The 55,445-nt window shown below is 42.6% G+C and overlaps 1 protein-coding gene across 1 annotated transcript; it reads right to left on the bottom strand.

Moving 5' to 3' along the window:
- Positions 1-17,617: 17,617 nt before the first annotated feature.
- Positions 17,618-51,747, bottom strand: TM9SF2 (transmembrane 9 superfamily member 2). Its single transcript, XM_054974361.1, has 19 exons — positions 51,671-51,747; positions 50,033-50,091; positions 46,998-47,302; positions 42,527-42,594; positions 41,013-41,106; positions 39,464-39,591; positions 36,801-36,934; positions 35,426-35,546; positions 34,301-34,415; positions 33,162-33,241; positions 32,960-33,068; positions 27,746-27,878; positions 27,038-27,157; positions 26,147-26,204; positions 25,420-25,579; positions 24,900-25,051; positions 24,298-24,409; positions 22,805-22,976; positions 17,618-18,958 (listed from the first exon to the last, which is right to left on the bottom strand). Exons 1-19 carry the CDS (start codon positions 51,745-51,747, stop codon positions 18,891-18,893), a joined length of 2,265 nt encoding a protein of 754 aa, XP_054830336.1. The 3' UTR covers positions 17,618-18,890.
- Positions 51,748-55,445: the final 3,698 nt, after the last annotated feature.

Raw genomic sequence — 55,445 nt, 5'->3', positions numbered from 1 at the left:
CAAAACCCAGGAAGGACTGTAGTTCTTTACGGGTGGTGGGAGTTTGCCATTCTTGGATCGCTTGTATTTTAGATGGATCCATCTTCAAACCCTTTGAGGAAATACAGTAACCAAGGTAAGTGAGCTCGGTTCTATGGAATTCACATTTGGATAACTTGATGGGCAGTTTATTTTTCATTAATGTAGCCAGAACTTTTTGGACTAGTTGAATGTGGTCCTCCTCGGTGTCTGAGTAAATTAACACATCATCAAGGTACACCACAACTCCTTTATAGAGGAATTCATGTAAGACTTCATTTATCATGGACATGAAAACGGACGGGGCTCCCGCCAAACCAAACGGCATAACTAAGTACTCAAACTGTCCGAGGGGTGTATTAAACGCTGTTTTCCATTCATCCCCTGCCTTTATACGAACGTGGAAGTAAGCATCTTTCAAATCTAATTTCGTAAAGATCTTACCTTGGGCCACGACGTTGAGGAGGTCTCGGATGAGCGGGATAGGATAGGCGTTGTTGGTTGACACAGCATTAAGTCCTCTAAAATCCGTGCATAGCCGGAGTCCCCACCGGTTGAAGAATTGTACTACCTGCACTAGGAAAAATCCCAGTTTGGAGGGATCCCCGTCAAAAGTAGCTTCCAGTTTCACCCAGCCCATGGGAAGGTCTTGTCTCGGAGCTGGTGCTGGGTAAAAGTCCATCGGAACCATCAAGGGCCCTTGCAGCACGGGGAGGGGTTGTTGGGGCCATGGTTGTGGCAGTGGTGCTGGCTGTGCTGGCGGCGGTAGCCCCGGCTGGGCTGGTGGCGGTGGCCCCGGCTGGGCTGGTGGCGGCGGCACCGGCTGGGCTGGCAGTGGCGGCCTTGGTTGGGTTGGTGGCGGTAGTAACGGCTGGGCCGGAGGCGGCAACCGCGGCCGGGCTGGCGGTGGCAACACCGGAGGCGTCGGCAGTAGCGGTTGAGGTGGAGGTGGCCGTAGAGGTTGGGCCATGATCGGTCGCTGTGGGGCGGGTCGGCGGGGTCGTAGTGGTATAGGCCCCACCGGTTGATTAGGAGGTGGTAATATTGGTTGCCGTAGAGGTATTAGTTGCGGTCGAAGCGGGAGGGGCCGCAGCGGCGAAGGCCTGATGGGTGCTGGGCCGCGCGGGCTTGCCCCTCCCGGCGTCGTTACTCTGGGAAGCAGAGGTTGTTCCCGTGGCACTGGTAGACCTTCCCTTGGGATTTGCTGAATGGGAACAACTTCTGGCGGTTGGTGTGGCGATCCCTCCCTTGGAGGAGCCGGAGGCTCTTCCGACTGATCCGGCCGGACCGTTATTGGGGAAGCTGGAGGGGGTATCACCGGCGACGTGGTCGGACGGGTTGGCCCTTCTTCACTGTCTCTAGGCACCTCAGCTGGAGCATCTCCGGGAGGTGGATCTCCGTCCGGTCTAGGGGGTTCCGTTGGAGCTTCTCCAGGCACCTCAGCTGGAGTATCCCCGGGAGGCGGAACTTCGTCCAGTCTAGGGAGTTCCGAGGGAGTTTTTCCCGGTTCTCCAGGATAGGTTTCCTCCTCTCCTTCCAATCTGGGAGGGTCGATAGGGCCCTCGCCAGTGAGGCGGGATCCTTCTTCACCCTCGGCAGGGTAACATGAGTGCGGCGGCTGCCACGGGACGATATCCCTCATATGGGGAATAACGCTTTGTAATGTTGCTATTTGTACGGCCATCTCTTCAGGTGATGGTCTCTCGCCTGCTACCATCACCGAGAGCAGATGTATGGCATGAGCTAGGCTGTCCTCCATGTCGATCAATCTAGCTTCCAGCTGTTGGATTCGACCTGGACCCGGTTGTCCCATCGTAGAACTTCCTGCGGCGGCGGCTACCGGGGAAAACGGCCCCCAGGGTGGAGGGTCTCCCTGATCGTCTTGCGATCTCGCTGCTAGAATTCCTTTGGCTAGGCCCGTCACTGCCGAAATGCCGGAATCTACAGCAAGGGTGCGATTTTGCATCTGCACCCAACTTGATTCAGGAACCTCCTGTGGCTCCTTCCACTGGGCAAGTTCCGAATAATCCCAACTTAGGACGCCGCGGCGGGACGTGTCCCATTCCGTGTGCTCGGTCATCCTATTTCAAAACAGCCACGGTTGGCTGCTGTCAAATTCAGGGACTGTCTCTAGGCTCCGGCGCCCGTCCATGGATAATTGTTGGTGCACCCCACTGGCCCTGCGCTCCCTCGTTTCTCGGGGTCTGGGTCCCCACTCCGACGGTGTGGGTAACGAGAACAAGGGGAGGGCGGTGGCCGTCGGCCTTTCCCCTCCACTGCCGAGATCGATGAGAGGCGGGGTAGTAGTCGAAGCTCCGGTCCCCGTTGGCACAGGCTCCTGGGGTTGCACTGGTTGTTCGTCGGGAGGCGCATACGGATCAAACAAAGGATCCCTGTCCGGGACTGCCTTGGATTCCGCTGGGCCCGACTCAGGCATGATTGGTAACAAAATGTCAGACTGTGGCTAAATAATGTCCTTCTCACAGGTTCTCCTTTACAAGCAAACAAGAGTCCATTGTTTGAATAAGGAAACTTTACTGTAGAATTGGTTCATTATAGTCCACTGTCCTGAATAGGAGACTCAGGATGGTACAAGATCATTGTTACCAATGAAGAGCAAAGCACGAGGTACAAAGTAACAGTTCCCAGCTGCACCAGCCTCCCCCCATAGTTCTCAAAACAACATCTTTCAGTCTCGGGAAAGTTGCTCTCTCTCTCAAGGCCAATCCTTGGTGGAACGGTGTTAGACAAAACAATCTCGCATGGTGAGAAGTCGGCCTGGGAACCGGTGCACCTGTGGGGAAAGCACTTAAGCACTAGAAGCATTAGAAAATGGAGTCAGTACAGTTTGCATATACACTGGACCTGACATTGATTACCTGCAACCACTTCCTGGTACCTTGTGTCTGGCTCTGGCCTGCACTTTGACTTGATACCCTCGTGCTCTGACCTACAGACTGGACTTGGCTTGGCTTTTGGATCCTGGACACACCCCTGGTGTTTACCTTGTGCTCTGACTACGGACTGGACCTGGCTTGTGACTTTTGAACCCTCCTTGGCTTCGTGCTAGCGCTTGGACTACCAGCTTGGGCGGACCCAGCCCATGACATTAGTCCTAACGGTCCTCTAAAGACCCCCCCCCCCAGTTTCAGGGAGATTGGGCCCGGGGGTGGGGGCACAATCCATATGTTTCTGCAGTGGGAGTCATTTTCCCACACAACAGAATCTAATGGAGAGTGGCTGGTCAGCCTGCTCAGGGGGTGCTGGATTTTTTGGAGGGGCTTCACATTTTGCAAAAGAAATCTACAAAATTTTCAGTGGACATACCCCTGACTGCCCTCTAAAGATCCCCCAAGTTTCTTGAAGATTGGACCCTCCCAAAGGTGCCCCTCCATATTTTCTATTGTGGGGAAAAACTGACTCCAACCACAGAAACACATAGATCATGGCCACAGGCACACTCCAAATTTCAATTTCCACACCATACAGCCCAACAGAACCAAACTGAAGCTCTCCCAAAGGCTGGGGGGCAACTCCTTTCAGGGGCCATAAAATGATCCCCTGAAGCCCAATCTTCATTAAACCTTGGAGGGGGGGGGTCATTAGAGGACAGTTAGGAGTAGGTCCCCGGAAAATTTGGTATAATTTGGTCCAAAGAGACCCCCCATGGCCCCCGGAAAGCCCTAAATCATGTTTCCCATTGGAAACAATGGGCAAATTTTGCCAACTTTGCTCTGTACTGCTGAGGAAGATTTGAGCATGCGCAAAGAGAAGGTACATCATGGGATACCATCTCAGAACAGGGAGGAAACCTGTGCCAGTCTGTACATGGGATTGACTGCTGTGTGGCTGAAGTGTGCAAGTGAACAGGGAAGTACTGGGGGAAATGTGTAAGTGCAATCATATGCTCTCCACATGTAATTAGACTTGTGTAGTTCAACTCCCAGTTTGGTATAATTGTTAAGAATGGAGAACCGGGTTTGATTCCCTACTCCTCTGCTTGAAGCCATCTGGGTTACCTTGGATTAGTCACAGCTTCTTGGAGCTCTCTCATACCCACCCACCTCACAGGGTGATTGTTGTGAGGATAATAAGACACTTTGTAAACAGCTTTGCATGGGCATTAAGTTGTCCTGAAGGGCGGTATATAAATTAAATATTATAATTGTATCAAATACAATAAGCATTTTGTAGCTTAGCCCACAAGTTTTCTCTACTTACAGTATCGAATGCTGATTTTAAATTTAAAAAGGCAGTGTGTAGTCCATTCATCTTTAATATTTCTCAGCCAAATGTGACAAGATTATCCCATTATACATTATAGAATAACTCTTCCTGAAGCCGAACTGTTCAGGTCCCAAATTTTACAGTTGTCTATCCAAGATTTCAATTTGCGTTCCAACTGCATGGCATATAGTTTCCCCACACAGAAAGCAATCTAATAGGCCTGTAATTTGCAGATCTAGGCGAGTACCCTAATTTTTGTACATGGGCCCCACAAGTGATGACTGCCAATCTGCAAGGATTTCACCTGTGTGGGAAAAAAAATAGCCAGAAGCGAAGCCCAAGTGGAACAGTTCAGAGGGAATGCCCTTTGGACCTGCAGTCTTGCCAGGTTTTTAGGTGGTGAATCAGCCTAAGAACCTTGTCAGGTTCAACTTCCTCCCATATTTCTGTAACTGCAGCTAAGCTATGTTGCAACTCAGAGATCTTATCATTGGGCTCAATATCTCCACTCTCATTTAAAAAATAGTGCACCCAGATTTCTGGAGAGATTTCCTCTTCACTTTCAAGATTTCTCTGTTGCCTATTTAAATCATTAAAGGTTTTTCAAAACAATTGAGGATGTTTTGATTGGCCATTTTCACACACAATAACCTCCTATAGTTTTGTTTCTGAGAAATATAACCTGAAATGTGGTACGTACAGTAAGTTTTCATTCTTCAGTAGTTCCTCTTGAGTTTTGCTTTAGCCTTCTGACATTTGCTATCAAACCATTCCATCTTTCCCATCCTTCTTACAGTTGCAACGTTGCAAAAATAAGGTTTGAAATGCTCCCAATAATTCAGCCAATAAGTCACCTAAGTTTTGCCCTGTTGTGTGATTGGTAATTTCTTTCTCGATGGTAACAGAAACCCAGTCTTCATGAGACATCAAAGCGCAGAAAGAGAAGACACCAGATGTGCCTCAGGGTAGAAAGAATTCCACAGCTATGGCACTACCAGTTAGACTCTTGACTGTTAATGGTATAGATTATTGAACAGCAGGTCTGAGAATTTCATCAACCATGTATTTGTTTCTTGCTAGTCAGCACTACTCTCACTGTCTCATCCTTGACAAACAGGTAGATTATGGCTTTATGCCCAGACAAACAGTGCAGGCCTAATCAGAGTAACCATTGAACCCATTGAAATCAATGGGTTTAGACTGGAGTAACTCTGTTTAGGATTGCCCAGTCAGTTTCAGAAAGAGCAGAATGAAGTGAACACAGGTTTGAAACAAGTATTTCTATGGGAAAGTGTATTCTAAGCTTAGAGATGTCTACATTGTGCCTTCAGAGGAAACAAAATAGTTTTAACAGAGTTGTGTGAGGTTCATGTAATTGGACATAGTAAGAATGTAGTCACTCTAAACAAAATCTGAATCTCTCAAATCTGGATTGCATGAAACTATCTTATTTTTCTGAAAGCATTTTGGTAAAAATCTTAGAAATTGTATTTTATCTTTTTAATTTAAGGTAGGATAATAAATGACATGTACGCCTTTCTATTTCTAGTTCTATTTGACATATGCTAGTATTTTTGTATCATTGTGATTCTTTTATATTTAATCATTTCAAGAGTGACTGGAACCCAAATGCTGGGTCATACCTTTATATCACTTCTCATCCTTAACCGTTTCTTTATATAAACCATCTTGAGCTCAAAAAGCAAAGTTACCTAGATTTTCCTGGTCATCTTGTGTGCTTTTCAGGGTGTAAACAAATGTTTATATTTCACAATAATTTCCAAATAAATAATATTGCTATTAAAATCATGTATTTTTATAATAAAAACAAAAGAAAGAGGCATGCAGGGATTGAGACATGCATTAACAGGAAATTATTAATGAGCCTTGGAGGTAAAGATAAATACAAATCATAACATTTGGCTTTGTACGTAATAAGAAATGACCACTTGTTCTGCCTCAGGACGACTTAAGGCAACTGCATATTAACATTTCCTTGATCTTTATTTGTTTTGATTTACAATAAAGAAATGAGCATCTTGGCAGTGAGAGAGTGATGTACATCTACCTGAATGTAAGTTCTTTCCCCCCTTGGCATAGTATTTTAAAAAAAACCACCGAAGTCAGTCTTGAAAATAAGTTTGACACTTAGTTGAACAGTCAATTTTGACAGCCGACCATTTCTCACAGAGACAATTTTCTGTAGCCTTCCTGTTTTCAGCAATAAATCAGGTGTTATGTATGAAAATTATGCCATAATATTAGCAGTTCCATGTATAAAATTCCAGCTGCTAACTACTAAAGGAATATCTTACTTGATATAGCTGCCCAGTAATCTTACCACAGCACCAGTAGTTCTATTTTGTGTAGGGTTCACAACTGGCAACAAAATGAGAGTCTATCCTCTCTTGTGTCTTTTAGAACTGCTTGGTATTCAACAATCAACAGGCTGAGCTTTTCACTGCAGGGCAACTGTCACCTGCTAATAACTGTATATGAAGCACAGGAACACAAGTTAAGATGAAAATTAGCAACTTTTGCTATGTCAGGGGTCCCCAATACTGCTTATGATCACTTTTGGAATGAGAGTGAAGAATGGGCAGCATCACAAAATGGCAGCCATGAGAGCCAAGGGCAGTCACAAAATGGCTGCCTTGAGGTACTAGAACCAATCAAGAAAAAGTTTGACGGCTGCAAGCCAGCATCCTTCTATGATGAAGGTAGCTGGTTCTGAATGAGTGTTCCCTGCAGATACAAAGTGATGCCTGCTGGGTTCTTCTGAAGCATCTTCTAGTCCAGTGAGGTAGAGGAAATCCAGGACTGATTATTTGCTTAGGGGAAGAGATGCTTTGCAAAAGCAAATGGGCATTAGGAAACCTATTGGCAGGCACCATGGTGCCAGGGGGTGCTGCACTGCCATACTCTATATGTAAGCTTAGCTATCCATATTGTTCAGTGAGGCACAGTGGTGTGTACAGGATTGCAGTAATCAGGCTGTAGCAAATAATGTTTTCAGTGGCTTGCTAATTGAAACTATTTACTATAATTCCCTTTCATCGGCATATATCCTACTCTGCTCAGTAAAGTTTGAAACCTTCCTAAGCCTAAGGAGAACAGGGTTGCACATACCTGTAACTGTTGTTTATCAAGTGGCTTTCTACGCAGGCACACATGGGATCTGCACATGCGCAGACCAGCCACAGATGTTCCAAAGCTCCTAGAGACGCAAGACACTCGCCTAGTCTTATCATGCACTTTCCCCTCAGGTGCTGCTATCAAAGACAGGGTGAGCACCTCCCTCAGTTTTCTAAGTCACCAGTGTAGAAGGAACAAATTAATATGGCCAGACATATTAGAGATTGCTCTTCGAGAGTTATGGCCTCCGCAATTGTAATACTGTAGCACTAGCCCTTCACCACAAAAGCAGAGAAAAAGACCTTCCCCCTTTGAAGGTGCAGACCTATTTTCATCCACTATGGAGGAGGCACTCAAAGCTTAAAGATTTTAAGGTGACAGCAAGGTCATTGGGTATCACACCTCTCTACCCAAATCCTTTCAGAGATATCCCTCAAGGTCATATGTGCCTTTTAATAGTAAATATAATCGGTTCCATCCCCAGCCACTGCATACATTGCCCAGAGGCTCCCAACAGCCTTCTTCCTCAGCCTCTGTTCAACCTTGGACGAGATACTTCCAAACCAAATCAAAGGGCAGTTCTCAATCCCCAATGGATCCGTCTGCTCCAATAAGCAAGGTTTTTGACACTGCATGCTCTTGTGCCATGTCAACCAACTACTCGCTTCCTCTGCAGGCTTGTTGTTCGGACAGCCTTAGAGCTTCTTGCAAAATTTTTGCAAGCCTTTGCTTATCAGGTAATTAGGTTCAAATATGGGCCTATCTTTTCCCATAAGAAAAGCTGGTAGCGGGCCATGACAGCCTCATAATTACCAGTTCTAAAGGTTAAAGCTGTGGAAGCATAAACCTTTCTACCCAGTATATCTAGTTTCCTTCCCTCCTTATCAATTGGAGCCAAATGGCTTGAGGCTCTTCTCTTGGAGGGTCTCAGTAACAATAGAATTGGCAGGAGAACGAGTAACTAGAAAACCTGACCCTTCTTGATCTGATAATTATTATCCAGCTTTTTTGATGTCGCTGGAGTTGACGCCGGTCTGGTCCACATATCTTTGGTTACATCGAGCATGCCTTGCATGATCGGAAATGCAAATGTTTGGCTACTTCTGAATGTAGGACCTTGAAGACGTCAGAGCAGAGCAGGTCACCACAATGTCCAGAGATTTTGCTATCTGAACTAACTGCTCGGTGTACAAGCGGAGATTCTCCCTCAGGAATACAGCAGAATCTTCAGTGAAGAATTCTGATGGAGAAGGTTCTGATGCAAAATCCAAGTCAACATCAGAATCGTCATCAGACTGCATAGTGTGGTGGGTGTAATGCCCAGTTCTGCTACACTTAATTGTTGAAACTCAGTTGATGTCCCATGCTACCTTGCAGAAGCTTAAATCTCCCAGAGAACAACCTACATAGCTTTAGGAACAGAACCTAACTCAGCATCATCAGAGCATCGGAAGAACCACGATCATGAAGTAAATCACTGAATATAACTTCTGGATGCGCCTAGAGAAGTGTGAGACTCTAACCTTTCATCAAAAATAATTTGCATTCTCTAGTCGTGTGGGAAAAATGTTTTTAGAAGTATGTGCTAAGCTGTCAATCTAGTCTTTCAGTGGTCAGCTGTTAGGGAGTATGTATCAAAATTGCACCCCTCTTGTAGTCTGGGAATCTGTGATTCCCAGCTCTATGTAGCCACCATTTTTCATGATTGTCTGTCTTCTTTGGTACCTTCCCAAGTGTCCAATAACAAGTAAATATTCCATTTTTAAAAAAAAAATGCAAACCAGAATATTCAATTAAATGTATGAAGATAAATATTTACGTGCATCTGCTTTAGTTGTCTAAAACATTACCATCACAAACAAATCTGATCAATTTTGGTCTTCTAGTCTCAGAATTTAAATTTCTTCTAATTAAGAGTCCTAAGGAACTAGAATGTATAAGGGTCTTGTGTTCCCCCTCCTTCTAAAGGGAAGGTGAGATAGAAATGCTTTCAAACAATCAACAATAAATTCTGTGCTCCACTACTGCAGCCACTGTTTGTCCTCCAGTCTTCCTTGTGTCCTTGAGATTTAATTATCATGGCACCTGTCCTGATGCAGCAGGGATGAACACATGTAGCATGTAGGGATGTGCATTCATTTCCAAACAAATAAAAGAACTAAAAATGCCTACTTGCTCAAATAACAAGTATGAGTAGGAAAAGCAATTCGTGAACAAATGCCACTTGTTCTGCAGTCTCAGAGATTCTATTTGCTTTCCCTCTCTCCCCACTGTCTTTACTTTGTGATGGTCTGGTGCTGATACAGATGAGAAAATAACCTCTCCCCCAGTACTGTTCCCACCACATCTTAGTGCACACCGGGGAAGGTAATTGTCAGGGTATTGGTCTGGTTTTATGTTTATCTGGTTTCTGGAGTCTAATGTTTCTCCATAACCATAAGTCAACTACAACAGTAATATGGCATAATTTTAAGCATTTCCGATAACCAACTTACGGGTTTTTTTTTAAATTTGTCTGTTTCATTTGTACATGTAGAAATAAAATAAAAGACAATTAAATCCAAGTTGTTCTGAAAATAAAATTATTTCGGCTTGTGACGTTGTGTGTGTGTTTTAAGCAAGCAAGTTTTGGACGTTCAGTTTCATGTAAGAAGATTTATGATAAAATACAAAACATCATTCAATGCAAGTAGACCAGATAGCATTTGTGCATTTTTGAATGTCTGCCTACAACCATGTCTATCAGAGTGACTGCTGCTCTCCCCCTTCAGGCATATTTCTAGATGATTTAATTGGCACGAGCTGTTAATGATGTGTTGGCAGACTCTTCCTTCCTCAACAGAGGAAGCTAGATTAGTTAACCATGCAAAATTTCATGTTTCAAGTGAAGAACTAGGGTCACCTTAACTCCAGCACCTTGAATAGTTGGCATAGTAGAATAATGAATTGTAAGAGTACCATAATATGATCCAAATTGCACCTGCCATGATTCACTTTTACTGTGCAGCAATTAAAGATACAGGAGCCATGTCTTATTGCACAGGGTCACCCTATCAGGAGCAGAACTACCTGATGAGGCATTTATAGAATAAAACTGGTTGTATTCTTATCTGACCTCTAGTTTAAAAAATTCTCTGTGTTCAGCTCAAGTCATCAGATCTTGGACTGGATCCAACTACTTCTGCTTAATCTCACCCAATTCTCCCCCTCATTACAGCCTCCATCCCACATGGGGTTTGCTCTTGCACTGCCCTTTCAAGTGGGCAGAGGATCTGCCTTTCTCACCAGTGGAAAAGATAAATGGGTCCCCTTGCCTCTACAAATCCTTACTGGAAGGTGTAGAAATCTGTAATTTTAAAAATACCTTTCTTTGGAACTACGCAAACAGCACCATATTCAAATGTACTCTTGATCTTCAACAGCTTTTTTCTATCTGCCAACTTTTATCATTTTTCTGGTGAACAATGAGGCAGGACATTTTTTTCACTGGCCAACTGGCTACTGTAATTCATGTGACTGGGAAACTGACTGAAAAAGGATAGTGAATAATTATTTTATTTAAAATATTTAAACTCAACTTTGCCCAGAGATGGGCTCAAAGACAGCTTACAACATGGCATAAAACATCAAAAATGAAGTCAAAGAGCAACAAAAATACATTCAAAAATAGTACACCCCAAATACTACTAAAACCCTCCTCAAACATCATTAAAGGCGATAGAAACCAAAACTGTGTGCCTCTTCCTGAATATCTGCACAGACTTGGCTTCCTTTGGTACTCCATTCCACAAGGGAAATGCTATGACAGAGAAGGCACAGCTTTTGGTAGCAGAAGAAGCTGCTTTGCAAGGCAAGAAGTAGCTGCCTTGAGGAATACAACTGGCACATGGGTTCATATAGGGAGCAGTCCTTTCATTAGAGGACTTTACTGTTAAGAGCCGGCACCTTAAATCTAGCACTTCCAGGGTATGCAGAACATTCCCAGTTAGAAAACTGATTTCATCAACCAGCATCACCTCCCCTTTGTCTGGTTTAAGTCTGTTATGTTTTAGCCATATATTCAAGGCACCAATTCAAGGCTGAGATGTTAACATCCAGGGACTTAAAAGAAATTCAGCGCTGCTCTGGATGATTTTTTTAAAACAGCCCAATAAATATTCAAGATCATTGTGATAAAACTGACTTCACATTGCTCCAGAGATTCAGGTTCCAAACTCTCTTGTATCCATTAAAAAAAGGAAGGGCGGGGGGGAGAGAGAACAAAACCACGAAGAGCCACCACTTTAATTTCAACTCCATATCCTGAATGCTGTAAAAAACCTGAGTGATCAATCATGTCAGAAACCACCAACAGATCCAGTAAGATCAAAAAGATGGATTGCCTTGATCTAACAGTAAACGGAGACTATCACCAGAGGAATAAGGGCAGTTTTGATCCCAAAGATAGGTGTAATGGTAGATGTAAATGGGTCAGGGGCAGAAATGTCATCCAAATGTACTTGCAGTTCCCTCTGCCACCACTTATTCTATCACATTATCCAAAAAAGGTAAGTTGACATGCTTATAATGGGGTCACATCACCCAGTGAAAGCTTTTTAAAGCAGCGGCTTGATAACTGCCTCTTTCAAAGATTTTGGGAAGATTCTCAACGAGGTGTTAATTTTCACAAGAGATTCCCTGTTACTCTTACATCTGACGAAGAGAAAAACAGTGTTTCATACCTGTAACTGTTGTTCATCTAGGTCTTCCGTGCAGTAACACATGGGACTGCGCACGTGCAGGCCTGCCGACTTAGGAGATTTTTACAGCTCAGAACCACTAGGGGGCGTCCTTGCCTCTTACTGTGCATGCGCGGCTGCCTTTTCCTGCCGAAAAACAGCTCCTAAGAGGCGGGGCGCCCCCGACGTACCCTCAGATCCTCTTTTGCCGCCGAATGCAAGGTAAGTACCAAGAGAATTAGCGGGGAAGGAGGTAGGGTATGTGTTACTGCATGGAAGACCTAGATGAACAACAGTTACAGGTATGAAACACTGTTTTTCATCAGCGGTCTTCCTGTGCAGTCCCACATGGGAGATTCCAAAGCTAAAATACCTGGGTGGTAGGTAGAGATGCGTTATGACAGGAAGATGGACTGCAGGACTGCTGTACCCATGATAGTCTCTTTCCTGTCTAGAAAAACACTGTTTTTCATCAGTGGTTTTCCTGTGCAGTCCCACATGGGAGATTCCAAAGCTAAAATACCTGGGTGGTAGGTAGAGATGCATTATGACAGGAAGATGGACTGCAGGACTGCTGTACCCACGATAGTCTCTTTCCTGTCTAGGACGTCCAAGGCATAGTGTCTCACAAAAGTATCCACAGACACCCAAGTTGCAGCTTTGCAGATGTCTTGCAACGGGACACCTCTCAGAAGGGCTGCCGAAGATGCTTGAGAGCTAGTAGAGTGAGCATGTATCTCCAAAGGACAAGGTAAGTTAGCACTCTTATAACATAACAAAATAGCCTGTACCACCCAACGGGCCAAAGTCTGAGAATTGGCTCTCAGCCCCTTCTTAGGGCCCGCAAAACAAACAAAAAGATGGGAATCTTTCCGGAAGGGTTTCACCCTATCCAAATAGAAAAGGAGAGCCCTACGGACATCTAAAGTACGAAGGGACCTCTCAGCATCCGATGTATAATCCTTAAAGAATACGGGTAAAGAAATTTCCTGCGCTAAATGAAATTTCGATACCACCTTGGGTAAAAACTCTAGTTTTGTTCTTAGGGCTACCTTATCCGGATGAATACCCAAGTAAGGCGGGTCGCAGGAGAGAGCTGCCAGCTCACCCACCCGTCTGGCAGATGTGACAGCTACAAGAAAAGCCACTTTAAATGAGAGCAGGTTTAGAGGGCAAGTAGCCAACGGTTCAAAAGGTCTAGAAAGGAGCTTCGCCAATACCAGAGGCAGGGACCACTGAGGAACTAACACCCGCACCGGGGGGGGGGGGAAACAAATTATTAAGCCCCTTCAAAAATAATTTAGACGTATAATGGGAAAAAACAGTCTTTCGATCGACTGGAGGATGAAAGACCGAGATTGCAGCCATGTAAACTTTAACAGAGGAATTGGACAGGCCCGATTGCTTAAGTCCCCACAAAAAATCCAGGACCTCAGAAAGGGAGGAGGCCAAAGGATTGACTCCCCTACCCTCACACCATTCAGTAAATTTGTTCCATTTCAGGGAATAAGACTGTCGAGTGGATAAGCGACAGGCATTTTGGAGGACGTGCATCACCCCCTCAGAGAAACCCCCTCCTGAAGAATCAGCCACGCCGTCAGTCTGAGTGTATGAACTCTGTGATGAAACACCCCCCAAAATGACAGCAGGTCCGGCCGATCTGGAAACTGATACATTCGACTGTGCAGTCTCAGCAGGGCATGAAACCATGGCTGCCGTGGCCAATATGGGGCAACCAGTATGGTCGACGCCTTGTGCATCTGAATCTTGGATATCACCCTGGCTAACAGCGGGAACGGGGGAAACATGTAGAACAGGTGACCTGACCAAGTTAACTGAAACACGTCCACAAGAGATTCGAGGCCGACGCCTCCCCTGGAACAATATTGGGGAGTCTTGCAGTTCTCCTCCGAGGCGAAAAGGTCTAACTCTGGGGTCCCGCATTCTGAAAAGACAGGACGTAAATACTTGTCGTGAAGAGCCCACTCATAGGTGTCACCCCCCAACCTGCTAAGGTGATCAGCTGTGACATTGTCTGTACCCGGAATGTGGACAGCTATTAGCCAGACAGAGCGGTCAATGGCCCACTCCCAAATCTTCATCGCCTCTGCGCATAAGGACTGAGACATCGTGCCCCCTTGCTTATTTAAATAAAACATAGTTGTGGTGTTATCCATAAAGATTTGTACTGTCGTATTGTATATCAGGTCAGAAAACGAAATTAAGGCATAATAAACTGCACGCAATTCAAGAAGGTTAATGTGTTCCTCATACTCCAGTTCATCCATAAACCATGAGCATACAGACCCTGACAGTGAGCGCCCCACCCTAGGGTAGAAGCATCAGTAGTGACTGAAAGGTCTGGTTGTTTATAACCAAACCCTACGCCCCCAAGAAGGTTAGAGTCCTGTAACCACCATTCCAGGGACAAGAGAACCCTGCGGGGAACACCAAGTCTTTTTCTCTGCGAGTCCCTATCAGGGAAAAAGGTTCTAGAAAACCACATTTGAAGCGGTCTCATCTTCAGTCTCGCTAGAGGTATCACTGCCATAGTGGCAGCCATATAGCCCAAAAGAACTTGAATAAGTCTGGCCGGTTGGAACCTACACCTCTTGAACCTTCTGATAAGAGCCTTAATCTTATCAGCCCTGTCCAGGGGCAAAAAGCCTACATTCTGAGAACCATCAATAATGGCCCCAATGAATTGGATGACTTTAGTCGGAGCAAGTTTTGACTTCTTTTTATTCACAAATAACCCCAATTTTAGGCAGGTAGCTAAAGTGACTGAAATCTGATTGGTAACATCCCCTTCAGAGTGCCCAACAATCAGCCAGTCATCAAGATAGGGAAACACACAGCAGCCCTGAGTTCTAAGGAAGGCAATCACCACCACCATACACTTAGTGAAAACTCTGGGGGCCGTGGACAAACCAAAAGGAAGGACACGGTATTGGAAAACCCGAGTACCATAAGTAAAATGAAGAAACTTCCTATGCTCAGGGAAAATGGAGATGTGGAAGTATGCATCTTTAAGGTCCAAGACCCCAAACCAGGAATTAGAGGGTAGCAGGGCCAAAACCATTTGCAGAGTGGTCATTTTGAATTTTCGAACCTTTATAGACTTGTTCAATTTTCGAAGATCCAGGATGGGGCGAAGACCCCCATCCTTTTTGTCCACCACAAAAAGGTTCGAGTAAAAACCAAGGAAGGAAGAAGAAGAAGGTACTTCTTCAATAGCCCCTTTCAACAATAACGCTGATAACTCTGAGACCACCCCCGGTTGGGGCGTCTGAGAAGAAAAAAACAAGAAGCAAGAGACTAGGCCACTGAACAAACTCAATTTTATAGCCAACATTAGCTACTTTCAACACCCAAACATCTGAGGTAATATTACACCATTCAGTAAAGAAAAAAGATAGCCTGTCCCCAAAGTAGGGGTCAGGTCCCTGTGATTGTCAGAATTGTTTCTGTGCATGTCCCGAATCTTTGGGTTGATGCTGATTATTGCTTTGCCTATTCTTAGTGCCCTGCCTCCTCTGAAAGGTAGGTTGTGGACTCTGGTATTGACGTTGAGGTTGGAACCCGTACCCATAATAAGGGTGGTATTGTTGTTGTCGGTTCCTATTGTAGGGCTTGTATTGAGGGCGACCAGGCTGGTGTTGATGCGTCACGCCATAAGATCGAGCCGTCAGTCTGTCCTTACGTTTCTTCGATAGGTCATCTGTTCTATCAGAGAACAGGTTCTGGCCTTCGAAGGGGAGATCTTCCACTTTAGCCCGTGTATCCATGGGCAAGGCAGTGGTCCTCAACCAAGCGAACCTTCTCAACACAAGAGCGGATAAGAGTGCCCTGGCAGAGGTGTCAGCCATATTTCTGCTCACCGTAATCTGGTGTCTTGACAATCGAACAGCCTCTTCTTGTATAACTCGAAGGAAGACCCTCTGGTCCTCCGGCAGGTGAGGCACAAATGTGGCTACTTTCGTCCACAACAGTAGTTGGTAGGCGGCCATCATAGCAGCATAATTGGCTATCTTAATGCCAAATGCAGTAGATGTATAGACCTTCCTGGCCAGGGAGTCGATCTTTCTACTGTCTTTATCCAACGGAACTGACAAAGAGCCTTGCTTGGGTTTCGCCTGCATATCTTCCGTCACAAGAGAGGACGGAGGTGGGTGAAGAGAGAGAAACGGACATTGTTCATCCTTGACTCTGTAAAGATTCTCAATCTTCTTATTAGTCGCAGGGGTCAAAGCAGGTTTTAGGTTCAGACCAGACCAAAGTTCCACAAAGCCTTCGATCATAGGGAAGGCGATTGTCGGAGTCGACCCAGCATACATATGCTTCAGGATCTTGTCCTTCGAACATGGTTCTGAGGAAGCCACTTCGATTTCAAGGGCTTTCGCCAACCTTTGGAGCAGTTCGTTGTAAGCGCAGAAATCCTCCATTGGGGATGCCTCCTCCGCGGGTCCAATCGCTCCATCCGGTGATTCCGATGGTGGAGAATCATAAGATTTGCCATAGGCTAGGTACTCATCATATTCAGTATCAGAAAAACCTTGGGTTTGTCTGGATCCCCTTATGGAGCCAGCATGCAGGGACGGCGAGCGCGAGCGCCTCCTAATTCCCCATTTGGAACCATAGGATCCTTCTCTGTAATAGCGATGCCCGCCCGAGTACGGACTGTATCTATCGGAGCGACGAGATCTCGAACGGCCACTGTCAGACCGAGAAGAGTGGGAAGACCAGGAACATTCAAACAAAAACCACCAATTTGTGCAACAAGAAATCCATGTAGAAGTAACAAAGCCAATTAATGGTCAGCAGCTTATTCACTGAGTTTATTATTATAGATCATTAATTGACTTTGTTACTTCTACATGGATTTCTTGTTGCACAAATTTGTTTGAATGTTGTTCTTTGTATGCATTGATTTACTTCGTTACTAAGCGTTTGGCTATGGTCACAGCTTAGGTTTCTTTGACTCTTGGGTTGCCTTCCCCCCCCCCGTCGGTTTTGTGCGTCGCTACCTGCTGGAGCTACGTTGCAACGGGGCGGTCTGGCTTTGCCGAGGCTCCCTTTAAGAGCTTTTTGATTGTTATGTTTGATTGCTTTTCATGTTAATTCTATAAATTCACTGTTTGTAGATGTATATTGACTGCATTATTTATTACACCTTCTTAGTTAGTTGGTCACGTTCTTTCTGATACCACTCAAGAAAGTTCTTAGCCGGAACTCTGCGTTTCCTCAAAGTCCCTTATACAGCAATCCTGTCATTATAATGGGGCTCTTCCCCCAGTTATCAAACATGCACAGAACCACCAAAGGGAGCATTATTCCTCCAGACACATAGCACACCCAGCCCTGATACAAAGGGTTTTGTCTTATATTACCAATGGGAGCCCAGTGCATAATATCATGCAGCACATATTTGCCTCGTTTTGTTTTTACTATTTTAACACATTCTGGGTTCCTGTACATTGTAAATGCCAATTTATAAGATACTAAAAATTACAAGTTCATTAACAAAAGATATTTTATTGTATTTTAATATTCAAGCACCTTGACTTTATGATTTTTAGAATGAACGTTAGGGGAAAAAACTGAGGTTCTTTGCTCTAATAAACCAAAACGTGCATTTTAAACAATATGTTAACCAGGGGTGCTCTTGTGGGAAACGTGCAGGCATTATGAAACAGATGAACTGTTACAAACCCAAACAAACATGTTTCCATTGCAAAGATTTGGATTAATTTACCCTCTACAGCTGGTAACTTGGACTACTCTTCAAATGAGAGGCAAATAAGTGTGTCTGCTTTTTCGTACATCAAAGGACAACATAGTTATCCATTTTACATAATATGCTTCATTAAGATCTGTTGTGAATGTACTTCACAGTGTATCTTGATCTTACATACGCAGATCTTCTCAACATATTCTCCGATCTCTTAGTCTAGCTGGGCTAACTGGAATAGGACTGACACAACACAATACTAAAAGCCCATTCTTATAATGCAGTAAAAGATTATTACTTTTATGTCATATGGAACAGATTTTTTAAAAAAGTTCAGTCAACCAAGATTTTAAACACACAATAAAACAATCTACATAACTTTTAAAAACTTCTGTCAATATATTGTATTTACAGGATTTTGTGAACTTATTTATAATATGTAATGATGCACTGATAATGTTTACAGAATTTATTACAGTATTTATTACTATTATGAACATTCCAGGACTCCAGAGGCACATAGTTTAAAAGGCCAACAACACTGGAACCTAATGAAAATCACTGAGGGAAAAAAAGAGAAGGATTTATGGCCACAACTCCAGTATAAAACAAAAAAACCCAAACAACTGAAATTAAAAGCAATACACTTCCAGAGTCATTCTTCAAAATCATGATAGAAAGCAGTTATTTCTTCTGGTGAAAAATAATTAACCCCACCCAACAACCTAGAAAACCCTATTTACAACCATACTTTATTTAGAAGTACTGTTAAATTCTGCAAAGCAGTCACATGTAGCCTGTCATTAGAATTTAAAAGTTTTAGTATAGTAATATTTACAAAAGCATACAATATTTAACTTCAATCTTCATAAAGAACCATCAAGTGAAAACAGATTGTAAAGTCACAATACAAATATTTCAGTCGGGGTAAAGGAATTTATATTCAGTATCATTCGCAGAGTACAGAAACCATACTTCAAAATAAAGTTTAAATTCTCCAACAGCATGTCTTTAAATTAGGTTATAGATAGCTCCTGTATTGTACACGAACAACAGTTTCTTTAGTCAACTTTTACCACACTGTATATTTTGGTCACAAACCAGAAGCAGGCGAAGAATCCAATTGTTCCTACAAACAAAACACACAAAGAGACAAGAATGATCAAAACATAAGTATTTAAAATATGATTCCAAATACAAATCAATAAGTTGGACCTAGCACCAGAAACAGGATGGGGGGGGCATATTTGGGACTCTCACAGGAAGGGGGAAAATGAGAAAGTCATGTTCTACTGTACTGGACTCAACCCATTCATATTACTGTATTGTCTAATAAAAATGTTAACCCCATGCGCCACACAGCATATATTCTGCTCTCAGAGCCTCTGCACTGCATGAACCAAGGAGCAGCGTCAACTCAATTTCATTCTGCTCGGTGCTGAAACTTTCCTGTTCAGAGCAGCAGCCTTGCACCATGAAACCCTCTTCAGGAGATCCTTTCTGAGCTGGCAAGTGTGGATGACTGAATTGCTGCTTTTCTGTAAAGGAATGGCTAGCCACGATAACGCTGCTTTTAAAAAGATTTCAAACTTCCTTGCCTCCATTTTTATGGAGACATCACTCCAAAACTGGACTGGAGTCACTATTTGTTTTCCCTAGCACTGCCCTAAAGCAGGTATTTGGGTCTGTAGTAGAGTAAAAAAGCAAATTGGAGCCAAGCCGTGTTATACAGAACAGAGTTTATTCATCTAACTCCTAGATGAGAATTCTCCCAGTTTTAATATTTCAGTACAATGAGAATATATGCTTTACAGCCTGATTCTACTGTAGAATACTGGTTGAGCTGCAAATCAGCACTCAGCTGGTTCAAATCCCACTACTGCCCGGAGCTCAGTAGGTGGCTTGGGTAAGCCACTCCTCTCAGCCCCAGATGTATTGAGGGGATAATAACAACACTTTTAACGTTTTTCACTGCTCTGAGTGGGGCACTGATCTGTCTAGAAGAGCGTATAGAAGCACAGTAGTAGTAGTAGTAGTTGTTGTTAACAACAACAACAACAACAACAACAACAACAACAACAACAACAACATACTCAGTAAGCTATCTTGGGGAAGGTCCCTGTACAGGCAGCACAGACATCTTTAAAATGAATTATAATAAATTAAATTCTCAAATTAAGTTCAACTGTCAAGGAGGCATATCCCCAAGCATCCATGCATAAGGTTGCTAAGGAACTTGCACCCTACCCAGTGGATTTCCATCAGCAGAGGGGGACTTTGTTGTGCTCCCCACAACTGTAAGTGAAGTGCCTCCTGAAACGTTGCTTCTGGGAGACAGAAGAGTATGAAGGAGGTAATCAGAAGTCTGCACTAAAATCCCTCCTCCATCACTACCATAAATTCTCTATGGGATCCAATACAGCAGATGCCTTTTCTGGTAGTTATGTATTTGAAGAAAGGGCTACTTCTATGGCTGAAATTGGGTGTGTAGTTTGCACAACTGAATATGCAGTTGTGCAACTGAATAATACAACTGAATTTAAGTACTTCTTCCCAAAAAGTAAACGTGGATTTAAAAAATTCTTGCTATTTGAAGCACTCTTTGCATTTGACAGTATACAATTAATCTGGGGATTTAACAAGAGAACTTGTTTTAGAATGAATACAGAAGACTGGAAACAGTGACCACCACCCTGCTCCCAAATTTTAGGTGCGCCGTTTTGTACTTTTAATTTAAATACCTAAAAGTGTTGTGTTTTCCTTTCGTAAACAAGCTTGGTTAAGATTTAATAGTAGTTCATTCACTATGAAAAATTTCATGAACCACCATAAATGGTATCATGGTGAAAAAAAATTTCATGCTAGCTAAGCCACTGATGTTTAACTGAATCATTTACTCCGAGACACTGTTGTGGGCCCAGCTGCGAATCAGATTTGTCACAGAGGTCCCTGTGTTCTGCCTGCTGCGCCTGATCAATGACCCGGAATGCAGTGTGAGAAGCAAGTGCCCCAAGCATGTGCTACACCGACAGAGCAGCAGGGCACCATCAAAGCCCTTCTTGAGGCTGACCATTTTTAACAGATGAGTAAGCAGGAATATAATAGTTGTGATACAACAATTATGAGCCTCTCTTTTTAGCTTTTATATCATCTTGACACAGGAAGCTCGATGCCTTCGGGGCCTGTGTGTGTGTAATTTTGATAATTCGCTGGAGTGCTCTCATTTCAATATAATAAAGTGTATTACAATGCTCTTTAATATACCACTTCCATTTTTTTGTAAACAAATTCATGGAAAGGGGGGGGGGAGTGAACAACAATACCAATACATAGTATCAACATTTAACTCAAAGAGATTCAACACTACAAAACCTCTTCCAGTACAGGCACTGAACTTCCCAGATTATGCTGGGTAGGAAAAAAAAACCCTAGAATCATAGCTGACGAAGTTATTACAATGGTGCCAAACAGCTTTGTACATTGAACAGAGATTAAAGCTTTGACTCGTTTGCCTTGAACCCTTACATTTGGAGAATGCATTCTTTCCAAGACTATACATTTATTTGTATAACTTTGGCTTCAAGTTCCTAAATGTGAGGATTAGAAGATCACAAGCAACAGTATCAGTAAGAGGGAAGGAATCTGGATTTGCAATTTAAAACTTTTCCTGAAATACCACAGATCCAGCTTCAGGAACTGCACTGCTAACTGTTCAATACTGACAGGAAATGGAAGCAAATAAACTACTGGAGAAGAAGCAGGGAAGATAACAGAACAAGTACGCCAACTGTATTTTAACTTCCCCCTATGATGTCATGACAGTAGGAGGGACCACACTAAATGTTCCACTAATGGAAGGGGTGGAGTGATTTCCACTACTTCTTCCTGCTGCAGATCCCCAATTTGCCTCCACCACTGAAGGTTCCCAGTCCCTCAGGAGCAACATTTCAGGCAGATCAGCGCACTGCCTCTCATTCATAGGGTGGCAAGAAGTCAGAGGCGACTTGACAACACATAACACACATGCAACCATTACAGAACCTTAAACCGTAATAGGCATTATGTGAAGAACAAAAAAGGAAGGAGGAAATGAAAGCTGGCCGTGGTACAAGAGTCAAAATATCAGGCAGAGTCCCTAAAGAGAGGGAGGGGCGTTAAAGAACAGGCAGCAGCCAGACTCCAGGTTGACTAATTAGCAATCTTGATTGTGAATAAGAATAATGGATGGGATATAAATCACGCTCCTGATGAAGTGGGCACGAAATCTGTGATTTGCAGCCGGCCCCAGATTGAGCGTGGAGGATAAAGGTCTTAGCTTCTTATATATCCCTGTTGGAAGAATATGGAATAAAGGACAGCAAGAACATCGTCATTAGGAGGGGTTTACCTCTGTAGTCTGTGCATACTTCTGGACACTTTCTGTCTATGCTGCTATAACTACTACTGTAGAGTTTATCTGAATGTTTACAACTACTACTGTAGAGTTTATCTGAATGTTTATGCTACTGTACATGAATGTAATTTGAATGAATTTGATACTTTTCATGTTAAGAGTTTGCACTGTATATTGCACTGGCACTTTAAGAACTTTCAAAGTTTATTAACTGATTGATGTTTTGTTTGGTTTCCGTGGGGGTTTCCCCTCTGTGCTGCTCAGCTTTCATTACGGAAACGGCCATTCTCTTTATCTCATCTTTATTCATAAAGCATGTCTAATTCAGGAGATTCTGTGTACGGATGAAGTAAAACTGGTGTTTTTAAAACTAGGCATAAATAGGAAAGATTCTAGCCTCTCTAAATTCCTACATACAAAATACAGTTTCTATACCACACAGTGCTTTCAACATAATTTTTTTTCTGTTATAATGTAGGTTCTGTTCATAAAAATTCATTACCTTTACCATTAAATTATTTCAGCTTAGCGTTATACATATTAGTCTACTGTAAAGACTCATTACCAAAAATGCATATTTACCTGTAAAAAGGAAGAAGATCAATACCATTATCATTGTGTAGCCAAAGTATAAGATGGTGCTTGCTGTACCCGTAATTTGGAGTTTGGAAAAAAAATAATGTACTGCATATATTAGAAAGTAAACAGCAGTGAAGCCACTAGTGAGGAATGAGCGCCACTGCCAGTGGTAGTCCTGGAATGAAGAGGGAGATGGTTGTACAGATTAGAGATGCTAACAGACATACTGGGGGAAGGCTATATTTCTTAGCTCAATACAAATAATCAAGATAAACACAGCACTGAACTATTTCGCACTTAACATTCAGGTCCTCTATAAGATTACCTTGAAAACATCTATATTTGGAACTTTAAAAGATACTGGTAACTTATAATCCTTTAAAAACACTGAATTAGATAGTCAAAACTGTGTATCAACTACACTCTCCATTTCTTTCAAGCTATAGGCACAGCAGGAGAGACCAAAGCCCCTGCCAAACCGAACATGGGTGGAAGCAGTATTCCACAGGAATGCACAGTTCGAATCTGCCTTTGGTCCATGTATAGGGTTCAGTTGCAATCTCTTTGCTGTAGCTGACAACAGGGTAAATAAACAGTGCCAGTTTCTCAACTCCATTCCACCAGGTTTTTTCCACATGCAGCAAGCATGACTCATTATATTGCCCCCTTCATCCCCCAGGGCAGACCCCTCCACGCACATGACTTTTTGTTCAAGCAAGTCCTACAACTCCAGCAGCCATCTTTCTCTAGGGGCTGAAAGGAACTGAATAGTGGGGGTGGGGAGCAGCAGCATAGGGAAAATTCACACCTGCTTGTGTCTTGCACCAAGTTGTATCTAAGCCAATGTTTTCCATATGCACTAAATGACACGTTATACACAAGTCAATGAACAGGACTGGATTAAACTTTGTTGTTTCCAGGTTTACAGGACAATCTTTCAAAGGAACATACATCTAAAAGCCCATCAAAACAATCGCTTCAAGCTTAGAAGGGGCCATGGTACAAGTAAATCTATCCATACTCTGTGATGGAAGTTTCAAGACTAACAGGCTAGTCAAAGTATGTAATGGTTTGCTAACAAGCTTCTAATTTTTTTAAAAGTTAGATGTATTAATCGGTTAATGTTTTGCAGAAAGAATGCCTCAAGGCTGTGAGTTCCAGTAGTTCTTCCAATGCCTACCTATAGCAATTTTTGCCTTGATGAACTGGGAAGAAGATCTGTACTGAAAACTGCTAGGGAATTTATAGTTTTATTACATATTTTCATAAGCACTTCCCAAAATACCATGAATTTTACAATATTCTCATCACTGTTTTGGTTTGGCACAATTGTTCCAGGACCAGGGAACAGTGAATTTAATCACCTCGCACACAGCACATTGCACTGGCAATTAGCAGGCTACCACTCAATGACAGGCTTTTTACTTGGTTTAAAAGCTCAGAAATCAGAACTTGGAGGAGTCTTCCAATATGAAAAAGAATGCCCATAGACTAACCTCTGCACACAAGTGGAAATAGCAAAGCAGGATGGTAGCCTCTGAGCATGTGATGACAAGAATGATGAACACGAGAAAAAGGAAGCCAAACATGTAATACGTCTGATGAGACCTAAAAAAAGAACCAAAAATCCTCAGATATAACAAAAGATAGTGCTGGTATGAGCAAGTTGCTTCAGGTACTGAATTTTATCCAGACAGCCTTACTTTCTAAACAATGAGCACTATCTGTGATTCTGGCAAAACGACCTGGTTAAGCAACCTGCATTACATTCAGCAGACCATGGTGTAAACTGAACTCCCATCTTTGATTCAGAAGATCCCCACATGCCTTGGATATTCCGGCCCAAGACCTACCAGATTCTCTGTGGTATGAAAGGTGGAAAAGCTAGAGGTGCCACAACACATGGGACTTCTGCATATCAGACAGCAATTCAAACCTAACACCAAGCAGCTGATACATTTGTAAGGGTTAACAGGGCTCTTGTGACACGTACCAAGAGAGAACAGGAAGGCAGAGGCAAGAGCAAGCACTGTTCAGAAGAGACAGAAAGCATACTTCATAAGGAGGTCAAAAGTACAAGTACTGTACATAGGCTTACCATATGCTATTCTGAATGAAGAAAAGTTGTATGAAGATGCACCCAAAGGGCAGAATACCTCCCATAATGATGCCAGGCAATGGTTTTGTATAAAATGACTGTTCAGGAATCTGACGAGGGATCTGGTTAGTACGAACTGGATGTTCTATGGCCTTTAAAAGGGAAAAGGGGAAATTCTAAACATTTAGCTACTTACATTCACACTACAATCTGAAGCAAGTACTTATATGAAAATAGTTGGCAATCATAATGATGTATTTTTATTTCTCTAGGAATCCAGGGCAGCCTTAGAATCAGAGACCTCAGTACAAAGGACATTTCTGGTAAGATCTGACAAGTTCAGAATGTTCTCTTTCGAAACTGACCAAGGTCCACGTTATTCATGAAGAAATGGATCAATGCATTTTAATAATTACCACTTATATACCACTTCTTTTGAAAGCAGCTTAGAATCAGCAAGTGTATGACAGTTTTAGCACATCATACAACAACAGGAAGTATCAGGGGGAAAAAAACTTACATTCTTCTTAAAACCGAAGTAGGCCCCAATGAATGTCAATGGTACAGATATGCAAAACCAAAGTGCCAAAACAGCAACCAAAGTACCAAATGGAATGGCCGCTGAAGAGCCTTCACCCCAAAGAATCAGGTTCATGATAAAGAAATCCGCAAACACAACACTACAAAAAGAAAAAAAAGTAATATTCACACTTGATTGATTTCCATGTTATTGAAATCATATTCCTGTATATTTAGCTTAACATTAAAACCAGGCGACACGCACAAATATCCATCGAAGAGGTCAAGCCAGCATTTCTCCCTTAATCTAACAGGACTGATCTCCAGCAGGAGCTGACATTTCAACTGAATAGTTCCCCAATATATGTCTATCTTAACTACACTTCAGGGGATGGCTGCTTGCTGTGATTAAGCAGAAAGGTTTAACGTAGGGATCGCACAATGTATGACACCCACGTGAGAGCTGCAGCTATTGTATGGTCCGAGAAGCAACTTCAAAGAGCAAAACCAAGATCCAGTGAAAAGCAACCTTACCTTAAAATGCTGTACAGTTGCCATTCTAGTACTGCTTAGTCAATTTCACAAGTCAAAGGTAACATTTAACCGAAAAAGGAATACAGTGGATAACTCTGGCACACAACATTGAAATATTTTACATATTATTGAAGCCTTGTGCATTTTAGGTAAACGTATCCTGGATGTAACATAATAAGTAGAACTTTGCTTACCCAGGACAAAGGAAGGCTGTCAGCAGTACATTGGTCTTCCATTTCTCACCCCCAAATGCTGCATAAAACAAAACCCACATTAAATACAGACACAGGCAGTAAAAACACAGCGTTATATTTCTTTGAACAGGCTGGGCAAGCATTTGAACTACTGTGAACTCTACACAAATATGCTCATGTAACAAACCTGAACTTTACTCCTATTTTAGTCTTCAAAATTAAAATGTTAGACCTGCATCCTATGAGCTTGCATCACGATAAATTACTGCTAGTCTGTATTATTACAAAATAAATTCTTCTGATAACAGGCGTGAACTCTATACAAGTAGTGACAGAATTCGATATTCCATTCTTAAAGATTTTTTATCTGTCGATTTATTTACAACTGTGAAACTCAGACACCCCTTTTCAAATGAAGGGCTATACAGTCTCATTCAAATGCTTAGTGTAGACTTTATTGCGTGCATTCTGAAAAAAGTATACATGCCATGTGAACACAGACAATAACTGTGAATACAGACAGTAGCTGAGACTATCTGAGAAGCCCAATAGCAGGAATAGGGCTGTATTTTTAATGGAAAGTACAAAAAACATGAAAGCAATGTCAAAAGCCACCAATAGTCATAGCAAAATTGTGCTGGCAACGGCGACCCCTTGTTCTCTAAGTAGAATAAAGCACGAGCAACTGACAGAATTGAAAATATAGCTGATTTGAAAGTTTACAGGAATGAGGATAATCTAAACCTGCAAGCAGTCTCTCTTCAATCTTAAATATTTCCCCCTCTTGCCCCAAGGGCAAACACAGCCCAATAGAAAAAAAATCACTACTGTGATAATAATTTAGCCTAATGAACTTAGGTGCTGTCGCATTAAATAAACTTTTATACTCACATTTGTAGAACCTGGCAGCAACATAACCTGCTGGTGTTCCAAGCAGCACCCACAAGACCACAGCACAGGTCATTAGCGCGCCCCGATTTGCAGGAGACAAAAATCCCAAGCAGGCAAAGACTGGGGAAAAACCAGAACAAAATGCTACAAGATAGTTCTTAAAAGATGCTGTCCTTTGTTTGTCTTTTCTGTATCTACTATGAATGATGGATGGGATTACACTATATTTCTCTCCATTTTCTAGATACTTCAGATTTCCTTTTGGCAACTTCTGACCATTTAGGCCTAATCATGCTTGCCGCCATAAGTAATTCGCAGCATTGTTCTGGGCTCCTTTGTGTCAGATCCCTATGGTTTAGCTCCTCATCTGGGGACACCCCCTTCATTTTAAAGCCAATGCCAGTTAGTTGTTGCTAGTCACAAGTTAGCATGCAACAGTTTGAAACCATTGTTAGAAAACAGTTTTTAAGCTGGTTTGTTACCAGCCATGTTTAGTGAAAACACTTAGTGTACCACCTGACACTAACCAGAGTTAGCGATATTGAAAAAGGTAAGAGGGACTGTCCGCATGAGAGTGGAGTAGATTACAAGCAAGCATGGCACACCTGATCCCTTAACCATTCGTGGTTTGGTAATCTGGCCCCATTATGCCTACACTGTTCTTCAGAAGTGTTAATTGGGCCACATATCCCATTTTGTTTTACTTACATAATGTAACAAAAGTCATAATTAAAATCTGTGTTCCAGAGCCTAGAAATACAGACAGGAGCATTCCTTTCCTTGGGGGCCTGAATATGTCACCATGAACCAGTTTCCAGCCAAATTCCTCCTGAGCATCCTCCTGAAAAGGAATTACAGCCAACTTAGTGTATTGCGTTGGCAAGGAACAGTTACATGTTACAGTTCTGTCTCGTTCTCCTTCCACATATGCGGTGCATATGTACAAAACTTCTCAATTTGCTAAATCTACTTGACATGCAAGGAAAACAACATAGTAGTGGCTTGAACTGTCAGACTTATGTATCCCCACTTGCACTTCTGCTTGTGCAAGATCTTCTGCAACCAGTTTCTGTAATCAGGGTTGGCATACACTGAGATGAGGCATCTGCCAGGGACCGGGCTTCTTGCAAGGTCCACTGCCACCAGTCATCACCTGCACACCTCCTCTGCCACCTGCCTGGGTGCCCTCCTCTCACCCACTTGCGTGCAAGCACTCCACCTCCCATGCTCCTGGCTACCTGAGCGGCCCAGCACTGCCAGGGAAAGATGTGAGGATGGTGACAGTCGGTGGTGGCATTCCCAGCCACACACACCTCCCAGTGCCATTGAGAAAAGGGCATGCAGGTGGCTGTGGGAGGGGTCATGAACAGACAGGGAAAGGATGCCCAGGCAGGTTGAGGGTAAGTGGGTAGGGGCAGGAAAGGAGGTGTGAGCATGGGTCCTGGTGGTGGATATATAGTACGGGGGGGCTGAGCATTCTCTGTCCAGGGCCGAGCAAAACCTGGTAACAGTCTTGTATTTAATATCCAGGGTAGAATGAGCTAGGGGTTGCACAACACCTCGTGGAAACAGAACTTAGCTAAAGTTGTTTACGGTTTTGTTTGCATGTTGCTGGATCTAAACCTCTGTCTATCAAATTGAGAAAAACTGACTTCTCTCATGGAGTAGTTACAAAGACTGATAAGAAGGCCGCTGTAAAAGCGTTTTGTACATAACACACTGTTCCCAGCAATTCAAGTTCAGTCACTGTCTCATATGTTCAGCCTAGCTTAAGAGCGCACATTACAGAGAACTGTAGTAATTCTAAGAAACGCACTGTCATGACTCCTGTGTTTTGTAAGAGGGAAAGGCAGAAGGTAAGATTTTAGAACTGCCTCAAGTACTTGAGCCATGATGTACAAAGACAGGAATTCTTCAGGCACGCATCAAGGGCAATAGGGTGAGATATTTGAACTAATTTACAGTCACAAAATATGTTACCAGAAACACTAGCGCGTGGTAATTTGAAAAGAAAGTTTCCATCTTTCTACCTGATTTAGGCATCTTTCTACCTAATGAAAGCATCAAAGTAGTTCACGCCATTTTCATTGTTTTAAATTAACATAAAAAGATCAAATGCCAACAATAAAACCACTGATAGCAACCTGTCAATCAAGAATCTCCAGATACCTGGCTAAATCAGGTTTCAACTAGTCACCTAGACAAAAAATATACAGCTTGGCAGGGAACTCCCTGATCTGGGTGCTACCACAGAAAAGGCAATGCTTTCTTGAGTCAGCCACCACACTTCCAAAAGGGAAGGCATTCAGATCCTTATATAACAGTAGGGACATATAGAAGCAGGCAACTAGGGAGGTCACAAGATGACATAAGCAAAAGAGTACAATAGATGAGTAATTAAGCCAATTTTAAGATGCTTCTCATTACTGGCCTCCAGTGGCTGGAATTCTGTTGATGGTATGAAATTCTAGACAAACAATTCTGCCCGTTCTTTTTCCATTCTTTTCTATCTAAAACATGATGGTATCATTTTGCATATCGGGTACCACTGTTTTGGAAGCAGGAAGCTGTTGCGATCTTCGTCTTCTACCCTGGTGGCGCCCTTCACCCTCAGTTTGAAGAGTTCCACAACCACAATACATATAACAACTAACACAATTATAAACCACAAGTAGCAACAGGTAAAAAAAAAAAAGATCCTCAAAAAGCCAGGAGGCAACTGCTGTGTACACAGGATATAGGTAGCGGAGTTGGTTGGTAGCACCACCACCAGTGCCCCACAAAACAACATCCCCCCACAAACAGGGCTAGACAAAATTATGCCGTCAAGTTCCAGATCGAAGAAATGTCATGGTGAGTAGTCAGTGTTCCTTTTTTGTTTGGAACCAGAGATAACATTTTGAATATTAGGATGTCCAAAAGCTGTGCAGAGCAAGGGAAGGAAAATTAGTACCGACAACCAGAAGTTTACAGAACTTGAAATTCTGGCTCTAAATCTACCTCTGTTCCTCTACTAGGTCATCTTTTTAAAGCCCGACATTAATCAGGGTAAGGTCTACTGCTCCAGCCCTGCACTTACCCACACTACAGGAGCTGCAGGAGGAAGCAGCAGCAGCGTGGCAGGAACTCCAGTATCCAGAAGGCCTCCCTGACTGGACAGTCCTGGGGACAGGCCACAAGGAGCTGCTGACGGAGCAGCATAGGAGGTGGTGGTTGCACTGGATGTACCCAGCCTCTTTTGGGCAGCAGAGGCAGAGCCTGCAGCGACATGGCCACACTCAGACCGAGGCTTCCAGCAGCAACGCTAGACAAGACTGAGGAGAGGCCAGGCCCAGCCAGCAGACGGCCTCATAAGCACATGGAGGCTGGAGGCGTGGCCAGTCAAGACACAGGCATAAGCCCCAGCAGGACAGGACTGACCGGGGGCCTCCACCTGGCAACAGCCAACCAGGAGGGCAGCGGGGGGGGGGGGAGCATCCTTCATTGGGCCCTGGGCTGGCCATCAACAGGATATCCACCCTGGGAGGAGGGTAGCTGGGGAAACCCAGGGCTGAGGCAACCCCTAGAATACCTTTAAGCAGCCAGGAGGGGCACAGCCAGGAAGGAGAGCAAGGCCCCACCCTTGAGACAGAAGGGAGAAGCATGACAATGGGATGAGAGAGGGACTGGGGTGCAGCTAACCCCCCCCCAATTCTCCAGTCTCCTTTAGGCTAGAGAAGGCATCTGAGGAGGGGACTGCTGCCCCAGAATCATGTCTTGGGGAAAGAGAGTCCTACAGTTCTATTAAAACAAAAAGAGAGGAAATGAAGAGCCTTTGAAGATTCTGTTATCTTTTTTACTTTTCCATTTCATGGTAGCTTGAATAGCCTTCAGCCATGAATTCTGGGTCCCTTTCAATTTTGGAAAAAGAATCAGCAACATTCTTACTTATGGTTAGCTGATCAGTGATTATTCAGGGGTGCCCTTGCAAGGAGAATAATGAGGTGGCTGCTGCAGTTTTCATCACCAGTATCATGGCCTCATGCTGCCATCACAGCAATAGTTACATCTTTCATGGCTACCTCTCCATCTCTGGGCATTGCTATCTTGGAAATCAAAACTGTCCCAGAGGTATCTATTAGAGGAGTGGGCACCAAATCACTGTCTGTCTGTGGGAAGGGTAACAAAACTCTCTCACCCTATGCAGAAGATGGAAGAGGCTGAGTCTCCAGTCCTCTTTAATTTCTTCTTTGAGGAAGGCACTCATTCTGGGCATGGCTTTAAACCTGGCCAACATATCTTGAATATATGCATATGATGAAGAGAGCCGTGGCTCTCAAAAGCTTATGCTATAATAAAGTTGGTTAGTCTTAAAGGTGCTACTGGACTTTTGCTGTCTTGCTACTGCAGACTAACACGGTTAAATCCTCTGGATCTATATCTTAAGGAGTCAGAGATCCGTCATGAGCACCCTTTTTAATGGCCTCCTTGTTAGGCATTTTCAACTTCAGTACCTCCATGGCTTTAAGAATCAAAAGGGACAGGTTATCTGGAGCTAGAAGGCCTTCATCAGAAAGCTCATCCCTCTCCCGTTTCAGATTTGGTCTCACAGCCTTCAGACTCCATAATGAAAGGATCAAATCTGTAGACACTTTATGCATGCGATTGCCCTTGTCCTTGCTAACCACCTTTTTTGGTCATGATTTGCTCAAGGGTTAGTGGGAAGAGCCACGAGTGGTAGTGCATTTACTAGATGAAAAGGGGGACCTGGAGGATAAAGATCATCTGCTCCTTTCCCTGCCCCAATTTCTCTTCTCCTTGGGGGAGATCTTCTCAACCAAGTGCATCATCCAGCTAAGAGAAATGTCATCTTCATTCTCAGATCTTCAAGGGGAGAGTGAAATCTCAGCTTACTCAAGAGCTGCAGAAGCCTTCTGGCTGCTTTCCCATCTCTTGGGTCTTTTATGTCCAGCCACAGGCCTGGAGACAGGTCTGGTGCTGTTTCCAGAATCTGATTCTGAAAGACACTGCTGTGTCGCTGAGCATTTCCACGTTCTTCTCTTCAGTCATGGCCAAGGTTGGGGGTGGGGAGGTAGCACTTTAGAATGACAGTCAAATTCCTGCCAGAGCAAGCCCATTCTTTTTTACCGTGGCCAACAGCCATAGTGTATTGTTTGGCTATTGCCTCCACTGAAGGCAGCTTTGAACAGGAAGGAGAGACGGGGGGGGAAAGCAAGACTGAAAGATCAAACAGGGAGCTGCTCGCTCACAGGGTTTTTAAAAAAAAAAACATGAGAACACTCAAAGAAGTAGAAGAAATATGTGCAGTAGACAAATAAATGTAGATTGCAACAGCAGCATTAAGCAAGACCTGAGGAAGATCAGAACTTTCAGAACTTCCTTGCCCACCCTATGGAGGCAGAAAAGGGCACCAATGGGCAGAGTATAAAGGAGGTCCTGAAGGGCACCAATGGGCAGCGGACAAAGACTGCGAGAACTTTACCCTCTTAAAGGATCATGGGAAAGGTAGTACCAATTCTTCAAAATTATGAGCTTGTTTCCAAACAAGGTAATTCCAATCTGTAGAACAACTGTTACAAATTACAAAACTGTAATCTTAACCCTGCCTATGAAGAAACAAGCACCTATGAACTTACTGATCACACTTGCAGCTAAGCAACTTTAAGACTGACTAGTAAACGCAATTATTCCCGAACCAGATTTTAGACATTTCATCTTTTATCTTGATTAATATAGTGAGAGCTTTGGTTGCTACATCCTCAATTGCCACATATGCTTTAAGACATTATATCCAAAGTAGCAAAAGCAACTTAACGATACTCAACCATTTTTTAAAATTAAGACCAGTAATTAACAATTTTTTAAATAAAGAACAAAACTATAAATCCAGTAATTTGTAAAAAAAAAAAACCCTGTACTTACAGTAGAATCCATTTGATTGTATCGTGCAATGTCTTTGTGCAGAGTTCTTAACATGATCATAGCTACCATTCCAGAGAGGAAAAGGACAATCACCAGAGAATTCATAATACTGCAAAGAAACAAGATGACTATTAACATAAACCATTAATACTAAAATTAGCGCTTCAATATACTGAATGAAAATTTTAAAAATCAGCCTTACCTAAACCACTGTATACGTGTATGGGGCATGGATTCTAAAATGTAGTCCCATCTGGATGCCCACCTTATCTCTCTGTTTTCCTGCAAAGTAAACACGTTTTATAACCGAGAGTGACTTACAAACAGCCTGGTCAAGTATCATACGGGAAAAACAACAGTGCCCTCCCAAGCAGAGTTACACTCTTCTAAGTCCATTGAATGATGATGCTTAGGATAGCTCTGTATACCAACAGATACTCTTCACAATCTTAAACAAAATTTTCAGGTCTTTGATCTTAGTTATACACTAAAAACTACTGAAATTTCACCCCTGACTTAAGTGAAATCAAGAACTAAAAATTCTTTACAACTTCAACATCTTTAAGAATTTTATAATAGAGAGCTGAAGCACAAGTTCTCTGAAGTGAGAGGCCAGTGATATTAATTTTAAAAAATCATGTGTGAACAATGAACGGTCTCATTGTAAGTGTTATTAGAAAGGACACCTTATAAAGATTTTTTAGATAGTGGATAAGTAGATTTCTCATTAAGATAGGCATACAAACACCGTGTTATTGTGTTGCCAGACAGTGATTATTTTCACCTAGATGCTAAAGCTGCATTCAGATGTCATACACCAGTAGATTTATTCAGAATGGCCCCAAACACAGCTCATTGCTATCCTTGCCTGCTTGTCTCACTCCTTCCACCTCCCCTCATTCATGGAGAGTGACTGACGGCCTGGCAACAGAGACAGCGGTATAGTGAGGCTGCTCTCCGTTGCTGGAGTGGGGTGGGCGGGAGAAGAGGCAAGAGAAATCGTGGTTTATGCACACACCGGGATTTGTTACTTATATCTGCCAAACTAACCTGGCTGTTATATAAACTATACTGTTTCTCATCACATCTGAAGAAGCCTAAGCTGTTTATGAGCTATCTCAGCATTTTAGCAAAGTGGAGTTTATATAACCGTTCAGAATGATTATTTCCCTTGATAGCCACAAGTAGCTTAATTCTTAAATTTTAGATAGCTTGGAAGGCACAGTTTGTTTTTCAGTCATATACAGCAAAGGTTTATCTTTAAGCTTAAGACACTTAATATTTTATAGATCCCCCCAGCCCCACAGAAGAAAGAAAAGGAACAGACTTAAGCACACTCACCTCAAATTTTACTGAATACGTGTAGGCAACGAGGACTGTTCCGCTAGTAGCTGTGTTACTTAGATCCATAGGTGGTCCTGAGCAGTCTGGATTCTCAACATTTGTATGTTTGTAACTGGTAAGTAAGACAACCAGGAAAGAAGAACAGACACAATAGTGATGAGATGACATATTTGAATACAAGCCCATTTGCTCAGAGCCGTAGCTTCCCAACAGTTAGAACCAGACAGGATGGCCCTGATTCTGAACCATAAAGAAGCGTACATTTTAAAAGTAATTTTAATTATACCAACAAAAACAGAAAAAAACAAAGGCAGCACAACAGGAACAGACACTTTGGGGGCTGGTTATGGAGAACGTGGCTCAACAGATGGCCATATGCTAACAGAAGATCTAACATGAATCACAATAAACTTTGACTGCAGCTTCGTCTATGAGAGGCTAACAACTGACAAATAGAAAAAGTTAATGAACAACATGGAGTTTTCCAGGAGCTCAAGTTTCATAAAAAGCATGTTCCCCAGTAGGCAAAGTAGAAGCTTGTCGCGTTATCAGTCCTAGAGAAAATGTTTTTTTTTTTTGCACCCCCAGGATTATCTTGTACTTGTTTAGCAGCTGGTAAGCTTTCCACTTAGATCTAATATATATAAATACTTTATTAGGCAGAATAGAAAGATGGCTCACTTTAAATTGCCTGAGACAGACAGCAGTTTAAAGACAAACTATTAGCAGTTCAAATCCAATTTAACTAGCATGGGATCACCATGAGGATCCAAGGCCTCTATTCAACACTTTATGAATACTAATTCCATGGAACATCTTCTCAAAAATATTGTATGGGTTTCTTTGAGGGCAAAGACAAAGCAGTCACCACACCGGTCCATGCGTTTACACTGGCACATGCCTGTCCACATTGTAAATGCTTTTCTGTAAGTTATCTGAAGATCTTAAAGAAGCTTCACTTGCACAGTGCTCCTGGATGTCTGGCTTGTTTGATTATGACTACCATAGCTGGCGCAGGAAAACTCTTCAATCTCACAAGACCAATTTTAAGATCATCAACCAATATCTTATCTGCTCGACAAGGTCCAAGCCTTTTGTTTCACACACAAGCTGGATTCTCACCTTTTTGGTTCAAGTTTAGCGGCTACAAGTCTTGCACCAGACTGTTCATTTTCTACAACGTGATAACTTATCGTGATATCCACATGGTTGAATATGTAGAAAGTATCCGCTTCATGAAACTCTGCCTACAGGAAGACAAAACCAAATCAAGAGAAAATGAAAACAAATGTTTTTACTTGAGTGAATAAGCGCATATGGCCTTTGAAAGACACGGACCATTACTGAGTGGCAGCATTTAGCAGAATTCTGGCTATAATGAGAGGGTAATGAAGAAATATTTATATATCGAAGTTCCAAGATGTAATTCTCTCATCTCTCTGAACATGACCTGGAAGAATGCAGATTCTTTCTTCAGTATTCCAAAAAGTAACCAAAGAATATGGCCACGGAAGAGTTCTAAATAGTAACAGATGACAGGGCCTGTTTTGGCATGAGCATGCTGACCATGAGAAAGTGTAGGGGGGGTGCGCATGCGCGCACCTGCACATGTTGTGAACACCCGCTCTCCCCAATCTTCTATTCTACAGTAAAGCATACAATAAAAATGTGGTGTTTCAGTTGGTATCTTAAATATCTGGGTCCCAACAAAACTTAATAAGCTCTTATTAGTGCAGCCCAACAGGAATTAACATGCTGTGATTCAATAGTTTATTACCCTTCAGCCAATTCATGCATGAAAAGATTTGTGCTGTCCTTCAGTATGGTTTATGTATAATACGAAGAATTAGGCAATGAACTGCGGAAGGAACAAGCAATGATTGCCAGAATAAAAACATTGGTTATAAACTTTAAATCTTTCTATAAAGGTTTCAAGAATTAAACTACTTTCAATGCAAAAAAGAACATATGAAAAGGCTACATGTGAGACTCAGTATCCATCTTCATTTAGGACTCATCAGTGACTGAGCTGTAGGGAGCAGCCCCAGCATGCTGCAAAGACATTAGAAAAGTAGCACAGTATGTAGCTTCAGTGGCTTGGATTCAACTTTAACTTTTGCTGACTTTCCATCAACAGAGCATAATTTCCTCAACTTCCTACCGCAGCCCCAAATGTCCCTTGAAATACTGCTCCTAGGAACAGGGGATCCCCTTTGGAACACCATGAAGGGGAAGAGTCAGTGGCGTGCAGCAGGAAAAATGCCCTTTCCCTTTCACTTGCAGAAATTCTCTAGTGGATCCAAGTTGTAAGCTAACAAGAACTAGCCTCTGCGTTATCTGCCCATTTACTTTCTTCTTCTCAGCACAAGATGACTTAGTAATTGTGGTGGTGGCAAATCAGGTTCCTACCACTGAAGCAGCAAAAAAGGGATGAATAATGCAAACAAACACACAATGGATTTCTTGCATGCATTAGTTTTTAAAAAATGTTTTAAACTTGCACTGATAACGCAGGCATCTTTGGGTTTTGCTTCTTTAGTTATATAACAACCAATGGGAAATCCAGGATTGCAGAACTTCTGGCTATCTTCCACTTCATAACACCATGTCACAGGCATGTTGTCCACAATCCTAAAAAAGGGAAAGTAGAGTAATATTTTGTTTTGAGAGGCAGTATATCAAGTTTCATCCTAGATGATATTGGATAGTAGTCAATGAACTGCAAACTCCACTTACAGAACAGAACTCCCTGCCCCGCAGCCCACCCCTTTCACACACACCCTCCACGTGCAGAGAAAAAACACTGAATACTATCAGGCTGTCGGGAATGAGGAATTTCTCCTACAAGAAAGATATATTACTGGACTGACTGATAGTATTATATTTATAATAATATGGGGGATCCATTTATAATTGTGGATCTGGAAAAGAGATATTGTATGTGGAGTAAGGACTGATAAGTGGCTATGTGTCAGGTCTGTTGCCCACTGTCCCTCCATACTGTTACCAAACCTAAGTTATGTTGCACCTCTTGCACCTGTTCCCTTGTTGCTTTCCAGATTCCAGGACGGTTGAGCCCTTATCTCGGATGGCTCGCCACAGCGGCCTTGGGACAGCTCCTTCCGTCCCGCTACTGATTATGTTATGTTGGAAGAGTCGGGGGGGGGGGGGGCGGGATATGTGGGTTGATATAATGTATCATGTACTCAGTGCGTCATTCTTAACAAGAGACCTGTGTACAGCCAGACGCCTTTAATTGCTTCTGTGTAACCTATGGACATATGTATGGCGAAGCCTATGATATCTCAATAAAGACCCATTTACTCAAGAGAGCTTGGATTTCTTGCTGCAAGGGTTGGGAGTCACCTTCTGTCTTCCATAGACTGACACTATGAATTCTAATTCTAATGGTTTGGGTTGGAATGTTTGAACTGAGAGTAAGAAGTGTAAGCACAGTTAGTTGCAGTGGTGTTTTTCTTTTCATTAGAGCACTTGAGCTGGCAGAAAATAAGCACTGGATACAGCCCATGATGACCTGATAAATATTACGCAAGCAGTGTAAGCGATGAGAACTTCTAGCCTTTGAAAGAGAGAAGGCATTGGAGGTTTAATGCTATCGATAATTCTCTCTGTAGTGCAGAAAACAGAGAATCATATAAATTAGATGTTTCAGCAAATCTACATTTCAAAATTTAAAACAAAATCTAGAAAACTGAGACGGTTCTTAAGCTTAGCTACAGGAAAACAGAAGTATGATATTAATTTTGTCCCCATTTATGTATCCTACATATACAAAAACAATCACAAAAACTGATGTAAAATTAACATTGTACTCCAATATAAAAATGCTTTAAGGGGTGACTTATAAGCAAACATTTTATTTTAAAATCCTTATATTTGGCTAATTCTGTTTTGTATCTTACATAATCCTGTTACTTTCATGCTGCATTTGTCCTGCTGCTCCTTACAGTAGCATAGGTTACGTTTAAAAAATTAAACTAAATTAGTAACTCTATTATGTCAAGGAAGGATCATCTGAGATATACAGGGATTTTTTAAAAAGATTTTTTTAAAGATTTTTTTTTAAAAACCAGCACATCTGTCTGTTCTGCTTTCCCTTAACTTTCCACATAACAAGTAAAATTTCTCTCTTTATGGAGGAACTATAACTAAGCATTATGGGGTATAGTAATGGCAGTAAATAATTACTTTCTGCTTCATGAGGCGCCCATGTTCTGGATACCATGTGCTTCAAGAGACTATGTTGTTTAGGCTGCAAAGTAGGGCTCTATCAGAGGTGGAAGGATGGTTTTGCCAGTGAGTTTTGCTGGAGTAAAACCATAATTACTTTAGGAAACCGCCCCCCCCCCATTCAGATATCCATTTGGGAACAAGAGTTCTTTCTAAATTAGCTAAACTCGCCTGAAACTAGGAATTTCCAGAAATGCAAGTACCACTGAGAGTACTGTTCAACAGCCCCTTATCAATGTGATGCATTTTGATACAAATGCTAAAACATGCACTGAATTCTCCTGCACAGAATGAGGCTTTTAAAAAAAGATAACTATGGCTGTGTGTTGCCCAAGCAGACACAAGATTCTGTGTTTCAGTATTTACAAGCGACCACCAAGTAGCTGATTAGAGCGCAAAGCAATCAAAGCCCAGATACGCATAATCAGCATTCCAGACAGGGTAGGAGAAACTTCAAGCCTTCAGCTCCACCCAGCTGAAGGCTGATTAGGGAAGCTTGGGAGTCCTGCATGCTTAATGCTCCAAACTCCTCCTCCCCCACTCATTAGCCAGCTGGCAGGGAGAGTTGGCTGCTCTAGTGAGCTCCCACCCACTGCAGAGAGTTGGTGGGGGGCAGGGGGCGGGACAAGAAGGACAGACGCACAGGGATGGAATTTCCCATAACCTGCTGATCTAGCTATTGCATCCACTTTCAGTCTTCTGGGACTGTCCCAGAGGGTGCTCATCAAATCCCTGGAATGGCTGCAAAGCTGGAAAAAGTCCCAGTTTTGGTGCTACCCTCAGGTAAACTCTGTTGAGGGTCCCCAGTTGTTCTATTGCAATTTCAAATGATTAAGAAATATGTATAAGCTAACATCATTTTATGCTTGCTATTAAATCTAGATTCTGAACATTAAAAATTTAACTCACCAGTGATGTTGATAATTCAGCAGCATGCTCTTTTTCAGAAATTCTAGCTTTTGCTTGTCTTCTGCACGGCTGAGATCATATGTTTTTTTACAAACAGGTTTGCATTTCTCATCTTTTTTAAAGGTAAACTGGGAAATAGGAACAAGAATTAGTTTGGAAGGAACTCTTCATTTAACACATTGTACTTTGAACCACCTGAAAACTAGTAAAAAACATCAAATTAAAGGAGACTAAGTTTTTAGCTGTGGTATGATGTCCACTTCTCAGCAGAATTTCATTGTTGGATTAATGCTCTATTACGAACACATTCTACCCTTCTGGATAGTAAGAAAGCCCAAAACTTAGCATTACTCTTAATTTGGAGAGACAATGGAATCAAATCATAAAAGCTATTCAAAACTCTTTGGGTGGTTTTCTCCCCCTTTAAAACAACAGCAAAACTTAAATCAAGGCTTTATGGTAGGAAAAATGAATTCAGCTTACCAGTTCAGATCAAGGATTTTGGATAAGCACATACGTAATGATTTTGCTTTTTAAATCAGTTCCTCCTAACCTTAAACTTTTCCTTCAGGAGGGTCCTGGTCACAACCATCACTCCTTTTATTTTCTCATGCACAGAACTTCAGGTGTTGCTCTATTTAACCCAGCTTGCAGTTTGAATCCTACTGCTTAACACACTTGTGGCATTTTGCTCTCTGTGTCACCTATATATTGCAGCTTCCCAAAAAGTTTTTGCTGCCATCAAAGATCTCTTCTGTTTAGCTGGTATTATAGGAAGGCTTGTTGTAAGTGGTAGCATGACAGAACGGTCAGCGTATAATGGTGGGGGCACTGTGAGATAAAAAGGGACCATTTTTTTCCTTAACCAGAAGTAGAATTTATCTATATGCATGACGGTTGCACTGGTTTCGGAACAGGTTCATAAGCTTGGTGGTTTCAAAAATAGTCATATTTTTAAAGGTATAGACCCAGTCACAAAAACTAATTTTCCAGACAGATCTCTACTCATAGAATAATTCCTCTCTCACACACAGGCTCTCTCAGGCTTCCACACAGATTGCCTGACTGAACTAGCCTTTCCCTCTCTTGCCAAGTACGTTGTGTTCATCCACAAAGTAGAATGATCAAACTTCCACACAGAGTGACGGAACAAGACGATTGCTGAACTAGGAAAAATAACCTCTCTCTGAGTTGCACACAGGCTGACTGAAAACCTTTCCTTCTGTTCTCAGACTAAAACTGCAGTTCACTCTGCCCCCTAGGTCCAGCCACCATCCAATTGGATCACACTCCATCCAGCCCCCCTCTTTCTCACTGTACAAGGACTGTATATTCACTGATATGTGTGAACAGGATTCCAAAGAGTCAAAGAGGTTTACAGCAAGGATTACATTTGGCAGCCATGGACAGACATACATATATACATCTATGAATCATTGAAAAATTTTCATAACCTATCAGAGCCACACGTGTAAATTAAAACACAACAGCTATGATATCACTGATTCACTGGCAGATGCTACACAGGCTTTGGATGTCAAGAATATACCTTATATGGTGAAGGTTCAATTCTCTCTCCAAACAATACCTGCCCAAGATTTTCAGATGGGCGTTTTTCTCCATTTGTTTGGCAAAAATCAAATCTAAAAAAAGAAGTAAAAACTATTATTTTCTCATTTCCCAGCACATACATAATGCACAAGTCTGAAGCTAACTGGATCTTTTGTAAAATGTGATTTCATGCTTTTAGAGCTTCTTACAAACCTTGAAGCGTCTTTTAGTCAGATGTATCTTATCTGAACGCATTTTACTGTTGAGCAGATTGTTGACAACTATATACAAGGTAAATTCCCTGTATTTTGATGAGCCTGAAGCAAAGTGCAATGGTAGAACAGGCTGTATCACATCAGAATGCAAGCACAGAGTCACAATTCTAATGTCATCCCCATATACAATCTGCCTATGAATATGAGATATTCCAGCCTAGCTTTTCACATGCTGTGCTAGTTTGCCACTCACACAGAATGATTAATGTGCAAGAGAAGCGTAGCCCTCACTGTAGCATGAGAAGCGTAGCCCTCACTGTAGCATGAAGTGGCATGGTCCATTCTGCCTTCTCAGCAGTCTGCCACGGACTCACTACCTCATTCTGCTACATGCATAGACCAGGAGTTACATCCCAGAAAGTATGCTTGGGACAACATTGCTGATCAATTAATTTTTCCGCATAAATTATTTTTTTCTAATGTGTATCCACATTAAATATTGCCAAAGTATCACTACAAGCTTTTATCACTTGACAAAAACATTTTGACTAAAAGGATGACATCATCTCTTCATATACATGGAGATTAGAAAGCACTAACACTCCTGTATTAAGTGTCTACATGTGCAACCACTTCAGTAGGAAACACCATTAGAAGTGAAGCAGAATCATAACAATACGCTCTCGTATTAAGAAGAGCAAAATAACGCTAAATGCAAATGTACTATATATGATTTGGAGGATTATATTTATATCTTCAGTTATTGGATCTCTCTGTACACTCTCTGTACACTTTTTAAAAACTCTCAAATGTGACTTTTCCCTTAGCATGGCATAGCCAAATTCTCAGGGGCCATGCCCTCCCCTCACCATATCAATTGCCTAACCTACTACATAATTCCTTTGTGATACACAGCTATGTACACCTGGGCAGGCTGATTTTTCATGCCCCAGTAGACTCAATTTTCTACTGAACTGGCACATATTCCATATCTGGGATTCTGCAGTGCAGTAGATATATTTAGCTCCATGACCAGCAACATACAATAGGTAAAAATATCTTATCTAGTTGGTCGTCTCAAATCATACAACTGCAAAATCAATTTCTACTGCTGAAGAAGTGAATTCTATCCTCATGACAAATATTAAGAGTGGGATTTAGCAAACAGTGCTATAACTGACTAAATTAAAGACAAATACTACAACTAACTCAGCATTTAAAAAATATTTTGTAACCAAGATTAGAAAGCAGTTCTTCAAATGAAGTTAAATTCAGAATGAGATTTAAGTATACTTACACAGCATATTCGTATGGAAGGACGGATTCCACAGAGTCCAGTCTATTTACAAAGAGCTCTATTATAGACTGCAAAAAATGTAAGAGGATATTAACATTGTTATAGCAATTTGAGCCCTATCAATAATCTCTGTCATGATAAAGGATAAAAATACTCATCTATGTGAAATATCAAACTGTTCCAACAAGTCATTAAAGTATGAGTAGAATATATATAGGACTGATGGATAACTACGTGCCTCACTTTCTGCAAATTAGACTGAACAGACAAGACAGTAAAGAGGAACAAAGAATATTACAGAGTTCTTAAATAAAACAGATTTCTATGAACATACCTTCTATCAAATATAGAAATGTCAAATTAACTATCTCAAAAGATTCATAGAATAATTTGTTCAAAACCACCTTCTCAAATGACTAATATCCTACTGCAAGACCATTAGAAGAAAGCCCGACTGGATTTCATCGCAGATCCATTTAGGAAAGTGCACTGCTTACAGCAGTAGCCAGTCAGATATTTCCACAAAACACAAAAGCAGGGAAACAAGGCAAGAGCCCTCCCCCCTCACATATCCCCAACTCCAAGAGCTAAGAGCTATACCAACCCTTAATGTGGAAGTTTGTTTTAGCTACCATGGGCAATAGACCCTGACAGACTCACTCTTTATGAAGTGGGCTCAACCCTTTAAAAACCCATCTAAGTCACTGGCCATAACCACCTTGCAAAAACCACCACAATACAGGCGTCGCGTCCTACAGACTCTCACCCCCATCCCTGAAGGCTGTACCAAGCCACTCAAGACCCCTAGGAGCATCTAAGAGCTCTGGTTGCTGATTCGTGAGGCTTCTTGAGTTCATTTGACTACATGTACCTCTTTGACAAGCAATACTGGACACAGGCAAGTAGAATATATTATTGGAGTTTATTAAAGAAAGAACACAGGAGCATATGCAAAGCAGTAACTGCTCTTAAAAGGCATTTAGGCAAGGCATGAAAACAAAGGCTTGCTGTTCTAACTAACTTCTGACTAGCTAAAATACTACAGGCGAACTGTCTAAACATTCTCTGATTTAGTTTCAAGGCTGGTTGATCTTACCAAAGGCTTAGCAAAGACTGCATCTATACCAGCTAACTCTAGGCATCCCAACAGAGTGGTATGGAGCGAAGAAGCTCTCTCTCACATTGCAGATGGTCAACAATGGCTGAAAGGTAAAGGTTGGTATCTTGCCTAGAGACAATGAGGCTTCTTGAGATCTGGGATGTGTGCCTGTCTTGGTCCACATGTTAAGAACCAATCAGGGCTTAGTTACTTAACTGGCATTACAGCATGCGAAAGCCTAGGGAGTGCAGATTAGGAGGTGAGCTCAACACCAGGCTCTGGCTTGCTCAAAGACACTTTTTCACAGGAATAAAGCAACCCGCAGGTGCATTCAATTAACAAGGCTAGGAACTTTCCAGCAAACAGGCTTAGTGAAACATTTGTAGGAACAGAAGCCTGAACTGAAGTTTTAAACTTAGCATTCTATACTAGGTGGTAAAAGGCCTGGTCCTCACAACGGGACCTTCTACCTGTAACAGAGTCTGACAGAGAAGGATTCTCACTTATCACACTTGTTCTAGCGCCACAGAGTGAAATCAGAAAGAGCAATACAAGAGGTATTGTAATGCAATATGATGCAATTATCTAAACGTAGATGGGTTTACATTTCTCAGTGATTCAACCCTATTTGTTTGGATTCGATAACACGCTTAAAGGAGTGCAAGCTTTCAAAATGATTTATTTATTTGTTATTTATAGTCTGCCTTTCTCATTGAGACTTAAGGCTGATTACATCACGTGCAATTAGTACAATCAACATAAAATGCCATATGGTATATAAATGCAAATTTACAAAGACATAACATCAGCAAAAATCCAATACAGCGTTTAAGAAATGCTGAAACAGCATAAATAATTTTAAAACTGACATTAAACATCATAAAACTACCCGATAGGATCATATTTAAAACTACAGATAGTACATAGCAGCACATACCTGAAGCAACAGATAGTACACAGTGGTGAAGTCTATGATCCCTCTCTCTTTAGTGAAGCCTCTCCTTGAGACCACCTCCCTACGCTGCAGCCCTCTTATCTGAGTAAAAAGTGCTCTTGAATAATTCAGTTTTGTATTATTAGCAGAAAGCCAGGAAAGTGGGGGGTTTCCCAAAAATGGAGTTCCAAAGAACTCAGATGAATGTACAGCAACAATCTTTGCATTACACCGACAAGTTGACATTTTAGCCATATGCACGCTTGGAAAACAAACTGAAGCAACAATAAACCTCTCCTACAGCAGTTATAATAAGAAAAAGGATAATACTTTGTTTCTTTTTAAAAGTTAGTGTGCCATCTATAGTCTAATTTGAGATTTACTTCAGACTGTTGAAATGCTTATCACACTCTTCACATCCTGAACAAACCACCTGTCCTTACCTTTAAGAGCCTCTACAACCTTGAACTGCCCCTTACTTCTCTTTATATCCCTGACACCTACAGTTCTACCCAGGGCTTTTTTTCTGGGAAAAGAGGTGGTGGAACTCAGTGGGTTGCCCTCGGAGAAAATGGTCACATGGCTGGTGGCCCCGCCCCCTGATCTCCAGACAGAGGGGAGTTTAGATTGCCCTCCGCGCCGCTCAGCAGCGCAGAGGGCAATCTAAACTCCCCTCTGGAGATCAGGGGGTGGGGCCACCAGCCATGTGACTGTTTTCAAGAGGTTCCGGAACTCCATTCCCCCGCGTTCCCCCTGAAAAAAAGCCCTGGTTCTACCACTAATAGGTGCTAAAATGGCATTTACATTATGTTTCTGCCCATTCTTCCAATATATGGAACTACATAGTTGAAAACATTTACAGTGACTCCTCTCCCATTCAAATCCCTGCTTAAAAATTTCCTTGACTTTGGCTTAATCCTCATTCTTAGCTACAAAGAATGCAACTTTATTTGCTTATAGTCATCCCTTTGCAATCCTTATCTCTCCCTTCCAACCCTCTGCCAACTTTTCATGGACTATTTTAGATAAGAAGCTCTCTATTTTTTGCTTATGAAACTCCACAAAGCACTATGACATCCTGAATACTAATAAACCAGTAACAGGCCACTGCCAGTTTCAGTTTACAATAGAATTCCAGATGTAGGTTCATTTAAATATAAAGTAGTCTAATAACTGGCGGTTTAGTAACTGACTCTCTCTGAATGTGCATCTCCTTAAGAAGACCAAAAAAGCTAGAAAAGGTTGAATGTGGTCTGTAGATTAAGCTGACTGGCCCTTTCATAGTGACAGGAACATAAAGATTTGCAGTGGGGCACCAGAGCATAAGAACAAGTGGCAAGGAAACTTCATTACCATATTAGAGAGGCAAGCAAAGGTGAACCTTGGGATGGCACAGGAAGAGGGGACTGAATTTGAGACCCTCTAGCATCTCTTCTCAAATTAACACAGTTCACTTTCTCTTAAAAAGAAATTAGAGCTTCTAGAATGTTTTTAAAACAGATCTACACATGTTTTGCCACATTCAGCAGCAGACATTCCTTCTGGGCATCCGCACCTCAACACACACAAAAAAGAAGAAATCTTTTCAGTGATCAAAGGGAGCCATTGAAGGTGGGATGGAAGCCTGACAGCCACAACAGAAGGGCCCGCAACATCCTGTACCACCATATCAAGGTGCCTTGTAGAAACCTAATGTCATTCCAAGAGCACCAGCATTATAAAATACAGAACTGGCAGTAGGTAAAAAGAGACATTTGAGCAGACCAACTGGTTTGGTAGTGCATTTTTAGTTTGGCATGGTACAGGTTACAAAGCAGGAGTAAGTCAGGACAATATGAAGCACTTCCTAGAAACCTGTCCGCTGAGTAATACCTAACAGCCTCTCAGATAATCTCCAACAGAAAACGGTGAATGGAGGGCGGGGTCCATCAGAGTCCTGTCCTTGCTTTCCTTACAGTTCAGCACGCAATTAAAAAAACCCAGCATAACATATAAAACAGTAACCCCCCAGAATTACACACTCCACACGGGAAGATAAAACAGAGAAGAAAAACGATGCACGCAAAGGGAAAGCAAAATAAAAATAAGATTAAAACAGGTATTTCAATAAATGAAATGTTCCTATTACGAGCAACCCGCCGCCTCCCTTCAGTCCCTCCACAATCACACACGCACACTCTCTCTACAGGCCTCTTGCAAAGATAAAACCTTCTTGGAGGAACAGCAAGATAAAAGTGTTCTGAATAAATCCGAAATAAACAGCACTACTTTGAACAACCTACCGCTCGGGCAGCCCCGACGTCTCCGTCCCAGCCAAAGGCATCGCCCCAACTCCGTTTTTCCCCCCACCCGAAAGTTCAGGGACGGCCCGTAGACCGCCCACCCGACCGCCCACCCCCGCTGCCCCACTTCCCGAGCAGACCCCGTCAGGGACAGACCTTGCAGTCCTCCTTGGCCGTGTTCTCTTCGCAGAAGTTGACGGGCGCCAGGCCGGGCAGGTAGAAGGCCCAGGCCCAGGGCGACGCAGCTGCCAGAAGCGCGACGGGCAGCAGGAAGCGCACGAGGCCCATGGCGGGAGGGAGGCCGGCCGGGAGAGAGCGGAGGGCGCGGGCGAGAGAGAACTCCGGCCTCGGCGAGCGAGCGCAGAACCTCCACAACTCAGCCGCTACTTCCGGCTTCCTCCGACACGTCAGCCCGCGCAGCCGGGAAAAGAAGGTCAAAGGCGCGCCGGGAATCACTTCCGCTCACTCTCCCGTTTTGCCTTGTCCCGGTTTCCATAGCAACAGACGGGACGGGCGCCCCTAACGGCGGCCTGTGAAACGTCTCGTCGTTGGAGCATTTCATTGTTCTTGAGCCGAGTGGGACCTTAGAAACCCACAAGGTTGTCGGGACCTAGATAGTGTGGGCGAGCCTGATCTCTTAAGATCTCAGAAACTAAGCAAGGTTGGTTAGTAATTGGATGGGAAACTTCCAGCGAAGACCAGGGCTGCAGAGGCAGACCATCTCTGTTAGTCTCGTCATGAAAATCCTGCCAGGGGTCGCCATAAGTCAGCTATGACTTGAGGGTACTTTCCAATGCCAAGCTTTCTTTTTTCTTGATTTTATTTTAACCAATAAAACATACGAACATACAAAAATTGATATAACCAAATGCCAACATAGACAAACATCATAATCTACATGAAACTGTAAATGATTACATAGTGTTCAGTTTAACATAGTTAAAAATATTTAGTTACCATACGGAATATTAACTGATTAACTTTCAGTAGTATAACAAAAACTCATAAACCTCAAGACTCTTGCAATACTCCGGATCAATAACCCACCACCAAGCTTTCCAGAGTCAGAGCTCCTTTCTTCAGATATTTTATACTGGGAGCTTTGACTCTCAAAAGCTCATACCTGGAAGGTGCTCCTGGACTCAAATCCTCCAATTCTACTGCAGACCAGTATGACTACCTGTCTAAAACTATTTTCGTTTGTTTTTGAACAGTTAGATTTAAATCCACAGCACTCAAAGTGGTTTACTGAATTTCTGCCCATCCTAACAAGAAAATGATATTCAGAAACCATTAAATTTATTTCTGCATGCTTTTTACCTGCTAAAACAGTTGACTACCTCCTCTCCAGAATCAGATACACATGCTAATACTTACCAAATAAAACCCACCTCCCTCTTTAAAAGACAGGCATAAGAAGGATGTCAATAAAATAGAAGAAAGCTGTTCTTTCAAAATCTTGGCTCCAAGCATAATGGAGGAGTGCCTGGTTGCTTCCTTTCACTCCTATAGTTGGTTCTTCTCAGTTTGCAGTTTTTGATTCCTGATTCTCCCAGCCAGCAATAAATACTAATATTTAAAAGCTTTGCACATGCAAAGGACGCATTGACCCACCCCAACTCATATATCCATGGTAATAGTAGAGTGCTCTGCTAGTTGCAGGTCTAAAGCCTGTTGTTTGTGCAAAGCACTACAAAGCGGGTGCACCCAGGAACCCCATTACTAAAACAGAAAAGGAAGTGAAGTTTTAGATCACCACAAATTATATATTTGCAGTCTGATTGCATCTGACAAGATGCCATATGTTCTAAAACTGGGCTTTCTCACAAAATATTCCAAAGTTAAGTGCCTCCAGAAACCATCCAGCTTAGCATTTCTAAGGCACAGGAACCTGAAGATGCTCCTTTGAACCACCCGAATTAAATCATACATCTCTTGAGTCAGCAGCAGGGCTTTTTTTCAGGGGGAACAGAGTTCCGGAACCTCTTGAAAATGGTCACATGGCTGGTGGCCCCGCCCCCTGATCTCCAGACAGAGGGGAGTTGAGATTGCCCTCTGTGCCACTGAAGCTTCAGTGGCGCGGAGGGCAATCTAAACTCCCCTCTGTCTGGAGATCAGGGGGCGGGGCCACCAGCCATGTGACCATTTTCTCCGAGGGCAACCCACTGAGTTCCACCACCCCTTTTCCCAGAAAAAAAGCCCTGGTCAGCAGACTGTACCCTGCAAGGCGATATAACACAGTTCCCAGGTCCAAATTTACTAAGTAAGAGTGCATATGGGAATTGCAGAAGGAATTTAGTCTTAGTCTGTTGCATCCAAAACAACGTAAGAGTTTTTGCCCAAATACCAGAGAGGTTCCAGCGTGATGGGACCATTACCAGAAATGATGTCATAGAAGCAGTTTTTAGCTATTAGCACTTCAAAGTCTCTAATCAGACCGGTAATTGGTGGTATCTCTTAAACTAATATGTTCTTAGGTACAAGTGTAGTTGAAATTAGATTCCAAATTATGTTTGCTCTTAACGGACAATATCAGGAGGTTTCTACAGAGCAACAGTTTAGTAGGTGTGCAGCTTGGGTCACTGAAAATCTTTGACATTCCACATTTTTATTGTAAGGAGGAGATTAATTGAGCTGTTGTTAAATGGTTTGGCCACTCCTGAGGACTCAGATAAAATAATGTCTTTTCTATCCAGAGAAACATGGTGACTTCCACAGAGGCATTTTTCTTCACGTGAAACACAGAAAATTCCAGAATTTAATGGGAGCTTTCACACAACATTATGCTCTTTGCAAGAAGGACTCATAAGCCTCCTGGCCCGAGGGACTTTTCTCTTTGACCAAACTCAAATGTCCTTTGTGGCCATGTGGACACTCCATCCACAGCTAATATGCAGCTATATGATTTTTGTGTGTGGGGGGGGGGTCTTTTCTGTACTTTCCTCAATGCTATTATGATCTTTTTTTGAAATAGGGTAATCAGAAATTTATACAGTATTCCAAATACAATAACACAATGTAAAGAAAACAAAACCTTCTGGTTCAAGAGAACAAGCAGAAGCCGGTATTAACGTTCAGACCCTAACAACAGAACACTCCGAGCACAGCGGTGGTAGTACTGCTGCCATTTCCCCAAGTTAACCCTAACCCAGAGATGAAGGAAAACAAGCCTCTGACTTACTGAATGTTACCTGAGCGGCAGCTCTTCTGAGTCACTACAAAAGTTACAAAGATCACAAAGATAACTGGGCTAAGGATCAGAGAAACACCACACAGTTATGAAGAATATTTTATTATGAATATGCATTAAAAGATTATACTCTGGGAAGTGTATAATAAAGATCTACTTAAACCCTACACTATACGTACCAGGCAGATTCTCTAGCCAATCTAAGCCATGATGGGAACTTGCAGGTATTGCACAGCAGTTTTAGTCAGCATGAGAGTTCCTAAGTTCAATGCATCAAGTTGAAGATGTAATTCAAAGGTTTCAGAGTGGCCCAAAGAGCAAGGTACATAGAGCAAAAAGTGAAACTGACTTTTCCAATTTATTCCCTATTGCCTAGCAACCTGGAGAAATCACTCCAACCAACTTAAAAGATAACCATCTATTTGAGCGGCTGAGGGAAGGTTCCTTGGGTCAGTGACTGATTTATGGTAGAGCTCAAGAGCTCATTTATGTGGTCTTTCCATGATTTTAGCAGCCAAGATAATCAAGGATACAATGCACAAGTAGTGGCCCCCTACCTTGACACGGCTGATTTGGCCACCTGCATTCATGTCAAGGTAACATTGATATTAGACTACTATAATGTACACAGCATTACAGTGTACATTACAGTGTACATTTGCAACACTGAATTATTCAGGGGAATTTTTACTCAGATAATAGGGCCGTGCTGTAAGAAATGGCTCAGTGAGATCCTTTGGTAAAGGGACATTGACTCTAGACTATATAACTGGGTACTGACTGTTGATGTAGTGATGCTCCTACTGGTTAGTTACTGTGTCATTTAACATGTCATGTCAACGTTTCAGCAATGTTTCCTCTCTGTATTTGGGATTATGCTTGTTTTCAAAGTTCTGCCATAGCCTATTGTATTGTTTATTGAATATCTCAGCTGTTGAGAGTATTGATTTACACTGTGTAATCTGCCTTGAGAGTCAGTGAGTAGGGATCCCAGGTGCCTGCTGGTGGACTGCAATTTCCCTGCAGTTTATCTGCTTACCCGCTGATCACTGGCAATTGGCAGGAAGTTTTAAGCCACCTGAAGTTTTAAGTGCACACTCCCAGCAGTTGCAATGACGTCACTTCCAGAAGTGACATCATCACGTTGGTACTGGAAGCGTGCACTCGCTTTGCGGGACTGCTAAGAAGACACTCCTGGTAAGTACTGGGTACCTGCGCCCCACTGGGAGGGCATAGGGACCTGGGAACCCTATCAGTGAGAAAGGCAGGCTATAAATAACAAAAACACATACATACACACAGTTTTGTAGGATGCCTGCTTTTGGACAGTAGTAAGCAGTTGGGCTGCCAACTCTGAGTTGGGAAATATCTGGAGATTTTGTAGGAGGAGCCTGGGAAGGGTGGGATTGGGGGAGGGAAGAAATGCAGCAAACCATATTAACGTAGAGTCTGGCCTCCAAGGCAGCCATTTTCCCCAGGGGAACTGATCTCTGCCTCTGGGGATCAGTTGTAAAGCCTGGACATCTCCAGGCTCTCCTGGAGGATGTCAACCCTAGGGTGAGCCATATGGTTGCCAGAGATCCCAGGGGCCAAAGCAGGGGTGCAGGGGGCTGGGTGCGGGGTGCAGAGGGCTACTTACCTCCTGCCCACGTGCACAGCACACAAGGGCTCCCACACTCCCTCATCCCACTGAACTGGCTTCAGTGCTTCTGACATTTCCTTCCTTGCACTGAAAAATGACATCATTTTCCAGCATGAAGGAAGAGCGCAGGGAGCACTGAAGCTTCCAAATGGGCAATTTCTGGCCTCACTGTGCCTGTGGCTCTTCCTTCATGCTGGAAAACAATGTCATTTTCCTGCCCAAGGGAGGAAATGCTGGGTGCACTGAAGCCAATTTAACAGGATGGGGAAGCGCGCGCATGAGCTTCTCCATCCCCAGTGCCTCCCCTCCCACTGGCCAGGTGAGCAGGGCTGGGGACGCGGGTTCCCTCACCCCCAGCAGGGGTATGGCAAGCCTAGTGAGTCATGCAGATCAGGTGGTAGCAAGTCACCTGTGGGCCTGGCCCCATGAGTTTTCCCTCAGGGCCCAAAACAGCCCCAGGAAGGGCTTCCTACTGACAGAAACCAAGCCTGGAATGCTGGCAACAGCCTGTCAACAGCCACTGAGGGCACCCATTTCTTAAAGGTACAAGTGCTCCTTTTATAATTTGGGGGGCAAATTTTTATTTTATTTATTTCATTTATTCATTCCTTTATTTCATTCATTTATTTCAGACTCCAGATTCCAGATTTTTCTGCAATCCTGGGGCATTTTTCAGGTTTGTAGAAACATCTGTCTTGTCTGTTCATAGTTCCAATCTCCAGATTTAAGCATCCTCAGATCTGGCCAAGTTGAAAATTAGAAGAGAGGAGGAGGAGGAGGAGATTGATATTCCAAGCCATCTAACAACACCATTATAACAGCTGCCTAACAACACCATTATGCCTCCTTCTTGCACTTTTGAACTACAGATCTTGGAAGGAAAGGCAGGATAAAAATGTAAGAGAGAGATTTGTCCTTGGCAATAGGCTACAGATTTGTCCTTGGCTGCAGATTAATAATTTTTATACTCTTATTTATTTATTTATTTATTTAATCACATTTCTAGACCGCCCTCCCCATCAGACGGGCTCAGGGCGGTTTAACAACAGCTTAAAACAGTAAAAACATTATAAAAACATTAAAACACCATATCAAAACAATTAAAATTGGTGGGTATAAAATATTAAAATACAGCATTGTCCTGCATGGGTGGTGGAAGGTCTTCAGTGGTATGGCCGGCGAGAGGACAGCCTATTTGTTCACATGAAAGGGAGCAATATCTAAGAAAATCTACAGACAGGCTTGGAAGAAAAGGCAGAATGGGGAATTCACCTAATTGAAGTACTTTAGAAATTCCATGTGTCTGTCTCATTGTCTTGGTTAATTTACCTTTCAGCTTCTCTCCAATAAGTATAAGGAGTCCATACCCAGGTTGAGAAGAGTATTTTTAATTATGGTTAGGCTCTGGATACTGGATGCAAGTACCCATATCCACTGTCTGTTACCACAACTGAAGAATATGATTTCCTCTCTCTGCACCTCTAAAACAAAAGCATGGAACACAAAGTTCTGTCTTCAACAGATGACGCATGCCTGGGTGGGTGGGAGGGAAAGGCCTGGGTGGCTTAGAAAACTATACAAACATACTTAAATTCTACAGAATTTCCTGGTCTGGTAGGACTTCAACACCACACAGGAGAAAAAAGAGGAACTGTGAGACAGGAAAACTGAAAACTTCACATATCCTACCGAGAAGATAATCAGGCCCATCCCTATGTGTTTAGAAAAAGAAAAGTGTTATAATTCAATAAAACAGGCTCAACAGGTTTTACTAGGGAGAAAGATGGATGGTTACACGACATGGTGTTTAAAAAGCAAACACAGGAAAAATTTGACATCTTTAAGATGGGGGCGGGATTATTGCTAAATGAATAAGGAACTAGGAACTGCGAATAAGGAACTGGGAACCAACTTCAGCTTCAATCTTATTTTTGGGCTGCTTCCCAGAAACTTGTGTTGGGAATTGCTGTGAATAAGGACTTGGGCAGATACAAGCCTTCTGTGCCACAAAACAATGTTTGGATCACCCCAAACCACACAGCCCTGTTCTCCAGACTGTGCCCTACAAGAGGATATGGTTCTGGAGCTAAGGCCTCCTCTTTGGCTTGCTTCCCAGAAGCTTGTATTGAGAATTGCTGTGAATGAGGAACTGAGAGCCAAGCTACAAGTGACGAAATACACTTGCCTGGCAAGTGAACAGACTCACCTGTATTCCTCCCTGTTCACTTGCCATTCACTTGCCCTCTGTGCCCGAAATATGGTTCCCAGGTGCCTGCCAGCAGTGGGCAAACTCCAGGGGATTTGCCCCATTGCCTGGCGATCGCCAGTGATCAGTAGGAGGTAGCAAGCCCCCCCCTTCCGCCCCTGTGCAGAGGGCTTGTATATTTCCCAATTCCTTATTCACAGCAATTCCCAATACAAGCTTCTGGGAGGCAGCCCGAATAGGTCGTCTTAGCTCCAGAACCAGTGTTGGATCAGCGCCAGCACATGTCCTCTTGTAGGACACAGTCTCTGGAATCCAGGGCTGTGTGATTTGGGGTAATCCAAAGATTGTTTTGTCCTATATCTACCAGGTACATTGCAGCCTCTAAAGGCTACTACTCAGGAGAGACAGCTCCAGCTAGGGCTGAGGTAAACCAGCTAAATCCAACCCTCCTCTGTGTCTGAGGATCTGAAAGAACTATTGTGTGTGGGGAAGGGGGAACTGCGACTCACTTGATTCACATCACACAAGTTTTTGGGGTGTTGTTTGTTGTATGCCTTTGTTTGTTTAATGTGATTTTTAAAGAATGCAAGCTGCCTTGGAGAAAGTTGGGATAACAATAAATAAATACATCCCTTTTGGTTGTCAGCCTCCAGGGTCGAATCCACATTACCTCTTTTTTCCCGGTTGTTCTCCACATGAAATCCGCATTTCAGAGTGCCGGTCACATTACCCAATCCTCTACACGCATCTCTCTCGGATTTCCATCGGATTGCTAGTAGCGGTTTTCTTGCGGGAGTTTCACGATGGACGTGAACGCTTGCGAGCGCAATTTTCGCGCTCCTTTTTTAAACAGCCGTCAATCAAGTCTCCCCTTCCTTTCCTTGCGTTCCCATTGGCCGATTCCACCAGAGATGGCTCATAAGCGATTTCTCCTATATTTCCCCTTTATTTGCTTTCGTTGCTTGGTTCAGCAACATCCGATTTCTCAAAAGCCAAACTTTTTTCTCATTAACATCTTTTTAGTGGCCCAACCACCCGAATATCCTCTTCCCCCCCCTCCTCTTTTAATTTTTTTTTTTAAATAGATCTGTCATAGCGAAATTTCGTAGTGTGTTCCAGCGCAACAAAGATCACATTTAACCGCCGTCCTAACGCCTCCTGCCTCGGCCCATGTATACAGTGCTCTTGAATGATACCACAAACAAGTTTTTAAAATCTGTTGTGTTTCTTGTTCCTTGAGAAATGTCTCTTTTAATTTTTTTGGCTTTTTTAAAACTTAAGACATCGTGACGCAGTGACGATAGATCAAAATAAAAAGCTTTGAATGTCCAACCCGGAATTATTTTGTTGGAATGTTATTAAATCGTTTGGTCAGGGTGTGTCTCGTGGCTGGCGCTTGTCACGACCGAAGGTTGAGCACCACGGGGACACTTGGCTAGGGTGCCTTTTCTGGGCGCAATACTTTTTTTATTCCCACATAACAAAATATCGCTATTCCAAAGATTCATTAAAAAAAAAATTAGAAAAAAAAGGATCAGAGAATCGAGGGAAGATTTACGTGCCGCA

The sequence above is a fragment of the Eublepharis macularius genome, chromosome 3 (genome assembly GCF_028583425.1).
Source record: "Eublepharis macularius isolate TG4126 chromosome 3, MPM_Emac_v1.0, whole genome shotgun sequence".
In the NCBI taxonomy this organism is placed as follows: Eukaryota; Metazoa; Chordata; class Lepidosauria; order Squamata; family Eublepharidae; genus Eublepharis; species Eublepharis macularius.
The sequence above is the reverse complement of the archived record's forward strand: the minus strand, read 5'-3'. Positions and strand labels throughout refer to the sequence as shown.

Bases quoted from the DNA above. Each gene is read 5' to 3' on its own strand.
- TM9SF2 (XM_054974361.1), bottom strand. From the start codon at position 51,747: ATGTCAGAAGCACTGAAGCCAGTTCAGTGGGATGAGGGAGTGTGGGAG. The intron at 42,595-46,997 runs GTCTGTCCCTGA...CATTTTTTGCAG, and splicing joins CGGCCAAGGAGGACTGCAAG to TCTATAATAGAGCTCTTTGT. The intron at 33,069-33,161 runs GTAAGGCTGATT...GTTTCTTTGCAG, and splicing joins ACACGTATACAGTGGTTTAG to TATTATGAATTCTCTGGTGA.